Here is a 72,089-nt window from a genome sequence, read left to right on the forward strand (position 1 = left end):
GTGGAACAACCTGATTCCCCTGTGTCTACCCCAGCGCTTAGAACAGTGCTCTGCACATAGTAAGTGCTTAACAAATACCAACATTATTATTATTATTATCTTTCCACTGCACCACGCTGCTTCTCAACAGCGTACCATTAAAGGGGGAAGGGGGAGACACCAAGGCAAGAGTGTTCTAAGATAAGGCAGATCCAAACCAACCATTATCCCAGAAGATGATGTGTGAGTCCCCACATAAAGTGATTCTCCAAAAAGGTGATTTCCCAAACATTCCACAGCACCAGTGACTATTACAGTGAGTCAAAGGCCAGGGAGATATTTTAAGGAGGTGTCAAAGTCCTCAGACAACTCGATGCTGATAGGGCTGGTTGTATCAGAATTGATTTGGCGTGGCTCAGTGGAAAGAACACGAGCTTAGGAGTCAGAGGTCATGGGTTCTAATCCGGGCTCTGCCACCTGTCAGCTGTGTGACTTTGGTTAAGTCACTTAATATCTCGGTGCCTCAGTTACCTCATCTGTAAAATGGGAAAAAAGACTGTGAGCCTCACATGGGACAACCTGATTACCTTGCATCTACCCCAGTGCTTAGAACAGTGCTTGGCACATAGTAAGTGCTTAACAAATACCAACATTATTATTATCATTACTATTCTTTTCCCATTACCAATGGGATAAAGCTGAATAGAATGTAAGGCCTGGTCTTGTAATAATACTTGGGCTATTTTTTTTACTGTATTTGTTGAGTGCTTACTATGTGCTAGGCACTGTACTAAGGGCTGGGGTAGATACAAGATAATGGGCTTAAAGTCCAAAGCTGAGAAGCAGCGTGGCTTTACGGATAGAGTATGGGCCTGGGAGTCAGGAGGTTCTGGCTTCTAATCTCAGCTCCACCACTTGTCTGTTGTGTGACCTTGGGCAAGTCGCTTCACTTCTCTGTGCCTCTGTTCCCTCATCTGTAAAATGGGGATTGAGACTGTGAGCCCTCTGTGGGCCAGGGACTTGTCCAACCCGATTTATCTTGTATCTACCCCAGCGCTTAGAACACTGCCTGGCACATAGTAAACACTTAACAAATACCATAATTATTATTATTATTATCTAAGTCATAATTCTCATTTTATAGGTGGGGCAGCTGAGGCCCAGAGAAGTTAAGTGACTCGACAAAGGTCACACAGCAGACAAGTGGCAGAGCCAAGATTAGAATCCAGTTATTCTCCCAGGCCCATGCTCTTCCTAATAGTCCATGCTGCTTCTCGTTTGCTCATGGAACTATATTTTCGTAGTTTTATACATTATTCAAATCCCTTTGCGTGGTTTGGGTCAATATGTAGATCTTGGGAGCACATTAATGCAGGTTATATGATTTCCTTTGGGAAACTCGATTTCATTTAGCGCTCTTTTGCTTAACAGTCTACTTCCAGGCAGCCAATTAAGAGCACTAACTGGGGAATAGCAGTATTCATTGCTGAAATTTAGGAATCAATTGACCGGGCTGGAGGACACTGAGTGGGAAGACAGTGCTGAAAATAATAATAATAATAATAATAATGTTGGTATTTGTTAAGCGCTTACTATGTGCCGAGCACTGTTCTAAGCGCTGGGGTAGACACAGGGGAAGCAGGTTGTCCCACGTGGGGCTCACAGTCTTAATCCCCATTTTACAGATGAGGGAACTGAGGCACAGAGAAGTTAAGTGACTTGCCCACAGTCACACAGCTGACAGGTGGCAGAGCTGGGATTCGAACTCATGAGCCCTGACTCCAAAGCCCGTGCTCTTTCCACTGCGCCACGCTGAAAATAACTACACACCCCATATTCCGACCTGTAATTCTTGTCCATGTTTGATCACTTATCTGCACTTGGGGCTTGACGGGCAAAGTGATTCCCCATAATTGACCTAGACCATTCTGTGTAAAACAGTGCCTTTTCTAGCCCAGGTGAGAAAGCTAAGACATACGGTCAAGACTTCAGGGTAAATCATCCTTTTCCAAATAGAATTTTCCAAAAGGCCATGGCCAGTTCTTTGGATGTTTGCATTTTTCTCACGGCATTTCTCTTGCAAGGTGCACGATGTAGCAGGCTTGTGTTTCTGAGCAGATGAATGTATGATCACGCTAAAATTGGCCAATTGAAACAAATGATACTACATCTCTAGCCCGCCCCCTCCAATTGCCCAGAGTCCAGTGAGCAGGGGAACTGACCTTCATGCATTCACAAGTAGCAAATAGGTTGGTAATCCAAACCAATTTCGAGTTTGCAAGTGAACAGAGCAGGGCCTCAAGTGAATTTATCAAGTCATTGTTACCCCTGCCAGGAGAGATGTAACTTTGTTTTTATTTAAAGAAGGAAAGAAATCTACCTGCATTTTTTTGGTCACTACTGGTCATTATTTATGATGTCAGCATTTTTCCTCCAAGTGCCGGGAAGTCAAGACAGTGTGATAGTGAGCTAATAAGAGGAGAGATTTTGCTGGGGCCCCATATTGATAGGGTATCAAGGATTCTAGAATGTCTTTGTAGTTTCTCCCAGAATGCTAATTTGGGAAGATAATCGAAACTACTCTTCCCAGTTTAGGGGCCAGGGTCAGACACTGCTGACCCCACTTACTGTATGGAATGGAGTCTCTTGACCTTGAGCAAGTTGTTTTACTTCTCTGAGCCTCAGTTACCTCATCTGGAAAATGGGAATTACGACTGTAAGCCCCATGTGGGACAGGGACTGTGTCCACCCTGATTATCCTTTATCTACCCCAGTGCTTAGAACAGTGCCAGGAACCTAGTTAGTGCTTAAAAAATGCCACAGTTATTATGATTATTATTATTATAATTGGGAAACCATTGTTTTCTTAATGGTGAATGGGTTGCATTTTTCCTTGGCTATATAAACTGCTGCTCCCCGAAGCAACGTCTTTAATCATACCATCTTCAGCCCTTCAGGCTATATGATCATTCAGTAGTACACTTAGATATTTAGTTGGATTACTCTTAGTAAATCTTTTATCGATTAATCAATCAGGGAAGCAACTTGACCTAATGGAAAGAGCACAGACCTGGGAGTCAGAGGACCTTAGTTCTAATCCCAGCTCCTCCATGTACCTGCTGTGTGACCTTGGGCAAGTCACTTAACTACTCTGGGCCCCCATTCCCTCATCTGCAAAATGGGGATTCAATCGATCAGTCAATCAATAGTATTTATTGCATGCTTATTGTATACAGACTACGATATTAAGCACTTGGGGAATTCCACATCCTCACACTCTCAGTCCTGGGTCTATTTTCATAGTTTTTCTTGTGCATTTTTTTCCTCCTTTGGCTTTGCTTCTTCTTCTTCTTTCTTTCTCTCTTTCTCTCTCTCCCTCTCTCCTCCCTGCCCCTCTCTCTCTAAAAGGTATATATATATAAATGATATATATATATATGTATATATATATATATATATAATTTCCCTCCAATAACACTACTTCTTCATCAATGTCATCATCCTCATTATCATCACCTTCAGTATTTACTGAGTGTGTACTGTGGGCAGAGCACTTTACTGAGCACCTACTTTGTTCCGAGCACTGAACTGAGTGTCTACTGGATGCAGAGCCCTGAACTGGGCATTTACTGTATCAAAATCACTGTACTGAGCATCTACCCTGTTGAGAGCCATGGACAGGAAGCCTACTGTTGGCAGAGAACTTGACAGGGTGCCTACTGTGTGCAGAGCAGGGTACTGCCCTGAACTGGGAACATACTGGGTGCAGAACACCATGCAGGGTGCTTGGGAACATTCAGTAGGAGAAAAAGAAGTGGTCTCTGCCCTCAAAGTGCTTAGAATCTAATGTGGGAGATAAACATCCAAAGATATTATACCTACAGTGGCAGCCAGTGTAAAAACATAGATACAACCAAAGGAAGCTAAAATGAATCAATAAGTGGAATAAATAAACCAATATACACATAAGTGTTAACAAGTACTGATAATGAAAGCATAAGGATCTTGTCCTTATTTGGACATTGATTAACTGGGTACATTTCAGCAGACTCAGCAGTGTCTGTTTGAAAGAAAAGGCCAACACCCAAATATTTCCTTCAAAGGTTTACCCAAACTCTGCCCAAATAATGACCAGGTGATCAGATTATCAGGTTTTTCCAGGAACACAAAGCCCCACAGTGTTATAATTGAGAAACAGGTCATGTTTGGTTAAGACCTCGAAGAGTGACCTCTACTCAGTAGAAGACGGAAACAGAACCAGAATGAACTCACTCTCTGGAAACTGTTTATTGAGCTTTGGACCTTGTCTGGTTTACGTGAGCATAAAATGATTTCAGGGTCACAGTACTGGAAAAAGAACAGAGGATTGGAAACTCCTTCATCTGAACAAACACCATTCTTCAACAAAGAATCCACAGAAAGAGACCAGCAGTGATTTTAATGGCAGAGGGATGAGTCACATCATGCAGAGGTTAAGAGACTCGTGGTTTGGATGATTTTTCCTGGATTATCCAGATAACATCCTCAAGTCTACATTTCTCTAATGCCATTTCATGATGTGTGGGTCACAGGTGAAGTCAGGCACCAGATAGTATCCTCCCCCTCTAGACCATAAGACTGTAAGGGCAGGGAATGTGTCCTCCAACTCTGTGGTATTGTCCTCGCCCAAGTGCTTAGTGCAGTGTCTGCCCACAATGAATGTTCAATAAATACCACTGATTGATTTGGTGGTCTTTCCAATTGATCAATCAATTAATCAGTGGTATAAACCTATAACACACCTCTGCTGAAACCTGTTAGGTTATATGAGGAAAGGATCAGGGCCCCGCTGTCTCTGACTCCTGCAACCATCACCATCCGGCAGTGGTCCAGTGATCATCTCAGGGTGACACAAGATTTCCAGAGTCCAGAGTATCGAATTCTTTTGAAGAGTTCGCTGATACCTTATAAAACTATACGTAACTTTTTTATTGATGTCTCTTACCCTTTAGTAGGAATAATAATGATGGTATTTGTTAAGTGCTTACTATGTGCCATTACTAAGCACTGGGGTAATAATGTTCGTATTTGTTAAGCGCTTACTATGTGCAGAGCACTGTTCTAAGCGCTGGGGTAGATACAGGGTAATCAGGTTGTCCCACGTGAGGCTCACAGTTAATCCCCATTTTACAGATTAGGGAACTGAAGCACAGAGAAATGAAGTGACTTTCCCACAGTCACACAGCTGACAAGTGGCAGAGCGGGGATTCGAACCCATGACCTCTGACTCCAAAGCCCAGGCTCTTTCCACTGAGCCACGCTGCTTCTCCTGTAATAGTAGTGATAGTAGTAATAGTAATAGTGGTAATAGTAGTAGTAATAGTATTTACTAAGCACTCACTGTGTACAGTGCACTGTACTAAGTACTGGGAAAAAGATCCACGGGTGAGAATTAGACATGGTCCTTGTCCCTCAGGAGTTCTTATAATCTGTAAATAATAAAAAAAGAGAAGAGGGAACTGACAACAGAGGAATAAAGAGCAATGAAACAGTGAAAGAGTGAAGACAAAAAGACAGATTGATATGGAGCAGTGGCAGGAGGAGCAGAATTTCCAGGCCGCAATCCGCAGCACAATGGCAGCTGCAATGGCCACTTGAGCGGCAGCCACCAGAGTCTTCCTGAGGTTCCGTGGATGTGGTGCTGGGCTGCAGAGGCTTTTCTCTGACCCGCCGAGGAGGTGGGAGGTGGGTTGGGATGGAGCCTTCGCGGTGACATGAAGGATAATCTTATGAATTTATCATAAAAATGATGTCTGCTCTGTGGTATTTTGGGCCAAAGTCACTTTGAGCTACATGTAGTGTAGAATATATTCTTCGGAATCCTGTACGGAAGGATTCTGGCTAAACCCTTCATGGTAACTCAGTAAGAAGTCAATGAGAGTGCAAAGAAAGAATGCACTCCAGGTCTGGGAGTCAAGGAACCTGGGTTCTAATCTCAGGTCTGCCACTTGCCTGCTGAGTGACCAAGGGCAAGTGATGGAACTACCTTGTGCCTCAGTTTCTTCATTTGTAAAATGGAGATTCAATACCTAGTTTCCTCCCCCTAAGTCTGTAAGCCTCATGTGGGATAGATACTGTGCCAGCTCTGATTATCTTGTATCTACCCTTGCTTAGTACAGTGCTTGGCACATAGTAAGCACTTAACAAATACTATTATGATTAGTACAATGTTCTTTGGAAACAGTGGTGCCTGCCTAGAAGATAGAGCATGAGCCTGGAAGTCAGAGCACCTGGGTTCCACTGCCAACTTTGCCACTTATCTGCTGTGTGACCTTGGGCAGCTCACTTAAAACAGTAATAATTTTTATCTTTATTAAATTCTCACTATGGGTTGAGCACTGTTCTAGATGCAAGCTAATCATCTCGGACAGAGTCCCTGCCCCACAACGGGCTCATAGTCTAACCAGGAGGAAGAGAGCAACAGGTATTGAATACCCATTTTCTAAATGAGGAAACTGAGGCCCAGAGAAGTTAAGCAGGAAAGTGATGGCGTCAGGATTGGAACTCAGGTCCTCTGACTCCTAGGCCCACGCAGAAGGGCTTAATCAATCATTCAATCAATCATATTTATTCATCACTCCCTGTGTGCAGAGCACTGTACTAAGCACTTTGGAGAGTACACTATAGCAGAGTTGGTAGCCATGTTCCCTACCCACAACAAGCTTACAGTCTTGAGGATGATACAGACATTGATATAGGTAAATAAATGAGGGATATGTACGTAATTGCTGTGGGAGGAGTGAATGAAGGGTGCAAATCCCACTCCAGAAGGGAGTGGGAGAAACGGAAATGAAAGTTTAATCAGGGAAGGCCTCTTGGAGGAGATGTGCTATTAATAAGGTTTTGAAGGTGGGCAAGGTGATTGTCTGTCAGATACAAAGAGGGAAGATGTTCCAGGCCAGAGACAGAATGTGGGCCAGAGGTCGGCAGTGAGATAAATGAGATCAGTAAGTATCTTGGGTTTAAAGGAGTGAAGTGGATTGGGTCAGATTAGGAAACCAGGGAGGTACAGTACGAGGGGACAAGGTGATTGAGTGCTTTAAAGCTGATAGTATGGAGTTTCTGTTTGATGCAGAGGTGGTTCTTGAGGTTCTTCAGGAATGGGGAAACATGGATTGAACATTTTTGCAGAAAAATGATCAGGACAGCAGAGTGAACTATGGACTGGAGTGGGAAGATACAGGAGGCAGGGAGGTCAGTGGGGAGGCCGAAGCGGCAATCGAGGTGAAATAGGATTAACATGGTAGCAGTTTGGATGGAGCAGCAAGGTGGATTTTAGCAATGTTGTGAATGTTGAACCAACAGGATTTGGTGACAGATTCATTCATTCAATCGTATTTATTGAGCACTTACTGTGTGCAGAGCACTGTACTAAGCGCTTGGAAAATACAATTCAGCAACAGAGATAATCACAGTCTAGAAATCGAATATGTGGATTGAATGAGAGGAATGAGTAGAGGATAATGTGAGGTTACAGGCTTGTGAGACAGCATGGTTAGGTCTCCTGTTCTGTGTTAACTTCTCAGTGCTTCAGTTTCCTCATTTGTTAAATGGGGATTCATTACCTGGCTTCCCTCCTATTTAGACAATGAGCCCCATTTGGGACAGGCACTGTGTCCGACTTAACCATCTTGTATCTATCCCAGTGCTTAGTACAGTACTTGGCACAGAGCAATCACTTAACGAACACCATTATGTGTTGCTCCTCAGGCCACAGATCAATCAGTCAATTGAAAGTATTAATTGAGCACCTACTCTGTTCAGAATACTGTACTAAGTGCTGGGGACATTGCAGTAGAAGAAGAAGCCATGGACCTGCCCACATCAAGCTTGAAAATCTAGCAGGACCTTTGGATCGTGCCATTTTGGGGAGAGAGGGTGGGCAAGGGGGGACGATACAACAAACGGATCCACTAAGACGTGGCCACCGCTCTACCCACTCTTAAACTTATTCATACCCATCCCCAGCAATTTTGTAGAGATGCCCAACTTCACATTCCATCATTTCTTTTGACCTTGATGTTTGTAAAGACGTTTATGTCTCTCTTCCCTGTTAGAGTGGAAGTGCCTTGTGGGTAGGTCACTTGTGTGAGAAGCCCTGTGCCTTACGTGAGAAGCAGCATGGCCTAGTGGATAGAGCCCAGGCCTGGGAGTCGGAAGGACATGGGTTCTAATTCCGGCTCTGCCACTTGTCTGCTGTGTGACATTGGCCTTGTCATTTAATTTCTCTGTGCCTCAGTTCCCTCATCTGTAAAACGGAGATTAAGACTGTGAGCCCCATGTGGGACAGTGACCGTGTCCAGTCTGATTATCTTGTATCCACCCCAGCACCTGGAATATAATAAGCACTTAACAAATACCATCATCATTATTATTATCATTAGGGAATGTCTCATTTCTCTTCTGGAGTTCCCGAGCTCTTCGCACAGTGTACTGCAGCCAGAGGGCATTCAATACACTAAATTACTATTATTACTGCTACCATCCCTCCTGCCACCCTCTACATGGGGCGGGCACAGGAGCAGATTGCAGACGGTTCAAGACACCACTCCCCCTATGGGGGATTCTTTGTTGGAAGCAGGTGAGTGCCCAGGCCCAGCAGAGAATATAGGGAGGGAGGGAGGGAATATAGGAGGGGATGTCTTCTCCCTTCTGCCACTCCCCAGGAGAAGGGTGGATCTCACAAGAAAATGGCAGCCAGAAAATGCCAGCTGAGGACAGTGGTGATGATGATCGCCCTGTTTTCCACCTCAAGCCTTCATTTTTATATGCCCCCATCTAGTTCATTTCAGGCAGGATCAAGCGCTTCAGTGTTATCAGGACAAAACGGCCAGTTAAGCTCTTCGGCGTGGGGAACGTCACGGCATTCCATTTATCTACGTGGGAAGGCTAACAGGCTGTTCTGACCTCACAGGGAGTTTGAACCTGTGGTTCCAGGGAGTCCAAATAGCAAATCATCACCTTTAGCTCGGCCAACCCCTTCGGTTTCAGAGCCTCTCCCACTAAGTGTTCTGAACCCTTTGTGGCAAAAGCGGGCCTCGTCGCAATGAAAATAACGAAGCTGCCGAGAAGCCAAAGGAGGCCTTTCCCGGGACACGGTGTCAGGGACTTTATTTCATACGGGTCCCGTTTTTTTGTGTAAGACAATGTTAAAAGCGATGCTACTGATCCGGCTCCCCTGATGAGAATTCAGTGGTTGCTGCGAGGAATGGATTGTGTGGCTCGTAATAGCCGACTTCATTTCTAGGGAAAATAGCGAGGTGGTGAATGTCAGGTGGCTCCTTCTATCTTCACAGTCAGTGACTCTTTTTTATCCTGACTTCTCCACTGTTACATATTCAGAGCTGTAACATATGAGGTCCCCACCTGAAAGAATGAAAAAAGGGAGTTAAAACATTATGTAAATCAGAACATCTCAAGGGGAAGATGAAAGTAATTGACGATTGCAACATGTCATTCCAGAATGACTTTTTTGTTCGCAGAAATACTTTTATGATTAGTTCAAAATTAAGTCACATAAGTGAGTAGTACTTGGAAGAAACTCTAAATGGACTCCGAAATGGTATCGTCAGGCATCAAAACAGTTAGAGTAATGGGTTATGATGAGGTGGATTTGAACAGAGTAGCCGCAGCTAATAAAGGAGCTAGCAATCTGTGCAGCCGGGAGTTTTAACAATGTCGAAGAAAGAACAGAATCGGCCCAAGAGCCATTCCGGAGAAACACAATGATCAGAGTGCTAAACAGTCTAAAGTATTCATTTAACCTTCTCTAAGAGAGCCCCGACAATATGCAGAATGCTATCAATTTCAATTAAAGTCTTGGACTCGTCTAGCACTCTGACAGCTCTCCCTCATAAAATGGCTATTATTACTCAACTTGGAATGGAGTGATCAATGCTGGCAGCCTGGTTCTGAAGGCTAAATATGTGAACGGGAGTATAGAAGATTCTGGGTGAGGTACTGAGAAGATTCTCCTTAGATCACCTGCTAGGATGAGAAGAAGCCACTTGGGGAAGCAGCATGACCTAATGGAAAGACCCCGGGCCTGGGAATCAGGGGAACCTGGGTTCTAATCCCAGCTCTGCCCCTTACCTACCGTGTGACCTTGGGCCAGTCACTTCACCTGTCTGGGCTTCAGCTTTCTTATCTGTCAAATCAGTCCATCAATCAATCATATTTATGGAGCACCTACTGTGTGCCAACCACTGTACTAAGCTGGGGATTCAATTCCTGTTCTCCTTCCTACTTAGACTGTGATCCCCATGTGGGATGGGGACTGTGTTTGACCCAATTATTTTATATAATAATGATAATAATAATAATTGTGGTATTTGTTAAGTGCTTACTATTAGCCAGGCACTGTACTAAGCTCTGGGGTGGATACAAGCCAATAGAGTTAGAGTTCCCGTCCCATGCGGGTCTTCATCTCCGTTTTACAGATGAGGTCACTGAGGCCCAGAGAAGTGAAGTGACTTGCCCAAGGTCACACAGCAGACAAGTGGTAGAGCTGGGATTAGAACCTATGACCTTCTGGCTCCCAGGCCCATGCTGTATCCACTCTGCCATGATATCCACCCCAGTGCTTAGTACAGTGCAGGGCACATGATGGAAACTCAATAGATGCCACAATTATCATTATTATTATTATCATCATCATTATTATTGCTATTATTATTACTTTACTTATGATTGACTATGGAATAGAGTCGATTGTCCGGTACTTTCCATGGTCTATCCTGAGCAGATGTTCTTTGAGAAAACATGAGGACACCCTCAAAGAACACACCTCACACTTGCCATGGTGGATGGATAGTGATAATACTACTAATAATTGTTGTATTTGTTCAGCACATGCCATGTGCCCAGCACTGTACTAAGCACTGGGGCTGAACTCAGGTCAGATAGAGTCCCTGTCTCACATGGGGCTCACAGTCCAAGGGGGAGCGTGAACAGGTATTGAATCCCCATTTGACAGATGAGGAAACTGAGGCCCAGAGAATTGAAGTGACTTGCCCAAGGTCACACAGCAGGCAAGTGGTGGAGCTGGGATTAGAACCCGGAGGACCCTGGCCTGAAAAGCATCCTCATTCACCCACCATTCATTCATTCATTCAAAGTATTTATTGAGCACTTACTATAATAATAATGTTGGTATTTGTTAAGCGCTTACTATGTGCAAAGCACTGTTCTAAGCGCTGGGGTAGACACAGGGGAATCAGGTTGTCCCACGTGGGGCTCACAGTCTTAATCCCCATTTTACAGATGAGGGAACTGAGGCACAGAGAAATTAAGTGACTCGCCCACAGTCACACAGCTGACAAGAGGTAGAGCTGGGATTCGAACTCATGAGCCCTGACTCCAAAGCCCGTGCTCTTTCCACTGAGCCATGCTGCTTCCCATGTACTACTTACTATGTGCAGAACACTATACTAAGCACTTGGAATGTACAATTCGGCAACAGATAGAGACAATCCTTGCCCAGTGACGGGCTCACAGGCTGTTGCGCTGTCACACTGAGGTCCAGGAGGCTCCACCGTGTCCCCTCCCTGGTAATCAACGCAACTTCTCCCACTAGATAGTAAAGCCCCTTGAAGTTACCTTGAAGGTTTGGGTCTCCTTACTCCAATCAGCAGTACCAAATTCACTTGCATAATTTGAGTTGGCTCCCCATATAATTCCATCCCTTGGCCCCTGATTTTTGAGGAAAAAATGGAAGATAATTTTTGTAAGCAAGAGGTGATAGCAGCATCTGTTGGGTCAGAATGCCTGCAGAGACATGCGAACTCTGGGGTAGGAAGAGATGGATCCAGATACAGAGACACAAGCAGTGGAGACGAGCCAACTCCAAGGTTGGAAAAGGAGAAGGGGGTGGAGGGGGGAAGTTACTCACACTCCTCGAGCGCACTTGGAAGAGTGTGCTAAAGGAGAAGCCATCTCAAATGACATCATACCTTCCTCTTCCTTCTCCCCTTGTTTCCTTTTTTTTTATTTCCTTCTTCTCTCGCTGCCCCTGCTCCTCTTATTGTTCAACTTGATTTCCTGCGAATGATCCCTCCCACATTTTGGAGTTGTGAAAATTATGCAAACACTAGGGTAGTTATGTAAGTGAGTAAATGAAGTGTTTAACAGTAATAATAATACTTGTGGTATTTGTTAAGTGCTTCCTATGTGCCAGGCACTGTACTAAGCGCTGGGATGGACATAAGTAAATCGGGTTGGACATAGTCCCTGCCCCGTGTGGGGCTCACAGTCTCAATCCCCATTTTACAGATGAGGTGACTGAGGCACAGAGCAGTGAAGTGACTTGCCCAAGGTCACACAGCAGACAATTGGTGGAGTGGGGATTAGAACCCATGACCTTCTGACTCTCAGGCCCGTGCTTTATCCACGGCACCATGTTGTACTCAGCACTTGGGAAAGTACAAATGAATTAGGAGAGGTGATTCCTTCCCTCAAGGAGCTTACAACCTAGTTGGAGAGACAGATAATAAAGTCAATTACAGATAAGAAGCAACATGTCCTAGTGGAGAGAGCACTGGCCTGGGAATCAGAAGCCCTGTGTTCTATTTTCTGCTCTGCCCCTTACCTGCTGCCTCTCAGTTAGGGATCCAAACAGTATCAATCAATCAGTCAAGTCTATTTATTGAGCCCCCACTGAGTGCAGAAAACTGTAGTAAGTACTTGAGGTTTGGGGACAGGAACTGTTTGCAATCTCATTAGTTTCTGTCTAGGCCAGAGTTTAGTACAGTGCTTGACTTACAGTAAGTGCTTAACAAATTCCACGTTGATAGGGGAAGCAACATGGCCCAGCACAGATATAGGTATAACAAAGATCTAGGAATCAGAGGATCAGGGTCCCAATCCCGACTCCACCACTTGACTGTTGTGTGATCTTGGGTGAGTCCCTTAAATTCTCTGTGCCTCAGTTTCCTCATCTGTAAAATGGAAATTAAATGTCTCTTCTCTCTCCCCTTTAGACCATGAGTCCCAGCTGGGACTGGGTCTGTGTTTGATCTGACAATTTTATATCTGCCCCAGTGTTTAGTATTGTGCTTGGCAAAAAATAAATGCTTTAACTTTTACCACAGTTGATGATGATGTTGATGATAAAAATCTTCAGAAAAGCTTTAGAGGGGATATCAAAAATAGCTATTAGAAGGGGCAGCAGAGAAGATGGGACTGGGACAAACCCTTTGAAATGCACTAGAGGGGTATCACCAATGGTTATGAGAGGACAGTAAGCTCCTTGAAGGCAGGGAATGTGTCTGCTTATTGTTGTATTGTACTCTCCCAAGCGTTTAGTACAGTGCTCTGCACACACTAAACTCTCAATAAATATGATTGACTGAGAGGGAGCAGCAGAGAAACTCGTTTTGGGCAGGGAATGTGTCTATTTATTGTTATAGTGTCCTTTCCCAAGCATTTAGTACAGTGCTCTGCACACAGTAAGAGCTCCAGAATTACAATTGAATGAATGCATAAAGATGGGACTGGGACAAGTCCACAGAAAAAAAACCTAAAGGGGATATCAACAATGGCCACGGGAGGGAGCAGCAGCAGAAGAGATGGATTGGGACAAGTCCTGCTCTACCATATGACCTAAAGCATGCCACTTAAAAATCTCTGGGCCTCAGTTACCTCATCTGTAAAATGGGGATCAAGACTGTGAGCCCAATGTGGGGCATGGACATTGATTAGCTTGTATCTACCTCAGCGCTTAGTACAATGCCTGACATATAGTAAACTCTTAATAAATAGCATTATTATTTTAAGTCCTCCGAAAAGTCCTAGAGGGAATATCACCAATGGCCACAGGAGGGAGCAGCAGAGAAGATGGAATTGAGACAAATCCTCTGAAAAGCCCTAGAGAGGATATCAGTCAGTCAATCAAATGTAATTATCCAGTGCTTACTGTGTGCAAAGTAATAATAATAATAATAATAATTATGGTATTTGTTAAGCGCTTACTATGTTCCAGGCACTGTACTAAGTTCTGGGATGGATACAAGCAAATTGGGTTGAATGCAGTCCCTGTCCTACGTGGGACTCACAGTCTCAATCCTCATTTTACAGATGAGGTAACTGAGACCCAGAGAAGTGAAGCGACTTGCCCAAGGTGACATGGCAGACAAGTGGCGGAGCTGGGATATTGTGCTAAGGGCTTGGAAGAGTACAATATAGCAGAATTGGTAGACACATTCCCTGACCAAAATGTCCATTAGAGGGAGCAGCAGAGGAGATGGGATTTGGTACATGTACTCTGAAAAGCAGCAAGGCCTAGTGTACAGAGCATGGGCCTGAGAGTTAGAAAGATCTGGGTTCTAATCCCAGCTCCACCGCTTCTCTGCTCTGTGACCTCAGGCACTTCTCTGTGACCACCAGAGGCACCTTGATGTTAATGCTTTCATTCCCCAACAAGTTTCTGAAGGAATATAGTCTTCTCGTTTCAGTTTCCTATCTCACAGTCACCGCATAATGTGCTCCTTGAAGGCATGGATTGTGTCTACTGACTCAGTGCTCTGGACACAGTAAGTGCTTGATAAATACCATTAATAATAATGATAATAGTAATTTTATTTCTAAAGTGCTTAATAAGTTCTAAGCAATGTGCTAAGCACTGGAGTAGATACAAGATTTTCAGGTTGGACACAGTCCCCGTCTCACGTAGGGCTCACAGTCTTAATCCCCATTTTACAGATGAGGGAACTGAGGTACTGAAAAGTTAAATGACTTACCAAGGTCACACAGCAGACACGTGGTAGAGGTGGCTTTAAAACCCAGCTCTTCTGAGTCCCAGGCCCATACTGTTTCCACTTGGCTAGGGATTGATTCTTTGATGCGCTGCCTATTAGCAGAATCCAACGACAGCATTCAGCTCCATGATACTAGTCTGTGATCCTCTCTGTAGACTGTGAGCACCTTGTCGGAAGGGAACATGTCTACAACTCTGTTGTGTTGCACTTACCCAAGCACCTAGTACAGTGCTGTGCACACAGTAAGCTCTCAATAAGTTGACTGGTTGATGGAGATGCTTGAATGCTTGGGACAGGTGGGTGGGGTTGCAGGATAGTTTTGGAGGAGGAGGCATGGTGGGTTAGACTTCAGTTTAAGAAGTGGTAATTCAGAATTGATGTGTTCTAGGGTATGGATTTTGACCCAGTAGAAATAAAATTTATTAAGTGCTTACTATGTGCAGAGCACTGAACTAAGCGCACTGAGAAGTACACAGGTGGGAATTAAACAGCCCCTATTACTCACAGGGCTCACAATCTAAAAGTGTGAGTGGGGAGAAGGGATCAGAGATCAGCACATCAATAGCGATGAAACATTAAAGCACAAGACAAACTAATAGACAAAATAGGATCCATGTCTGCCACTTGCCTGCTGGGTGACCAAGGGCAAGTCACAGAATTTCCTTGTGCCTCAGTTTCTTCACTTGTAAAATGGAAATTCAATACCTAGTCTCCTCCCCCAAGACTGTAAGCATCATGTAGGATAGGTACTGTGCCTGATCTGATTATCTTGTATCTACCCCTGCTCAGTACAGTGCTTGGCACATAGTAAGCACTTAACAAATACCATTATTATTAGTATAATGTCCTAGTATGAGGTCCGTGATGTGGCCATGTTTGTTCGGGGCTGTGCGGGTTGAGTTGGAGGTCCAAAGGGTCAGGCAGGGAAGAGTTGTAAGAGGCTGCCGGGAGGATTTTCAGTGGAGATGTTGAAGTCACCAGAGATCAGAGCTGCTGATTGGGTTGAGGGGAGGAAGGTGTTAAGAGCATCTAATGTAGGCAGGAAGGTAATGGAGGAAACCAAGCTCCTGGAATTCTTTCTCCTCCCCTATCTCTGACCTTCCAATGCTGCTGGAAATGTCAGAATACACAGCCCCAGGTTTCCTTAAAAAATAACAAAAAACAAAAATAAAAACCCTCCATAGATCTAAAAGGGACTCTGTGAAATAGACCCAAATGATAAAGTATGCTAGTGTATACTACTGAAGATTTTTCTTCCTCTCTCTTATCTCCAAGCGACACATTTTGTAAGTTGAAAGAAATACACACTTTCACTCCCCAGTTGACTTCCAGAGTTCATTGCAAAGACGGGTTTGGAAAACTTTTGGATGAAAAGTGGGGGTGGAGTGCAGACAGAGTTAGGGGGTGGGGGCGGAGGGAAGGAGCTGTTAACAGATCTTTATCTATAACCCCTACGACCATAATGGATCACTAGGCTGTTGTGTCACAAAATCAACCACTCAAGTGTTATTACTCTGAGAATATTTCCTTTTTCATCAAGTCCAAGGAAATTGGACTCTAATAGAAGCATTTGCCATGGTAACATTTTCATCATAACTAACACAAGCTAATATTCTGTGTAAAATTACCACCATGAATTAACTTTATGTCTACAGAAAATGGGGCTGTATGTAATTACTGATTTCCATTCACAATAAACTAAGCAAATTATCTTCACCAACATAAATGTGCCATAAATTTGTTTTGAGGCATAATGAAGAAATAAATTTCTGAAAGAAATATGGATGAAATATGCCAAATTATTGTAAATGATAGCCCCTTTAAAATTAGGGCATGTAATTGCAATTGGAAAATGTTCTCCTCTTAATAGTTGCATTATTATTCGGGTCGACCGATAATCTTCCTTGCTGATTTTTCGTTTCTAAAACATTGGCAGATTTTATGCATTTCAATATCAAAATGCCACCAGATCTGTATAAGGAATCGTTTATCATTGGCAGAATTTGGTTTGCCACAGAACAAATTATTCTTCATGAGTCTAATTGAATGACTGTCAAATTGAGAGAAGATGGTCGAGCTGAAAAATCTGAGTATTTTTCTCCAAAATTTCTGATTTTATATTCACACAATTCAGCCCATGTACTATTAGATAACATTTGAAATCAAATAGAACAATCAGCCTAATTGTAAGAGAATGTTTTAGAACAATTCCACTTTACATTTTGTGTAAAAACTGCTATATTAGCACCCTAAAATGGCATGGACAGGAAAACCTATAATTATTTCATTGTAATACTCTGCTCTTATATAACACATAGTAAGAATGGTTGCTTCAGTCAGTTTCTTTGAGGATAAAGTAGCTAATCAAAACAAAAAAAAAAATCAATGCTCCACCATTGTATAAGATTGAGACATATCATTTTTTTTCTACCCAAATTGAATGTCAGTTTTGGGTATTCATTCAATAGTATTTATTCAATAGTATTTATTGAGCGCTTACTATGTGCAGAGCACTATACTAAGCGCTTGGAATGAACAAGTCAGCAACAGATAGAGACAGTCCCTGCCGTTTGACGGGCTTACAGTCTAATTGACTGGGTACCCAATGGAGAATCTTTGAAAAAGATTGAGACCTTTCCAACACGTATTTTTGGGCAAGTCGAAAAGCTGTAGTCCTATAGGACGTTTGCAGACTTTAAGCAGTTGACCTCTGTAGACCAGGTGAGAAAAGTCTTCAGACCAGAAAATGATATTTTTCGGAGATTTTGATGATAGGTCATGAAATCAGTGATGCAGAACGATAAAGGCAGCATCCTATTTTTTTTTTGTCTGTTAAAATAGGGATAAATGATGCAGATATCCAAATGATACAGCCCCACCTAAACCAATTTTCCCTCCAATTTTTTTTTCTTTTAGGAAAAAATATCCAATTTTTTGAGGCCAAAATGACCTGAATATCCACCTCACTTCTCTGTTCATTCTTAGTGTCGTGTGGTCACAGTGAGATTTCTTTGAGATAGAAACAGAACCACAGTTCCACTCTTTTCACTTCATTCAATTCATTCAATAGTATTTACTGAACGCTTACTATGTGCAGAGCACTGTACTAAGCGCTTGGAATGAACAAGTCGGCAACAGATAGAGACAGTCCCTGCTGTTTGACGGACTTACAGTCTAATCGGGGGAGACAGACAGACAAGAACAATGGTAATAGAGTCAAGGGGAAGAACATCTCGTAAAAACAATGGCAACTAAACAGAATCAAGGGCAACTAAATAGAATCAAGGGCAACTAAACTTGAGGACTGTGGTTTTTTTGCTTCACAAAAGAGGCAAGTATCTGTCTGAGAGGGATCCTGTTGAATTCTGGTGGATGACACCAAAACGTTGTGAGCATACCGTGCTTTGCCATTTTTTTTTTCTTTTGGCCTGTTGAAGATTTGTTTCCTTTCCCACAGTTCTATCCGTGTGAAAATTTTCCTGTCTTGAGCCTCCCATCTAGCAGAATTCAGTCACAAAAGGGAGATCTTGGAGCATGAAAAAGCTTCCTTGGCAGGGAATCTCTGGTATTAAACTAGCTTCAGCTAAACTGAGTTAAAAAAGAAAAAAAAAAAAACCAAAACAGCCCAGGCAGCAGGCACCACTGAATCACTGCCAAATAAAAAATAGCAGCTGATACAGGAGTCCCCACTAAGGCATAAAGCCATTCAGCAGGAGATAGCACAATGTGGATGCCTTGTATATGGAGTCTGTTGTTGCATTTCTATTTTTAACTCAGCTTTTTAAACTTTGCTCCCCACCCACAACTCTGCCAAGAAAGGTCTTTTCTATAGTGGAAGTTACTTTGCATTTCTAATCATTCTTGCCTAGATTAATCAATCAATCATCTTCATTGAGCGCTTACCATGTGCAAGGCAACACAACAGTACTGCAGAGTTGGTAGACACATTCCATATCCACAAGAAGCTCACAGTCTAGATGGGGAGAAAGACATTAATGTAAATAAATAAATTACAGATATGTACATAAGTGCTGAGGGGATGAGGGAGGGGTGAATACAGGGAACAAATCAGGGCGATGCAGAAGGGAGTGGGAAAAGAGGAAATGAGGGCTTAGTGAAGGCCTCTGGAGGAGTTGTGCCTTCAATATAGCTTTGAAGGTGGGGCAAGTAAGACTCTGTCAAATGTCTGTCAGATGAGAAGCAGCGTGGCTTAGTGGAAAGAGCCTGGGCTTGGGAGTCAGAGGTCATGGGTTCTAATCCTGACTCTGCCACTTGTCAGCTATGTGACTCTGGGCAAGTCACTTAACTTCTCTGGGCCTCAGTTACCTCATCTGTGGTAACTGTGTTTACAGTTACCTCATCTGTAAAATGGAGATTAAGACTGTGATCCCCACAGGGGACAACCTGATTACCTTGTATCTACCCCAGTGCTTTGGAAAGTGCTTGGCACCTAGTAAGCACTTACCAAATACCCTCATTATTACTATTATTATTTTAAGAAGAGGAAGGGGGTTCCAGGCCAGAGACAGGTTGTGGGTAAAGGGTCGGTGGTGAGATAGATGAGATAGACTAGAGGGTCAATAAAATGAGTGGTCCATTCACTTTTCTAAAGAGTAGGAGGGGTCATCACGATGATTATACCAACATTCTGATATATAGGAAAGTAGCAGTAATAGGGCCTTGAATTGGTACATCCCTCTTAGATTGGGAGCCCCCCAGAGTGACAGGGACCATGTCTAAAAACCATCTGTGTTTTCTTTCCCAGCATTTAATCCAGTGCTCTGCACACAGTAAGTGCTTAATAAATACTATTACTGCTATTACAACTTTGTTTTTTCCAAAGCATTTATCTCATTTTGACCTCACAAGATCCCTGCCAGGAAAGGAGAAGCAGGTATTATTATCTCCATTTTACAAATGAGTAAACTGAAACTCAGAGAGGTCAAGTGGCCCTCCCAAGGCCACAGAACAGACAAATGGCAGAACCGAGGTCAGAACCCAAGACTCCCCACTCCCTAACCTGTAATCATTGGTAAGAAGGTTACTATTAGAGGAGTGACGTGTGCAGCCTGGGTTGTAGTAGGAGAGCAGCGAGGTGAGATAGGAGGGGGTAAGGTGATTGAGTGCTTTAAAGACAGGGGTGAGGAGTTTCTGTTTGATGCAGAGCTGGATGGGAAACCTCTGGAGGTTCTTGAGGAGTGGGGAAATGTAGTTTGAAACATGGGCTTGACTCTGTGCATTTAATAGGCTTAGAAGATTGTCTCAGGATGCCATCATACAATGTCTCAATAGGCCTAGAATAGAATTTCCCTGGTCAAGGATAGCACCAAGATTACAGGCTTGTGACAGCAAGGTTGGTGGTGCCATCTACAGTGATCGAAAAATCAGGGGAAGGACAGTGTTTGAGTGGAAAGATGGGGAGTTCTGTTTTAGACATGTTAAGCTGGAGGTGATGGGAGGCCATCCAAGTAGAGATGTCTTGAAGGCAGGAGGAAATGCAAGACTCCAGAGAGGGAAAGAGATCAGAGCTGGAGTTGTAGATTTGGGAATCATCTGCATAGCGGTGACAGTTGAAGCCATGTAAGCGAATGAGTTCCCCAAGAGCGTGGGTGTAGTTGGAGAATGGAAGGAGACCCAGAACTGAACCTTGAAGGACACCCATAGCTAGAATGGGAGGCAGTGGAGGAGCCCGCCAGAGACTGAGAATGAGTGGCCAGAGAGATAGGAGGAGCATCAGGAGAGGACACTGTCGGTGCAGCCCAAGTTGGGTAATGTTGCCAAGAGCGTTACCGTACGATGTCCCTTTGGAGCATTGGTACATGATCCCATGAGGCTTAGAGTAGAATGTCCCTGGAGAGCTGCCATACAGAGTTTCAAGAGGTCTGTATTGGAATGTTCCTTATGGGCCACTGTACATTGTACCAAGAGGACTAAAGAAGACTGTCCCTGAGAAGACCATATATTGTCCCAAGAGAGCTACCAGAGAATGTCCTGGAAGATTCACCATATTTTGTTCCAACAGGGCTAATGTAGAATGTTCCCAAGCATCCACAGTAAGAGGCCTACATTAGAATGACCCTGGGTGGCTACCATATATTGTCCCAAGACGCTTACAGCAGAATAATAATAATTCTGAAATGTGTTAAGCACTCAGTATGTGTCAACCCCTCTTCTAAGCACTGGGATAGATACCAGTTAATCAGGTCATTCAGAAACAATCAATGGTATTTATATTTTTTATTTAATGGTATTTAAGAGCTTACTATGTTCATTCATTCATTCAATAGTATTTATTGAGCACTTACCATGTGCAGAGCACTGTACTAAGCGCTTGGAATGAACAAGTCGGCAACAGATAGAGACGGTCCCTGCCGTTTGACGGGCTTACAGTCTAATCGGGGGAGACGGACAGACAAGAACAACGGCAATAAATAGAGTCAAGGGGAAGAACATCTTGTAAAAACAATGGCAACTAAATAGAATCAAGGCGATGTACATTTCATTAACAAAATAAATAGGGTAATAAATATATACAGTTGAGCAGACGAGTACAGTGCTGAGGGGATGGGAAGGGAGAGGAGGAGGAGCAGAGGGAAATGGGGGGAAAAGAGGGTTAAGCTGCAGAGAGATGAAGGGGGGTGGTGGTAGAGGGAGTAGAGGGAGAAGAGGAGCTCAGTCTGGGAAGGCCTCTTGGAGGAGGTGAGTTTTAAGTAGGGTTTTGAAGAGGGGAAGAGAATCAGTTTGGCGGAGGTGAGGAGGGAGGGCGTTCCAGGACCACGGGAGGATGTGGCCCAGGGGTCGACGGCGGGATAGGCGAGACCAAGGGAGGGTGAGGAGGTGGGCGGCAGAGGAGCGGAGCGTGCGGGGTGGGCGGTAGAAAGAGAGAAGGGAGGAGAGGTAGGAAGGGGCAAGGTGATTTAGAGCCTTGAAGCCTAGAGTGAGGAGTTTTTGTTTGGAGCGGAGGTTGATAGGCAACCACTGGAGTTGTTTAAGAAGGGGAGTGACATGCCCAGTCACTGCCACTATGTGTCAGGCACTGTTCTAAACGCTGGGGTAGATACAAGATTTACAGGTTTCGACACAGTCCACATCCCAAACGGGGCTCACAGTCTTAATCCCCATTTTGCAAATGAGATAACTGGAGCACAGAGAAATGAAGCAGACAAGCTTCCCTTCCTTTCCAAAATCTTAGAATGAGTCGTCTACAATCGATGCTTAGAATTCCTTAACTCCCATTCTCTCCTAGACCCCCTCCAATCTGGCCTCCGTCCCCTCCACTCTACCGAGACTGCTCTCTCTAAGGTAACCCATGACCTCCTTCTTGCCAAATCCATTGGCTCCTACTCCATTCTGATCCTCCTTGACCTCTCTGCTGCCTTTGACACTGTCGACCATTCCCTCCTCCTTCATACCTTATCTCACCTTAGCTTCACGGACTCCGTCCTCTCCTGGTTCTCCTCTTACCTCTCTGGCCAGTCATTCTCGGTCTCCTTCGCTGGAGCCTCCTCCCCCTCCCATCCTTTAACTATTGGAGTTCCTCAAGGGTCAGTTCTTGGCCCTCTTCTGTTCTCCATTTACACTCACTCCCTCGGTGAACTCATTCGCTCTCACGGCTTTGACTACCATCTCTACGCAGATAACACGCAGATCTACATCTCCGCCCCGTCCTCTCCCCCTCCCTTCAGGCTCGCATCTCCTCCTGCCTCCAGAACGTCTCCACCTGGATGTCGGCCCGCCACCTAAAACTCAACCTGAGCAAGACTGAGCTCCTCATCTTCCCTCCCAAACCCGGTCTTCTCCCAGACTTCCCTATCACCGTGGATGGCACAACCATCCTTCCCGTCTCTAGGGCCCGCAATCTCGGTGTCATCCTTGACTCGTCTCTCTCGTTCACCCCACACATCCTATCTGTTACCAAGACCTGCCGGTTTCACCTCTACAATATCGCCAAGATCCGCCCTTTCCTCTCCACCCAAACGGCTACCTTACTGCTACGGGCTCTCGTTATATCCCGGCTAGACTACTGTGTCAGCCTTCTCTCTGACCTCCCTTCCTCCTCTCTCGCCCCGCTCCAGTCTATTCTTCACTCCGCTGCCCGGCTCATCTTCCTGCAGAAACGATCTGGGCATGTCACTCCCCTTCTTAAACAACTCCAGTGGTTGCCTATCAACCTCCGCTCCAAACAAAAACTCCTCACTCTAGGCTTCAAGGCTCTCCATCACCTTGCCCCTTCCTACCTCTCCTCCCTTCTCTCTTTCTACTGCCCACCCCGCACGCTCCGCTCCTCTGCCGCCCACCTCCTCACCGTCCCTCGGTCTCGCCTATCCGGCCGTCGACCCCTGGGCCACGTCCTCCCGCGGTCCTGGAACGCCCTCCCTCCTCACCTCCGCCAAACTGATTCTCTTTCCCTCTTCAAAACCTTACTTAAAAATCACCTCCTCCAAGAGGCGTTCCCAGACTGAGCTCCTCTTCCCCCTCTACTCCCTCTGCCATCCCCCCTTTACCTCTCCGCAGCTAAAGCCTCATTTTCCCCTTTTCCCTCTGCTCCTCCACCTCTCCCTTCCCATCCCCACAGCACTGTACTCGTCCGCTCAACTATATATATTTCCATTACCCTATTTATTCTGTTAATGAATTGTACATCGCCTTGATTCTATTTAGTTGCCATTGTTTTTACGAGATGTTCTTCCCCTTGACTCTATTTATTGCCATTGTTCTTGTCTGTCCGTCTCCCCCGATTAGACTGTAAGCCCGTCAAACGGCAGGGACTGTCTCTATCTGTTGCCGACTTGTTCATCCCAAGCGCTTAGTACAGTGCTCTGCACATAGTAAGCGCTCAATAAATACTATTGAATGAATGAATGAATGGAGGTGGGACAAGTGGTGCAGGTGGCATTAGAACCCATAACCTCTGACTCTAAAGCCCGTGCTTTCCACTAAGCCACACTGCTTTTCTAATTAGGTTGGACACAGTCCCTGTCCCACGTGGGGCTCACAGTCTTAGTCTCCATTTTACAGATAAGGGAACTGAGGCCCAGAGAAGTAAAGTAACTTACCCAAGGTCACAATCTATGCCTCTATCTCGACTGTAAGTGCCTTGAGGGCCAACTCTACTGTAACTCTATGGTAGTGGATCCAAAGAGTTTTTTTGGTAAAAATCCAGATGTGGTTTGCCATTGCGTCCCTCCGTGCAGTAAACTTGAGTCTCTGCCCTTGATTCTCTCCTGTGCTGCTGCTGCCCAGCACAGGGAGTTTTGACTTGTAGCAGATTGCCTGCCACTCGCTAGCCACTGCCCAAGCTAGGAATGGAATGGATATGCCTCTGCCTGACTCTCCCTCCTGTAGTCGAGACTGGTAGAGGACTGGGAAATCTCCAGGTGTGACCCTGAGAGGCTTGGGAGAGTACAATATAACAATAAACAGATACATTCCCTGCCTACAATGAACTTACAGTCTATAGAGGGAGGCAGACATTAATAGAAATAAATAAATTACAGATATGCACACAAATGTTGAGGGGCTGGGGGGGGGATGGATAAAAGGAGCAAGGCAGGGTGATGCAGAAGGGAGTGGGAGAAGAGGAAAGAGGGAACAGTAGTTCTGTTTGATGCAGGGGTGGATGGGCAACCTTTAGAGGTTCTAGTGGAGCAGGAAGATGTGGACTGAATGGTTGTGTAGAAAAATGATCTGGGCAGCAGAGTGAAGTATGGACTGGTGTGGGGAGAAATTGGAGATGGGGAGGTCAGCAAGGAGGCTGATGCTGTAATCAAGGCATGACAGGATAAGTGCTTGGATCCATGTGGTAGCAATTTGGATGGAGAGGAAAGGTGGGTTTTTACCAATGTTATGAAGATAGAACTGAGAGGATTTGGTAACAGATTGAAAATGTGGATTGAATGAAAAAGATACCTCAAGGATAATGCCAAAGTCATGGGCTTCTGAGACAGGTAGTATGGTGGTTCTGTCTACAGTAATGGGAAAGTCAGGGGGAGGACAGGGTGTGAGTGAAAGATGAGAAGTTCTGTTTTGGACATGTTAAGTTTGAGGTATCAGCAGGACATCCAAATAGAGATATCCTGAAGGCAGAAGGAAATATGAGACTGCAGAGAAGGAAAGTGATCAAGGCTGGAGTAACAGTGAAATGGCTTTGAAATTATGATTTTGACTTTGTTGCTTAGTTTCTATCACACAGAAAAGCACCTAGAGACAATTATTACTTCTGAATTGAAAAACCAATTTGAGTAACAAATCATGAAGAAAATCTGTAATGCAGAGAAATAATCTCTCTGCTATCACATACTTTGTTGGATAAATGAACCTCTTTTGTATAATAGCATAGTGGTGATGGTGATGATTGTGATGATGATGTTGATAATGATGATAAGAAGTATTTATTAAGCTCTGTCTGTGTACAAAACACTGGAAATACAATTAATCAGATCAGGTACAGTTCCTATCTCACCAGGAGGCTCACAATCTAAGAGGCAGCATGCTCTAGTGGATAGGGCACGGGCCTGGGAGTCAGAAGGACCTGGGTTCTAATCCTGGCTCTGCTACATATTTAACTTTTTGACCTTGGGCAAGTCACTTTACTTCTCTGTGCCTCAGTTATCTCATCTGTAAAATGGAGATTAAGACTCTGAGCCTTATGTGGGATAGGGACTGTGTCCAACCTGATTAGCTTGTATCTATCCTAGCTCTTAGAACAATGCTTGACATATAGTAAGCGCTTAACAAATTCCATCATCATTATTATTATTGTTATTATTTCACAGATGAGGAAACTGAGGCTCACAGAAAGGTCACAAAGCAAGGAAATGGAAGAGTCAGGATTAAAACTCAAGTCTCCTGACTCCCATTCTCAGGTTCTTTCTGCATGTTCCAACACTTAGAACAGTGCTTGACACATAGTAAGCACTTAACAAATACCATAATAATTATGAGAAACAGTGTTGCCTAGTGGAAAGAGCATGAGCCTGGGGATTAATGGAACTGTGATGCTAAACATGTCATTTAAGCTCTCTGGTTCTCAGTTTCCTCATATGTAAACTAGGTATATGACACCTGCTCTCTCTCCTTTTTAGACTGCCCTGCCATGTGCCCTGTGGGCACTTATCCTATCCCACCTTGACTATTGTATCAGCCTCCTCACTAACCTCCCTGCCTTCTGTCTCTCCCTTATCCAGTCTCTACTTCTCTCTGATGCCCTGATTTATTTTTCTAAAAAAATTCTGTCCATGTTTCCCCACTCCTTAGGAACCTCTAAGGGTTGCCCATCCACCTCCGCATCAAATAGAAACTCCTTACCCTAGGCTTTAAAGCATTCAATTAGCTTGCCTCCCTTCTACCTTACCTCACAGATTTCCTACTATGACCCAGCCCGCACACTCTGCTCCTCTAATGCCAACCTATTTCCTGTACCTCGGTCTCTTTTATCTTGCTGCAACACCTTGCCCACATCTTCCCTCTGTCCTGGAACTTCCTCCCCATTTCTATACAAAAGATCATCTACTGTCTCCATAACCAAAGCCTCCCCTGCTTAAGTCCTCATTTTCCCCTATTCCATTTCCTTCTGTGTCATCTACATACTTGGATTTGTACCATTTAAGCATTTGATATTCACCCCATCCTCAGCCCCACAGCACTTATATACATATCATAATGTATTTTAATGTCTGTCTCCCCCTCTAGCCTTTAAGCGTCTTGTGGACAGCAAACATGTCTGCAAACTCTGTTTTAGTGTATTCTCCCAAGCACATAGGGATTGTCTCTATCTGCTACCGAATTGTACTTTCCAAGCACTTAGTACAGTGCTCTGCACCTATATCTACCCCAGAAACTGGCACACAGTAAAAACTTATTAAAGACTCTAATGAGCAACAACTTGGTCTGAGGAATCAGTGAAGCACTTCATTGTTATCTTACTGATCCATTGTCTCCAATCAATCAATCAATCAATCAATCAGTGGTATTTATTGAGTCTTTACTGCGTGCAGAGCACTGTAACAAGTACTTGGGAGAGTACAAGAGTCTGTAGACATGATCCTTGCCCTAAAAAAGCTTGCAATCTAATACTTTACCTGAACAAACCAAACCACTCATACTGAATGCTAGCAAACCTGTAATATCTGCCAGATTTTCTGTATATTTTTCATTTGATGTCTGTTATTCCCTTTCAATTTGAAAAGGAGATCACAACAGACAGAGATCCACAAACTGTTTCTTCTTGTTGGAAATCATTGTTAACACTGTTTTTGGAATAAAACATGAGTAGCAACATGAGTTTTATTGATTACCATTACCCTGTCTTCTCCATTTTCATGCTGTGTCTTCCTCCTATATTTTTTCCTGTTTTACCAAAGTAAAAAGGGTGGTGTTTTTTATTAATTAAAGTAAGGCTTTTGTGATTTTGATGTATAGATACCCCTGTAAGAATTTCTGGAAAATGTGAAAAACTACTCAAAGAATAAAGAAAACTTAGGTCAGATAAATGCCTATTTTACTTTAAGAGATGATATTGCAGAACTTTGGAAGTCAGGAAAGTTGCCTGCTGTGTGATCTTGAGCAAGTCACTTCCTCCCCATCCAAACTGCTACCTTGCTGGTACAAGCTCTCATAATATCCCGACAAGATTATTGTCTCAGCCTCCTCTCTGATCTCCCTTCCTCCTTTCCCTCCCTGCTCCAGTCTATTCTTGATTCCGCAGCCCGCATCATCTTCCTACAGAAACGCTCTGGGCATGTCACTCCCCTCCTCAAAAACCTCCAATGGTTGCCTATCAACCTTTGCAAGAAACGAAAACTCCTCACTCTTGGCTTCAAAGCTCTCCATCACCTTGCCCCCTCCTACCTCACCTCCCTGCTCTCCTTCTACAACCCACCCCTCACACTCCGCTCCTCTGCCACTCACCTCCTCAGGGTGCCTTGTTCTTGCCTGTCCCGCTGTCAACCCCGGCCCACATCCTACCGCTGTCCTGGTATGCCCTCCTTCCCTACGTCCACCAAACTAACTCTCTTCCCCTCTTCAAAGCCCTACTGAGAGCTCACCTCCTCCAGGAGGCCTTCCCAGACTGAGCCCTCCCTTTCCCTCTGCCCCTTCTGCCTTCCCCAGTCCCCCACTCCCTCCCTCTGCTCTTCCCCCTTCCCCTCCCCATAGCACTTGTGTATATTTGTATATATTATTTATCACTGTATTTATTTGTTAATGATGTGTATATATCTATGATTCTATTTATCTTGATGGTATTGACGCCTGACTACTTGTTTTGTTTGGTTGTCTGTCTCCCCCATTTAAACTGTGAGCCTGTTGTTGGGCTGTTCCTGAGTTGTACATTTCAAGAGCTTAGTACAGTGCTCTGCACAGAGTAAGCGCTCAATAAATACGATTGAATGAATGAATGAACCTCTCTGGACTTCAGCTTCCTCGATGGTAAAAAGGAGATCAGATAGTGCCTCTCTCCCTTCTTACAGATTGTGAGACTGCATCCAGGGACTGCATCCACCACCGCACTTATTTAATAATGATAATAATAATAATAACAATAATAGTCTAAATACTGGGGTAGATAAAAGAAAATCAGGTCAGAAAAGGTCCTTGCTCACAGTCTAGTAACATAATAAGCAGTTAATGTATACCATTATAAGGAGGCTCATTTTAAAATATAAGTAACTCTTTTTACCGATATTAATTATGAGAATAATTTTCTGGCCACCATGTGGTTTCAGAATCCCAAACTGCTTCCATGATTTAGCTCTCCTGTCCTGATAGCCTCTGGAAGTACAGAAAGTTCAATAAATTGAATGAGAATTTGGAAGAAAGTCTAAGTGTCCAGTCTGTGCTTGCATTTTCTGTGGTCTTTTTGACTCTAATCGCTTTGTACTACTTAGAAGAAATTGCTCATTAAGCTCAAATAATGAGAGCAATAGTCTAAATTTGCTATCAAAATTGCCATCAAAATTCTAGGGGCAAGTGGTGTTGGCAGTCTTGCCACTGATCACCAGGTATTTTCTATCAATAAGAAGTTTTTGACTTCATTTCCATTGCCAGTAAAGGATGAGCTTTTTACTGCTGTTTTTTCCAAGGGCCTCTCTCGGCTTACCTTGAACCTGGGACCTTTTCCTGATTTCATCAGAGGGAGCTTGCTTACAGCACATGGTAAAACAGCAGGTCTCTTGGTTGGCATTTGCCTTTATTGAAGGCACTGGTTGCTGGGGAAAGGACATTTCATTTTATAATCTGAAGTGCCTTGTATGTGTTAGCCCTGAAAGCAGGCATTGTGTCTACCAACTCTATCGGACCACCCCCGCCCCCACCCACTACAAGCGCTTAATATTGTGCTATGAACACATTAAGAGCTCAGTAAATAACACGGACTGATTGACTGCCTACCAATTCTGTTGTATTGTAACAATAATATTAATTTTGGTATTTGTTAAGCTCTTACTATGTGCCAAGCACTTTACTAATCGCTAAGGTAGATACAAGATAATCAGGCCCCACGGGGACTCACAGTCTAAATAGAAGGGAGAACAGATATTGAATCCCCATTTTGCAGTTGAAGGAACTGAGGCACAGATGATTGAAGTGACTTGCCCAAGGACATATAGCAGACACATAGTGCAACTGGGATTAGAACTCAGGTCCTCTGACACTCAGGCCTGTACACTTGTCATTAGGCCACACTGCTGCACTAGTGCTTAGCATAGTGCTTTGCACTATGAGCTCATGCTCTGCACTGTGAGCTCATTGTGTCCAAAACAGAGCTCCTCATCTTCCCTCCCAAATCCTGTCCTCTCCCAAACTTTCCCATTACTGTAGAAGGCACAACCATCCTTCCTGTCTCACAAGCCTTTCATTCAATAGTATTTCAATAATATTTATTGAGCGCTTACTATGTGCAGAGCACTGTACTAAGCGATTGGAATGAACAAGTCGGCAACAGATAGAGACAGTCCCTGCCATTTGATGGGCTTACAGTCTAATCGGGGGAGACAGACAGACAAGAACAATGGCAATAAATAGAGTCAAGGGGAAGAACATCTCGTAAAAACAATGGCAACTAAATAGAATCAAGGCGATGTACATTTCATTAACAAAATAAATAGGGTAATGAAAATATATACAGTAACCTGTATACAAGCCTGTAACCTGGGTGTCATTCTTGACCCCGCTCTCTCATTCAACCCACACATCCAATCCGTCACCAAATCCTGTTGGCCTCACCTTCACAGCATCACTAAGATCCACCCTTTCCTCTCCATCCAAACTGCTACCAGCAGCGTGGCTTAGTGGAAAGAGCCTGGACTTCGGAGTCAGAGGTCATGGGTTCGACTCCCGACTCTGCCACTTGTCAGCTGTGTGACTGTGGGCAAGTCACTTAACTTCTCTGTGCCTCAGTTACCTCATCTGTAAAATGGGGATTAACTGTGAGCCTCACGTGGGACGACCTGATTACCCTGTATCTCCCCCAGCGCTTAGAACAGTGCTCGGCACATAGTAAGCGCTTAACAAATACCAACATTATTATTATTAATCACTCATCCTATCCCACCTAGATTACTGGATCACTTACTTTCTGATCTTCCAACCTGCTGTCTCTACTTCACTCTGCTGCCCGGATTGTCTTTTTACATAAACGCTCAGGACATGTCACCCCCTTCCTCAGAAATCTCCAGTTGTTGCTTGTCTGTCTCCATCCCAAACAAAAACTCCTTAATATTGGCTTTAAAGCTCTCCATGCCCCCTCCTACCTCACCTCTCTTCTCTCCTTCTACAACCGAGCCACTACACTTCGCTCCTCTGGTGCCGCTAACCTCTTCACTGTCCCATGATCTTGCCTGTCTTGCTGGTGACCCCTGGCCCATATCCTACGTCTGGCCTGGAATGCCCTCCCTCCTCACATCCGCCAGACAATTACTCTCCCCCACTTTAAAGACTTACTGAAAGCACTACTCCTCCAAGAGGGCTTCCCAGACTAAACCCCACTTTTCCTCATCTCTCACTCCCTTCTGCATTGTCCTGACTTACTCCCTTTGCTCTTGCCCCTCTCCCGAGCCCACAGCATTTATGTACATATTGGTAATTTTATTTATTTATATTGATGCCTACTTACTTGTATTGATGTCTGTCTCCCATGCTCTAGACTGTGAGCTCATTGTGGGCAGAGATTGTCTCATTTTATTGCTGTATTGCACTTTCCCAAGCACTTAGTACAGTGATCTGCACACAGTAAGTGCTCAACAATTGAATGAATGAATGAATGAATGAATGAATGGGCGGGGGTTGTCACTGTTTATTGTTGTATTGTACTTTCCCAAGCATTTAGTAATGATAATAATAATAACAATACTGATGGTATTAAGTGCTTACTATGTGCCAAGCACCGTTCTAAGTGCTGGGGGAGATACAAGGTCATCAGATTGTCCCACGTGGGGCTCACAGTCTTCATCCCCATTTTATGGATGAGGTCACTGAGGCACAGAGAAGTGAAGTGACTTGCCCAAAGTCACACAGATGACAAGTGGCGGAGCGAGGATTGGAACCCATGACCTCTGTGCTACAGTGCTCTGCACTGTAAGCACTCAATAAATATGATTAAATGAATGAATAATAATAATAATGATAATGTTGGTATTTGTTAAGTGCTTACTATGTGCCAAGCACTGTTCTATATCTAAGTGCTGGCACTGTTCTAAGAGCTACTCTAAGTGTTAGTAAATAACACTGATTGTTTGATTGATAGTCCTCTATTTTCTTGGAATTTGCTTGGCTTCCCTTGTGAAACTAGGAAACCTGGCCTGACTAGGAGGCAGGGCTACCTCAGTCTGTGAGACTGGCACTGCTATATCCCACCCATCCCACCCCTCTCATTCTTTTCAAGCTCTTGATCCATGCATGCAAACCCAAATATCTTTCTGGAAGGGAGTGAGGGGAATAACAATAATGACAACCATCATCATCATAATAATCATTATCCTCATCGTGACTGTGGTATTTGTTAAGTGCTTATCTTGTGCAGAGCAATGTGCTTAACAATAGGGTAGATAGAATCAAATCAGACATAGGCTCTTTCCCACTGGGGTTTAACAGTCTAAGGGAGTGGAGGTGATGGGTATATAATCAATTAATCAATCAATGGTATTTAGTGAGTGCTTACTGGATGAAGAGCACTGTACTAAGGGCTTGGAAAAGTACAATGCAACAGTGTAGGTAGGCATGATCGCTGCCGAGCAGGAGTTTACAATCTGCAGAAGGAGACAGACATTAAAATAGATTAGGGCTAGGGGAAATAGTAGAATGTAAGAATATTAACCTAAATGTTGTGGGGCTGGGGTGAGTATCAAGGTGCTTAATCCCCATTTTGCAGAGGAAGAAACTAAGGCACAGAGAAGCTAAGTGACTTGGCCAAGGTCACACAACCGGGGAAGTGGCGGAGTTAGGATTAGAATCCATTTCTCTTGCCTCCCTTTTTCCCACTAGGCCACGCTACTTCTGCGATGGGAGAACATAGTATCAAAATGTATTGCTATGCTTTTTGAAAATATACTTTTATATTACCATTTCTTTTACAATCAATTCCAATGGTTTCTACTTGAGTTCCTCACAGCCCTATCACAAACCTTGACAAGGATCCAGGTAAAGAGAATTAGATATTTGATAAGGAAAAGTTTTATGAGTTCTAACATGTTGACAGAGTTATCAAAGAATACAACTATGATGATATAGATAATTTAATGAAGGGTTGTGGCAAATATTTTCATACAAATAGACAATTTCCTCAACTGGATAGAAATGTTTTGCCTCATAACAATGGAAAGAACAGGAATTGAACATGTCCAATACTACCTCTTCTTGATAGAGTTTACAATTGAAATTTCATAATTCTTAATTGTAATAAGTTGAATATGTTTATGGCATATGGGTTTATTTCCTATTCTGTTCTCTTTTTTGTATTCATCTACTCCACTGCGAGCTCTAAGGAATGCACTGAAAGGGAAAATCAGACCCTCTCCTTGTTTAGAAACAAATCAAAACAAGAGTAAACAAGAATTCTCCCTCTCCACCGTCACTTCCAGTCAAATCAATAACTGAGAAAAATAATGATAATTTCAGAAAATGTTCAAAGCAGAACATTGAAAATGACAGGCTATATTAGCCATTTTCAGGACTAGACCAGAGCAGGAGTCCCCTTGTTTGTACAACATTTGTACAATTGTGTATATTGTATCACTGATAGTGCATTTCTGATGCAATAGGATGATTTCCAGAGGGCTTGCTCTTGACTTACATCTGTATGAACCATTTGAGCTAATCTTGTTTAATATTGTCAGATGGGATTTTTCTAATCCTCAAAGTCATCTAATCCATTCTGAAATGGCTCTTCTGGGCTCCAAATTACTGTAGCTTAAAAGGCATCAGATATATCCACAAGCACACATAGAAACATGCACTTGGACACCCAAAGGCACACACACACACAGAGGGTCTTTCCAACTTTTTTGAGAATCCTTGGTCCTCATCCTGTCTTCCTATGCAGATGACACACAAATGTACATCTCTGCCCCTGTCCTTTCCCCCTCCCTTCAGTCCCGTATCTCCTCCTGCCTCCAGGACGTCTCTACCTGGATGTCTGCACACCACCTAAATCTCAACATGTCCAAAACTGAGCTCCTCATCTTCCCTCCCAAGCCCTGTCCTCTTCCTGACTTCCCTATCACTGTGGATGGTATGACCATCCTTCCCGTCTCTCAAGCCCACAACCTCGATGTTATCCTTGACTCAGCTCTCTCATTCTCCCCACACATCCAATCCGTCACCAAGACCTGCCGGTCTCACCTTTATAATATCACCAAGATCCGCCCTTTCCTCTCCACCCAAACGGCTGTTTTACTGGTACAGGCTCTCATAATACCCGGCTGGATTATTGTGTCAACATTCTCTCTGATCTCCCATTAACTCCCATTAACTCCCATTAACTCCTTAACTCCCATTCTCTCCTAGACCCCCTCCAATCTGGCTTCCGTCCCCTCCACTCTACCGAGACTGCTCTCTCTAAGGTCACCCATGACCTCCTTCTTGCCAAATCCAATGGCTCCTACTCCATTCTAATCCTCCTTGACCTCTCTGCTGCCTTTGACACTGTCGACCATCCCCTCCTCCTCCATACCTTATCTCACCTTGGCTTCACGGACTCTGTCCTCTCCTGGTTCTCCTCTTACCTCTCTGGCCGGTCATTCTCGGTCTCCTTCGCTGGAGCCTCCTCCTCCTCCCATCCTTTAAGTGTTGGAGTTCCTCAAGGGTCAGTTCTTGGCCCTCTTCTGTTCTCCATTTACACTCACTCCCTCGGTGAACTCATTCGCTCTCACGGCTTTGACTACCATCTCTACGCAGATGACACGCAGATCTACATCTCCGCCCCTGTCCTCTCCCCCTCCCTTCAGGCTTGCATCTCCTCCTGCCTCCAGGACGTCTCCACCTGGATGTCGGCCCGCCACCTAAAACTCAACATGAGCAAGACTGAGCTCCTCATCTTCCCTCCCAAACCCGGTCCTCTCCCAGACTTCTCTATCACCGTGGATGGCACGACCATCCTTCCCGTCTCTCAGGCCCGCAATCTCGGTGTCATCCTTGACTCGTCTCTCTCGTTCACCCCACACATCCTATCCGTTACCAAGACCTGCCGGTTTCACCTCTACAATATCGCCAAGATCCGCCCTTTCCTCTCCACCCAAACGGCTACCTTACTGTTACGGGCTCTCGTTACATCCCAGCTAGACTACTGTGTCAGCCTTCTCTCTGACCTCCCTTCCTCCTCTCTCGCCCCGCTCCAGTCTATTCTTCACTCCGCTGCCCGGCTCATCTTCCTGCAGAAACGATCTGGGCATGTCACTCCCCTTCTTAAACAACTCCAGTGGTTGCCCATCAACCTCCGCTCCAAACAAAAACTCCTCACTCTAGGCTTCAAGGCTCTCCATCACCTTGCCCCTTCCTACCTCTCCTCCCTTCTCTCTTTCTACCACCCACCCCGCACGCTCCGCTCCTCTGCCGCCCACCTCCTCACCGTCCCTCGGTCTCGCCTATCCCGCCGTCGACCCCTGGGTCACGTCCTCCCGCGGTCCTGGAACGCCCTCCCTCCTCACCTCCGCCAAACTGATTCTCTTTCCCTCTTCAAAACCCTACTTAAAACTCACCTCCTCCAAGAGGCGTTCCCAGACTGAGCTCCTCTTCTCCCTCTACTCCCTCTGCCATCCCCCCTTTACCTCTCCGCAGCTTAACCCTCTTTTTCCCCTTTTCCCTCTGCTCCTCCACCTCTCCCTTCCCATCCCCACAGCACTGTACTCGTCCGCTCAACTGTATATATTTTCGTTACCCTATTTATTTTGTTAATGAATTGTACATCGCCTTGATTCTATTTAGTTGCCATTGTTTTTACGAGATGTTCTTCCCCTTGACTCTATTTATTGCCATTGTTCTTGTCTGTCCGTCTCCCCCGATTAGACTGTAAGCCCGTCAAATGGCAGGGACTGTCTCTATCGCCGACTTGTTCATCCCAAGCGCTTAGTACAGTGCTCTGCACATAGTAAGCGCTCAATAAATACTATTGAATGAATGAATGAATGAATCTCCCTTCCTCCTGTCTCTCCCTGCTCCAGTCTATTCTTCATTCCACTGCTCAGCTCATCTTCCTGCAGAAACACTCTGGGCATGTCACTCCCTTTCTTAAAAGCCTCCAGTGGTTGCCTATCAACCTCCGCACAAAACAAAAACTTCTCACTCTAGGCTTCAAGGCTCTCCATCACCTTGCCCCCTCCTACCTCTCCTCCCTTCTCTCTTTCTACTGCCCACCCCGTAGGGTCCGCTCCTCTGCTGTCCACTTCCTCACAGTCCCCCGTTCTCGCCTATCCCCCCGTCAACGCCTGGCGCACGTCCTCCCGCTGTCCTGGATTGCCCTCCCTCTTCACCTTTGCCAAACTAATTCTCTTCCCCTCTTCAAAGCCCTACTGAGAGCTCACCTCCTCCAAGAGGCCTTCCCAGACTGAGCTTCTCCTTTTCTCTCTGCTCCCCAGCTAAACCCCCTTTCCCCCCTTTTCCCTCTGCTCCTCCCCCTCTCCCTTTCCCTCCCCTCAGCACTGTGCTCGTCCGCTCATTTGTATATATTTTTATTACCCTATTTATTTTGTTAATGAGATGTACGTCCCCTTGATTCTATTTATTGCTATTGTTTTTGTCTGTCTCCCCCGATTAGACTGTAAGCCCATCAATGGGCAGGGATTTTCTCTATCTGTTGCCGAATTGTACATTCCAAGCGCTTAGTACAGTACTCTGCACATAGTAAGTGCTCAATAAATACTATTGAATGAATGAATACCCTATTTATTTTGTCATTACCCTATTTATTTTGCCATTACCCTATTTATTTTGTCATTACCCTATTTATTTTGTCATTACCCTATTAATTTTGTTAATGATATGTACATCGCCTTGATTCTATTTAGTTGCCATTGTTTTTACGAGATGTTCTTCCCCTTGACTCTATTTATTGCCATTGTTCTTGTCTGTCCATCTCCCCCGATTAGACTGTAAGCCTGTCAAACGGCAGGGACTGTCTCTATCTGTTGCCGACTTGTTCATTCCAAGCGCTTAGTACAGTGCTCTGCACATAGTAAGCGCTCAATAAATACTATTGAATTAATGAATGAATGGATGGTTGAATGAAGACCCTCTTGAAGGATGGAGGAACTGGAGAACTAAAACATCCCTTCCAAGGCAAAACCCTCTTGAACCAAAAGCAATCTTATGACACCCAACAGTGACTAAAAGGGAATGAGAAAACAGATGGCCTACATTCTTGAGTCCAGTTAAAAACAATAAAGCTTTACCTCAGGATTTGGGGTGTAGTGTTACCTGTGCTCTCATAGAGAGGGTGAAGATACCATTGTCATTTGTATAGGAGGTAAGGCTACAGTCCAAAACCCAATTCTCCCAACGGAGATAGATGTGGATGAGGGGGGCTGAGGGGCGGCAGGGGGCTGAAGGGTTAACTTTGTCCCAGAATTGGCAAAGAAATGTTCAATCTGGGTGAAGATACACTTTCTCCCTCTCCACTTCCAGCAAGCCACACAATTCTCCCCACAAGTAAGGTGTCATCCTGGATGAAGGGAACAATGATCTGATTTGGCAAAAGAGGGAAAATATGGAAGTCATATCCCTTGCCTGCACAGAAGGTATGAGGAGATATTTCAGGTCTCACACTATTTCCTCCCAACTGAAAGATACCAGAGAGGGAAGACAACTTTTACCCACACCAGATTTACCTACAAAGCACCATGGGTGAAAATGAAGTTACCTTGATAATAAAGCTACCTTTCCTCCAATTGGAAGTGAGTTTACACATTAAACATGCTTTCTCCCTGCAGTAAGAAACACTTGCCTTAAAATAGAATAAACTTTTAAGACATGTTGCAAAAAGAGCTCCCTTTGGGGTATGTGCCCACAAAGAATAGATTCTGCATTAATTGGCTGTCGCTCAGTCCAGACCATCTGTCTTTCCAAAGTAATGAATGCTGGCAGAATCCTTGTCCTTGCTATTGACTCAATATTGAAAATTGGCTCTGAAGTAAATATTCTTCACTGTCTTGTGCTTTGGGATACAAATACTGCCTCCTCTTATAGAAGAGCTGGTGTAATAAGAGGAACAGAGGACTGTTTTATATGGAAGCTGTTACTCTCATAGATATTAGATATAGCTATATCTTGTAGTGAGAACAGTAAACTCTGTATCTCATTCCAAATGTATTGAAATTGTAATAGAAGCTAACTTTTCATAACCACAGGAAGTTATTATGAAAATCTTACTGACCCTTTCACTGGAGATACCACCTCCAGGGTAAAGAGTGAATGTTAAAGGAGTTTTTTTAACAAAATAATCAGAATGACATTTATAAAGTGCTTACTATGTGCCAATAATAATAATTGTGGTATTTGTTAAGCACTTACTATGTGCCAGGCACTGTAGTAAGTGCTGGGTGGAGACAAGCAAATCAGGGTGGACCCAGTCCTTGTTCCACATGAAGCTCATAGTCTTAATCTTAATCTTAGTCTTGAGAAGCAGCGTGGTTCAGTGGAAGGAGCCCGGGTTTGGGAGTCAGAGGTCATGGGTTCTAATCGTGGCTCCGCCACTTGTCAGCTGTGTGACCTTGGGCAAGTCACTTCACTTATCTGTGCCTCAGTTACCTCATCTGGAAAATGGGGATAAAGACTGTGAGCCCCACGTGGGACAACCTCATTACCTTGTATCTACCCAGCACTTAGAACAGTGCTTGGCACATAGTAAGCACTTAACCAATACCAAAATTGTTAATATCATTATTAATCCCTATTTTACAGATGAAGTAACTGAGGCACAGAGAAATGAAGTGATTTAACCAAGATCACTCAGCAGACATGTGGTAGAGTAAGGATTAGAACCCAGGTCCTCTTGACTCCCAAGTCCGTGCTCTATCCACTAAGTCACACTGCTTCTCAAAGTAGAAGTAGTAGAAGTAGTCCTAATTGAGAGTCTGCTGGGTGCAATTCACCATACTAAGTGGTTGGGAAATACCATCGAGAAGTGACAAATTCCCTGATGACGTGAAATTTTCACTCCAATGAGGGAATTAGTGATAAAATCCGGAGCAGTACACATAGAGAAGCAGCGTGGCTCAGTGGAAAGAGCACGGGCTTTGGAGTCAGGGCTCATGAGTTCGAATCCCAGCTCTGCCACTTGTCGGCTGTGTGACTGTGGGCAAGTCACTTAACTTCTCTGTGCCTCAGTTCCCTCATCTGTAAAATGGGGATTAAGACTGTGAGCCCCACGTGGGACAACCTGATTTCCCTATGTCTACCCCAGCACTTAGAACAGTGCTCGGCACATAGTAAGCGCTTAACAAATACCAACATTATTATTACATTCAAAGGGGAAAGAGGCCCCTTGTGGATTTATAAATATGAGTTGGATGAGGGTTAAGGTGAAACTCACTGGCTGAGATTCAACATCCCAGCAAGATGAAGGGGAGCAAGTGTCTAATAGCACCCCCCTCTCTCGGGGGTAGGTGAGGTGGGAGGGAGAACACAAGCTGCTGGTATCTCTCTAGATGTGAAAGATTAAAAGACCCACTATCATTTCACACCTGGACCACCAGTAACTCTCTCCAACAGACTTAGGACAGTGTACCCCAGTTGGGAAAAATAGCCTTTGAACAAAGGTTTCCATTACTGACTTTTCACATTTTCTTAGGTATCATGCATATGGACGAAAGATTAGTTCTATCGTCTGTTTTTCTAGTGCCTTCAGAGACACATTAGCAGGACTGAGAGGAAAGTCTGTTGTAGTCCTTTCCTAGCCCAGACTTTTAACTGGGATCCTCTAAGAGCCCACATGAATGCATAGCTTGGGGGCTGCTATGGCCCACCATGGAGCCCATGCAGGAGAGGGACCTGACTCATAATTTAGCCATGTCTCACACTTGATTGTGTCTGGCTTTCAGAAAACACAGTTCTGAAAAGGATGTTGGTGTCAGCATGAAAAAGCCTGGGTTTTCTAATTCCCACCTCCAAACCAGCCAAGATGGCTAAAGGGTAGAATCCTGGAGAATAAACTGAATGGGTATTTCTCCAAGAGATCGGGCTTGGTCAGATAAAATCACCTAGATGGGTGGAATGCTGATGAGTCCAAGATAAAAAGTCTATTGTGGGCAGGGAATGAGTCTGTTTATTGTTGTTTTGTACTCTCCCAAGTGCTTAGTACAGGGCTCTGTACATGGTAAGCGCTCAATAAATGCAATTGAATGAATGAATAGGAAGGGGTTGTCACTGTTTATTGTTGTATTGTACTTTCCCAAGCGCTTAGTAATGATTACAATAATTATATAATAATAATAATAATGATTGACTTAGTAGATTGCCTTCCACTCTAGCCACTGCCCAAGCTAGGAATGGAATGGGTAGGCATCTGCTTGACTCTCCCTCCCATAACCAAGACTGGTAGAGGACTGGAAACTCTCCAGGTATGACCCTGAGAGGGAAAGCAGTGTTAGATATGAGATAATCAGGTTGGATGAAGTCCCTATCCCTCCTTGGTCTCACAGGCTAAGTAAGCGGGAGAACAGGTATTTAGTCTCCATTTAGTACAGTGCCCGGCACGTAATAAGTGCTTAACAAATACCATAATTATCATTATTTTACAGATGAGGAAACTGAGGGACTGAGAAGCTTAATGACTTGCCCAAAGTCACACAGAACAGACAGATGGCAGAGGTGGAATTAGAATTCAAATCTTTTGACTCCCAGGCCCTTGCTCTTTAATTTAATTAATTATGATATTTGTTAAGAGCTTACTATGTGCCTGGCACTGTACTAAGCACTGAGGTGGATACAAGCAGATCAGGTTGGACACAGTCCCCATCCCGCATAGGGCTCAATGTCTTAATCCCCATTTTACAGAAAAGGTAACTAAGGCATGGAGAAGTGAAGTGACTTGTGAAAGACCACACAGAAGACAAGCAGCGGAACCGGGATTAGAACCCATGACCTTCTGACTCCCAGACCCATCCTCTTTCCACAAAGCCACGCTGCTTGCCAGTTCAAAGAATGAATTCAGCAATTAAGTTTAGGCGCATAATTATGTATTTGCTAAGTGCTTACTATGTGCCAGGCACTGTACTAAGTGCATGCATGGATGGTTCTGGGAGGCCAAAGTGGAAGAGGTCCACCAAACCAAACTGCTGGGAGCAGCACCGTGACCGCTGTACAATTTCCATGATGGATTGGTCAATCGATCAATTGATCAATAAATCATGAAATCATGAGGCCAAGGAGAAGTCACGTAGGTTGCCATTGATTCATCCCCCTTATTCATTCGATTCTTACTTTTGATTTTATCAGTTGTCTTGCTGTATTCACTGATGATGTTGGTATTTGTTAAGCACTTACTATGTGCAGAGCACTGTTGTAAGCGCTGGGGTAGACATAGAGAAGCAGCATGGCTCAGTGGAAAGAGCACGGGCTTTGGAGTCAGGGCTCATGAGTTCGAATCCCAGCTCTGCCACTTGTCGGCTGTGTGACTGTGGGCAAGTCACTTAACTTCTCTGTGCCTCAGTTTCCTCATCTGTAAAATGGGGATTAAGACTGTGAGCCCCACGTGGGACAACCTGATTCCCCTATGTCTACCCCAGCGCTTAGAACAGTGCTCGGCACATAGTAAGCGCTTAACAAATACCAACATTATTATAGGGTAATCAGGTTGTCCCACATGGGGCTCACAGTCTTAATCCCCATTTTACAGATGAGGTAACTGAGGCCCAGAGAAGTTAAGTGACTTGCCCACAGTCACACAGCTGACAAGTGGCAGAGCTGGGATTCGAACTCATGACCCCTGACTCCAAAGCCCGTGCTCTTTCTACTGAGCCACGCTGCTTCACTGGTATTCCTATTACATCTCTCTGCCTTCTCTGTTAGAGGGCAAGCTCCTTCAGGGCAGGGACCATATCTTTTATGTGTACAGGTCTAGGACAGTGCTCTGCACATCATGATGAGAAAGAGGAGGAGGAGAGGGATGACAGCAGAGCAATGAGATTCTCCCAGGCTTTTCCCTAGAAAGTGATCCACTTTCCTGTCCGTGTCGAAAGCAGGAAGAGCAGAGCCAGCTAGCCCTGTGGGAAGGCTAAATATTTTTGTCTAATAACTCTATTGGCTCGAGGTAAACTGAAAAATGAACACAATCATTTTTCCAAGCTGAAGTCAAAGTTTGTTTCTGTTTCAAAGGTGCTGCGGCAATCCTAGAATGTAATCAAAGTAGAAATGTCAATGAATATAATATTAATCCCCTAAGCACCTCGTATATTTTCAAATTTTATTTTCTTTGTCAATTTGCCATCTTTTTGGAGTTTCTTTTTTCCGAAGGATTGTCATATTAGAAGTAAGTTTGCTATCCTTTTTGCCATTTACAAATGTGCATTAAATCCTTTGAACATGTCTTGCTTTTAGAGGGCCTGCTTTTGATTAATAGAACCTTGCGAGTCTATTTTTTGGAAGTCAATTAGAATGCCACTCTTTAATAATGGTACAATGAACAGTCGACACTTTGCTGTACTAACATCCCGTGGACAAAATGATTACAATGGCTGCCCATCAATCATTTGCCATAACAAAAATAAAGCTGGTTTAATAGAACAATATCTCATGATAAATACCTTCCCCCTTGAAATTTCTCATCTTTGCCTCAACATTTATATTTGATAAATGACTTCTCTTCACCTTGATAGGGTTTTATCCTCTGCAGACCATTGTCCTGTGACAGTGTGAGAACTGATTCATGCTATTCCTTAGCTATTTCAGGCAACTGAAAATCAAACAAATGTGTTTGAAAGGGCATGGCCAGCTAAGTCTACAAATGCTAAGTGATTGGTGATTTAGGCAAATCTGGGATTTTTGGTCTTCACTAGTTTAGTCAAGGAAGCTGAATGGTTTGTCTACAGTGTGGCTCTCTTGGTAACCAAGAGGAAAGTGTTGGGCCACAGAGTCCAGAACAGGGAGTCAGAAGACCTAGGTTCCAATCCCAGCACTGCCACCTGTCTAATAATAATGATAATAATGGTGATGGTATTTGTTAAGCACTTACTATGTACCAGGCACTGTATTTAGCACTAGGATGGAAGAAGAATAAAGACACTGAATTATGGGGGTGAGATGTGGGAAGGATGGAAACCTGGGAAGGCACATCTCCTCCAAGAGGCCTTCCTAGATGAAGCCCCACTTTTCCTCATCTCCCACTCCCTTCTGCATCACCCTGACTTGCTCCCTTTGTTTTTTCTCCCTCCCAGCCCCACAGCACTTATATACATAACTGTCATTTTATTTATTTGTATTGATGTGTGTCTCCCCAACTCTAGACTGTAAGCTCATTGTGGACAGGGAATGTCACAGTTTATTGTTGTATTGTACTTTCTCAACCACTTAAAAAAAATGTTGGTATTTGTTAAGCGCTTACTATGTGCTGAGCACTGTTCTAAGCACTGGGAGAGATACAGGGTAATCAGGTTGTCCCACGTGAGGCTCACAGTTAATCCCCATTTTACAGATGAGGGAACTGAGGCACAGAGAAGTCAAATGACTTGCCCACAGTCACACAGCTGACAAGTGGCAGAGCAGGGATTCGAACTCATGACCTATGACTCCCAAGCCCGTGCTCTTTCCACTGAGCCACGCTGCAGTGCTCTGCACACAATAAGTGCTCAATAAATACTATTGAATGAATGAATGAGAGTCCTGATTATCAGGTCCCTTGTCTCTCAGGCAGGGCTGCCCAGAGTTCTGACAGACACAGTAGTCCAGGATTCACTCCTACTCTGTCCTCCCTCTGCCACGCTAGAGAAAGGGCTGCTGGGAGCCCTGGTGGTGTGAGGCTAGTTGGTCTCGCTCTGGGTTTGCTTTCCTCAGGGCTCCGGTGTTGAAAGAGTAGTGCTGCCTCACGTTACCGCTAAGGCCTGGCTCTCACAACTGAAAACTGACAGAGGAGAATGGGATCCTGCCAAATGGAACACTCTTTAAAAGTCTCTGCCAGTTGATGATGTGTTTCTATGCATAAATGGGTCTGTTATCTGCAAGCTGGATATTGTACTTCTTTCAGATTTAAGCAATAGAGGGGAAAATAAGTTATCAGGAGAGTCTGCACAGGATAGATTTGGTTTGGGAAATAGTTTTCCAGTAGCAAGTATAGTTTTCCCTCCAATTCGGCCTGGACAGAACCCCTCTTAGATCATCTCCCTAAAGTTATTAATGCTTGAGCAGCTAAGATCATTTTGGAAACTTGTGTGGTCAACCCCACCTCCGAGCTTGGCCATCACAGCCCCTCAGAGGGCAAAATAGCACCTGCCAAGAGGTAGCAGCTATCATTAGAAACAGCATGGCATAATGGATAGAGCAGGGCTAGGGAGTGAGAAGGTTATGGGTTCTAATCCTGACTCCACCACTTGTCTGTTGGGTGACCTTGGGCAAAGTCACTTCACTTTTCTGTGCCTCAATTACCTTATCTGTAAAATGGGGATTGAGACTGTGAGCCCTATGTGGGACAGGGATGGAGTTTAACCCGATTTGCTTGTACCCACCCCAGTGCTTAATATAGTGCCTGGCACATAGTAAGTGCTTAACGAATACCACGATTACTGTTATTATTTGGATTTCCTCATAAACTCCTTGACTTTGTGCAACACTTTATTTCCCTGAAGCTTTTGACATCAACAACCTCATTTTGTCTCCACAACTTTCCTGTGGGATAATAATAATAATAATGATAATTATAGAAAGAAGCAAGCATTCTTATCCCCATAGTCCAGATGAGGAAGGTGATACCCAAAGAGGTTAAGGGACGTGCCCAGGGTCATGCAATCAGCCAGTGGCTCAGCCAGGATTTGAGCCTGGGTCTCCTGACTTGCAGCCCATTGCTCTGACAACTAGACCAGAAGGCCTCTGGTCAGATTTGTCTTCACACCTCCCACTTTCTGTCTTTCATTCCTCCTCAGCTGAGTTGCCATGACCTTTTCCCCAGTTTTCTTCAGGAGACGGGCAATTTTCCTGCACAAACATAGAGCTACCAGCACATTTTTCCATCTGCAGGCAGGAGCCATATGAGTCTGCAAAGCTGGATTGTTCTGACAAAGCCAGCCTTCATTTTGCCATCTAGTCCATTCAAAAGCTGTACCCTCTTCTTCTGGGAGAAAGCATATGATTAAATGGGAAACTATTTTCTCACAGAGGGAATTATTAATTAGAGAAAGACTCTCAACATACAAAGCTCGAAATGTTACTGTTAAATGAGGAGCGGATTTTCTATTAATTATGCCCATGGAGACTCACTTAGTGACAAATTTGGGGAGTTATTGGAACGGTTTCCATATGTTCTTGAATTCTGGCCTCCCACGGCTTTTTAAAGAAACACGACTTTGTCTTCCAGTGGGGACAAAAAAAACCTGGGCTGAAAGAGAACAATAATGATTTCATGAGTAACAGCTCAGAAAATTCCATGGCTCCTGTAGATTTTGCCACGAGAAAAATGATTCATCTGAGATTCTCCTAGGCTTCCAACAAGCCGACATCACAACAAATGCACCTTGGTCCACCCTGTGGTGGTCTTTCCCTTACTGATGTGAATGGAGTAATGCCCTCTGTCTTCATCCGTTATTGTCTCTGCTAAATAGGAGACTCTCAGTTTCTTCACTCTTCTGCCCTTTGAACCCCCAAGTTTCGGGAAGAACTTGAAGAGCTGAGAAGGTCACTGGTGCTGTGGGCGTCTGGCCTGGTTTTTGTGATGAGTAAATCTGACTGGGGCCTCGGTTGACAGCTGCTAAGTTTTAGCTTCCCTTCGACAAGATTCAGGACTAAAGAAATAGAGGACCAGATGGTGAGGAAGTTAGTTCAAGAAGTTAAATGGCCAGGCTACTTGTTTTGTTTTGTTGTCTGTCTCCCCCTTCTAGACTGTGAGCCTGTTATTGAGCAGGGACTGTCTCTATCTGTTGCTGACTTGTAATAATAATAATGTTGGTATTTGTTAAGCGCTTACTATGTGCAGAACACTGTTCTAAATGCTGAGGTAGACATAGGGTAATCAGATTGTCACACGTGAGGCTCACAGTCTTAATCCCCATTTTACAGATGAGGGAACTGAGGCACAGCATGGCTCAGTGGAAAGAGCCCGGGCTTGGGAGTCAGAGGTCATGGGTTCGGATCCCGGCTTTACCACTTGTCAGCTGTGTGACTGTGTGCCACTTAACCTCTCTGGGCCTCAGTTCCCTCATCTGTAAAATGGGGATTAAGACTGTGAGCCTCACGTGGGACAACCTGATTACCCTGTATCTACCCCAGTGCTTAGAACAGTGCTCTGCACATAGTAAGCGCTTAACAAATACCAACATTATTATTAAGTGACTTGCCCACAGTCACACAGCTGACAAGGGGCAGAGCAGGGATTTGAACTCATGACCTCTGACTCCCAAGCCCGTGCTCTTTCCACTGAGCCAAGTGCTTAGTACAGTGCTCTGCACGCAGTAAGCCCTCAATAAACATGATTGAATGATTGAATGAAATGGCCAAAAGGGCTGCTGCAAAGATAACACCCCTTGATCACACTGCAGACTGACCCTTGTAGTGCTTTTGCCTTTTTTGTTGGCAGTGCCTGGCACTGTTTTCCTTTTGTCTCGTTGTCTTCGGAACAGGCAGTCGATTGTTTGGTCTTTTTGGAGCACCTACTGGGTGCAGAGCACTGTACTACAGGCTTGGGAGAGTTATCCTTGAGGTAGTGTCATTATTATTATTGTCCTTCTTATTTTATATTTGTTAAGCACTTAACAAATGTGTGAAGTAATGTTCTAAGCACTGGATTAAATACACATTGATCAGGTTGGACACAGTCCCTGTCCCCCTTGAGGGTCATAGTCTAAGTAGGAGGGAAAACAGGGATTTTAAAGGACACTGAGAAGTTAAGTGACTTGTCCAAGGTCACATGGACAAGTGGCAGAGCCGAGACTAGAACCCAGGTCCTCTGACTCCCAGACCTGGGCTCTTACCACTAGGCCCCACTGCTTTTCAAGCTCAAGATCCCTACCCTTGAGGTGCCTACAATCTAACTGGGGAAACGGGCAGGCACAAATAGTTTGCACAATGTGGGAATTGGAGAGCAGACAGGAGACAATAGACGGAGATTCAGAAAGAACTGCTCCTTTCGGGATTGCAATGCAAAGTGCCCATCCGTCCATCACAGCTGTCTCGCAGTTTTCAGCTGAGGTTTTGTTGAAATATCTAAAGCTGTCCCATTGTCTCCCTCTCTCCCCATTGCATCCCCCAAGATTCAAAACAAGAGGGGAGCGTCACATACTTCTCAGATAATTTTTGGTGGAGTCCTCAAAAATAAGTAAAACAATTCAGAGTTGGTTTCACTTTAAGGTTACGTGAGCTTTCATACTGATGAAATAGGCATCTATTATTTAGGAAATTTTGCCTTATTGTTTGCTTGAAGGACTGTAGGAATGAGTAAGGAATCCAGATATAGGTTGAAATCTGTAATGTACAATTGGATAGTGTGTAAATCCCTTAAATTGCCCTGCCAGAAAAAGAAATCTACCTTGCGCTATTATTTCCAAACCGCCAACCTATAATTATTTGAAGAGAAGAAGCAAATTAAGATTCCTTGGAAAAGGGAAAAACATAAACACTAAAACATATGCAACAATTGCAGTGTCTTCTTGGGTTGTGGGTGGGAGAGAAACAATTCTCCTTTGATAATTTCCAAAGCCTACCAGTTCATCAGCAATGGAATCAATATCCTTCTTCATAAAATGTTGACCCTCATTTTGGTAAATCTAAGGGGTTTTTTTATGGTATTTGTTAAGTGCTTACTATGTTTTCGAACACTGTCCTAAGCACTGGGGTAGGTACAAGTTAATTAGGTCGGACGCAGTCCCTGTCCAGCATGGGGCTCACAATCTAAGTAGGAGGGAGAACAGGTATTTAATCTCCATTTTGCAGTTGAGGAAAATTAGGCACAGAGAAGTGAAGTGACTGGCCCAAGGTCACACAGCAAGCAAGTGACAGACCAACTGGTAGGCAGGATTAGAACTCAGGTCCTCTGAATCCCAGGCCCGTGCACTCTCCACTAGGCAACACTGCTTGTCTTCAATCAATCAATCAGTCACATTAATTGAGGATTAACTGTGTGCAGAGCACTGTACTAAGCGCTTGAGTGAGTACATTATAGCAGAGTTGGAATACACTTTCCTTGCTCACAATAAGTTTATAGCCTAGAGGGGGTGACAGACATTACTGTAAATAAATAAATTACAGATAAGTGCTCTGGGGCTGACGGAGGGGTGAATAAAGAGAGCAAATCCAAGTGCAAAGGGGATACTGAAGGGAATGGAAGAAGAGAAAATGGAGGCTTAGGCAGGGAAGGCCTCCTGGATGGGATGTGACTTGAACAAGACTTTGAAGAGGGGGGAGAGTAATTGTCAGATATGAAGAGGGAGGGTGTTCCAGGCCAGTGGCAAGACACAGACAAGAGGTCAGTGGCGAGATAGATGAGACTGAGGTACAGTGAGTAGGTTGGCAATAGAGGAGCAAAGTGTGGGCTTGGTTTTAGAAGGAGAGTAGTGAGGAGAGGTAGGAGGGGGAAAGGTGATGGAGTGTTTTAAAGCCGATGGTAAGGAGTTTCTCTTTGATGTGGAAGTGGATGGGATACTACTGGAGGTTCCTGGGGAGTGGGGAAACATGGACTGAACATTTTTGTAGAAAAATGATCCATGCAGCAGAGTGAAGTATTGGCTGGAATGTTGGAGAATCAGGAGGCAGGGAAGTCAACAAGGAGTCTGATACAGTATTATTTTTCATATTATTATTATTGCCATTGTTGTACCTTGGTATTATTCATATTAATACCTGTCTCCCCCTGTAGACTGTAAGCTCTTAATGGACAAGGAAAGTTCTGTTAATTCTGTTGTATTGTTCTCTCCCAAGGGCTTAGTACACTGCTCTGCACATAGTAAATGCTGAGTAAATAGCATTGATTGATTGAATGATAGACCTGAGTTGAAGATAATGCAGATGGTGGTACTGTCTACAGTGACAGGAAAGTCACGGGGAGAACAGGGTTAGGGTGGGAAGATAAGGACTTCTGTTTAGGGACATGTTCAATAATAATAATAATGATGGTATTTGCTAAGCACTTACTATGTGCCAAGCACTGTTCTAAATCTGAGGGATAAACAGGACATCCAAGTAGAGATGTCCTGAAAGCAGGAGGAAATGTTACACTGCAGAGGACAGAGATCAGGGCTGGAGATGTAGATTTAGGAATCATCCTCATAAGGGTGGTAGTTGAAGCCATAGGAGCAAATTAGTTTTCCAAGGGTGATGATGGAGAATAGAAGGGGACCCAGAACTGAACCTTGAGGGATCCCTACAGTTAGGGGGTGGGTGGCAGAGGAGGAGCCTGGAAAGAGACTGAGAATGAGTGATCAGAGAGATGGAGGGGAACCAAGAGAGGAGAGTGTAAGTAAAGCCAAGATTGGATAATGTTTCCTGGAGAAACGGGGTGGTCAACAGTGTCGAAGGCAGCTGAGAAGTCGAGGAGGATTAGGTTGGAGTAGAGGCCATTGGATTTCACAAGAAGATCATTTGTGATTTTTGAGAGGGCTGTTTCTGTGGCGTGAAGGGGGTGGAAGCCAGATCAGAGGGGCTCGAGGAGAGAATTGGAGGATAACAGGGAAGGGGTTGGGAAGGAGGATGGGGATGGGACAAGAGATGGGGAGAGTTTGGATGGAGGAGGAGGAAGGGGAATGCTGGGAAGGGAGCATAGGGGAGAGGTGATTGGAGGGAGGCAGGATTCACGGGGGATGGAGAGTTCAAAGAAGTTTAAGGGTTGTAAGTGAGGTTATCAACAGCAATAACTGCTTAATCCAGTGAATCCCTGAGAAAATTGCTGAAATGTATGCAAATCCTTGGGTCCTTAACCGTTAAGAGATGAGTATTTAAGATTGAAGAGAGGCCTGGGTTGCAGCTGTTGATATGCAAAAATCTGGGTCTTTGTCACCAGGGTGTCAGACAGCTAAACCTGTTCTGTTTTCTCCACAATGGATTCAGGCTGGCTCAGGAGCAGAATCTCTGTGTCCTGGTTGGGGGGACTGTAGGCAGTGGTTCTGATGTTCAGTGACCTGGGCTGGCTGGGACAGCTTGGAAGAGAGATCTCAGTGGCCTCAGGCAGATCTCTGTCCCTGCTGAGGCAGCTCAATGGAGAGAGTTCAAAGTCCTAGGGGTCCAGGGTATCGATTGTCTTCAGGCAACTGCTTCCCATTACAAATTAAAACAATATATTCATTCATTCATTCATTCAATAGTATTTATTGAGCGCTTACTATGTGCAGACCACTGTACTAAGCGCTTGGAATGAACAAGTCGGCAACAGATAGAGACAGTCCCTGCCATTTGACGGGCTTACAGTCTAATTGGGGGAGACAGACAGACAAGAACAATGGCAATAAATAGAGTCAAGGGGAAGAACATCTCGTAAAAACAATGGCAACTAAATAGAATCAAGGCGATGTACATTTCATTAACAAAATAAATAGGGTCATGTAAATATATACAGTTGAGCAGACGAGTACAGTGCTGAGGGGATGGGAAGGGAGAGGGGGAGGAGCAGAGGGAAATGGGGGGAAAAGAGGGTTAAGCTGCGGAGAAGTGAAGGGGGGGTGGTAGAGGGAGTAGAGGGAGAAGGGGAGCTCAGTCTGGGAAGGCCTCTTGGAGGAGGTGAGTTTTAAGTAGGGTTTTGAAGAGGGGAAGAGAATCAGTTTGGCGGAGGTGAGGAGGGAGGGCATTCCAGGACCATGGGAGGACGTGGCCCAGGAGTCGACGGCGGGATAGGTGAGACCGAGGGACGGTGAGGAGGTGGGCGGCAGAGGAGCGGAGCGTGCGGGGTGGGCAGTTGAAAGAGAGAAGGGAGGAGAGGTAGGAAGGGGCAAGGTGATGTAGAGCCTTGAAGCCTAGAGTGAGGAGTTTTTGTTTGGAGCAGAGGTTGATAGGCAACCACTGGAGGTGTTTAAGAAGGGGAGTGACATGCCCAGAGCATTTCTGCAGGAAGATGAGCCGGGCAGCGGGCAGCGGAGTGAAGAATAGACTGGAGCGGGGTGAGAGAGGAGGAAGGGAGATCAGAGAGAAGGCTGACACAGTAGTCTAGCCGGGATATATGGTGCAGTAGCACATGTGTAGTTCTCTTACAAGTTCTCAGCTGTTGGCTGAGAAGTCTCTTTCCGCCATAAATATGTAGCAAATTAGGTGACAAATTATAAAGCTGATACCTTAATATATGATTGGGTAATCCCAGCACCTTGATAGGCAAGAAGCCAGACTAGTAGGGGAGGTATTTGGCATTGCTACTGGCAATGCATCACCAGGTATTCATTTTTCCTGATAGGCTACAGGAGTTTCCTTTTTCTGTTTTTGACACACTGATAATAATAATTGCAGTTGTGGCCATTTGTTAAGCGTTTACTATGTGCCAGGCACTCTTATAAACTCTGGGGTGGATACAAGAGAATCCGGTTGAACATAGTCCCTTTCCACATGGGGTTCACAGTCCTAATCCCCATTTTACAGTTGAGGAAACTGAGGCACAGAGAAGTGAAACGACTTGCCCAAAGTTACAGAGGTGATGAGGGGTGGAGCCAGAATTAGAACCCAGGTCCTTCTGACTCCCAGGTTCATGCCCTGATCCACTAGGCCACGTTAATGATAATAATAAAAATAATAACAATAGCAATAATGATAATGCTGTGAGCCCATTGGGGGCAGGAGTTGTCTCTCTTTATTGCTGTATTGTACGTTCCAAGCTCTTAGTACAGTGCGCTGCACATAGTGCTCAATAAATACCACTGAATGAATGAATGATATTTGTTAAGGACTTACTATCCGAGATACTACAGGATAATCAGGTTGGACACGGGTCTTGTCCCACCTGGGGCTCACAGTCTAAGGAGGATAGAGAACCATTATTTATCAAGGAGGCAAACAGGACCATAAACATATTCCACCTCAAGAAACAAGCTCTTCTCAGATAAACCACCCAGTATGTGGCCAAACAAATGTTACTTTGAAAAGAAAATCCCACTTCATTCATTCATTCATTCATTCAATAGTATTTATTGAGCGCTTACTATGTGCAGAGCAATGTACTAAGCGCTTGGAATGAACAAGTCAGCAACAGATAGAGACAGTCCCTGCCGTTTGACGGGCTTACAGTCTAATCGGGGGAGACAGACAGACAAGAACAATGGCAATAAATAGAGTCAAGGGGAAGAACATCTCGTAAAAACACTTCCAAAGTGTCTCCATAGTAGAAACATTTCAAGCCTCCTTTTCAGTGCATTTTCAGTCTCTGGTGGGTTGGGGGCGGGTAGCATGACTGGTCACCCTGTTTTGAAGCAGTGGTCAAGGTAGTAGCACGTTCTGGAGAATGAGGAATCCCCATAGTTTGCAAATGGTAATCTTTTTAACTCTTGCACCTTGAATGCTAAGGGAACTAGCCTAGAAGAATACCTAGAACAAGCTAATAAACCCAATAGGCCCAACAGAAATTGTGTTCTGGCAGCATAAAGGGTATTTTTGACTAACATCTGTTGCAGACTGTTGCTGATGCTTGAGAACGATGGTGAGGCCAACCCCAAGATGGCGATGGTGAGGCCAACCCCAAGTTCGTGTCATGTGAACTACAAGACGGCTGCTTTCGTGTCACTTGACCCATTCAAACTTCGTGTCCGCACCACTTTTGCATGGGCCGGTCGGGTGTGACGGGAACTGGTCGGGTGTCACGTGATCACGGAAGGGCTTACTGATTGGCTACTATTCCTACGTGTGCCTAGCCCTGATTGGGCGCCCTGAGCAAGCGTCGGTTTCTGCTGTACCAATAAAGGTGGCAGGGCAGGCTGAGATGGGGGAGCTGCAGTCCCTCGTACCCCGCAGGGGTTAACAGGCCGCTCATCACTTTCCTACTGTCTTTCTCTTTGACTAGTTCTCTCTCAGAGTGTTTCTTCTTTTCATCGACTAAACAAACTCGCACCCATTCCTGTCGATAACACATCAAACTAAAATATGGGTCTCCAGGTCCACAGGATTGACCTAAGGTATTGATTAGATTGTGGTATAGTGGAGTGCTCCCTTGGTGAGGCCAGGGAGCCCGCCTTTTTCTCTCATCAAATGCCCTCAAGTGCTCACTACAACACTCTGAATCATAATCAACCAATCCTGGTTATTGAATGGATCAAGCATTTGCTTCTCAATCAACCCATCAATCAATGGTATGTATTGAGTGCTTATTGTGTGCAGAGCACTGTACTGAAAACTTGGGAGAGCACAGTACAATGGGGTTGTTAAACCTGATCCCTGCCCTCAGCGAGGTTACAACCTAGCGGGACTCCCCTTTTGTCATACATGTTGTCACTCGGGACCTCAGTCAATGGGTGAGGAAGAGCAAAGGAATTGGCTTCTCTTCTCCCCAGTCTTCAGGACCATATGGGGTCTCAACCCTTCCTTGGCCCATAGTTTGGGCTAGCTTATCTACCCGTGAACTCTGAGTTGGACTCGGCCATTCTCCTAAAAGAAGGTCATGTGGTGTATTTAGCTGATAGCCTAAACTGAGGCATTGTGGTCCAGTGAAAGAGCATGAGGTTGAAAGTCAGGAAATCCAGGTTCTAGTCCCAGCTCTGTCCTGCTATGTGACCTTGGGAAAGTCACTAAACTGCTCTGTTCCTCAGTTTCCTCCTCTGTTAAATGAGGATAACAGTGCCTGCCTATCCTGGCCTCACTAGGATGGGAGGGGCTGATGAGAAAGATGTCCTTGGGCAGACACAGAGGACCCCAGAACTATGGAATGCATAGGCAGTAGGGGGCTTTGATAAATCACTGGCCCGACGGTAGGTTTGGTATAATGGATGAAAAGGCTACAAAAGGGCTGTTAGGAGCATAATTGGCAGTGATTCAAGGCCCGATCCCTCATGCAAAATCAGTATAAGGGCAAAGGGAAACCCATTTGTTTAAAGGCCAATGGGAAAACCATTTGACTCTTTCTAGTGGTTTATACAGATAAGGTTCCAACAGAGAGATCAGGTGATCAGGATTTCGGGCTTTTCACAGCTGTGACTAACACTCACAGAAATTAGAGCTGCAACTACAGCTGTGGTCTGATTCTGCTGCTGTTCAAGACCTTCCCCGAGCTGGAGCAGGGGCTGATGGGAGATCTGTTGGCAGGGGCATGAGGCAGCCTCTTTCATGTAGTGGGCACCATGTGGAGGGTTCCCTGCCCTCAAGGATCATGTCTTCTTTTATTGTGCTCTCCCAAGCACTTAGTACAGTGCTCTGGAACACTAGGTGCTCATTAAATACAATTGTTGAATCAAGTGTGGTATCTGTTAAGTGCTTACTATATGCCAGGCATTGTACTGAACACTGGGTTAGCTAATTGAGTTGGATGCAGCCCCTGTCCCATATAGGTCTCACAGTCTTAATCCCCATTTTACAGATGAGGTAACTGAGGTACAGAGAAGTGAAGTGACTTGCCTAAATTCACGCAGCAGATCAGTGGTCGAGCCGGGATTAGAACCCAGGTCCTTCTGATTCCCAAACCTATCCTTTATCCACTAGGCCACACTGCTTACCACCTTCCTCCTCTCTTCATATTCTACCCCATTATCCTTCTTGATTTCTTCCTCTTCTTCTTCCCTTTCTTCCCTTCTTTCTCTTCAGCCTTAGTCAAAGAATTAATTAAGTCATTCCTATGTATGAACACTATCATGGGCTCTGACTCCTAAGGCCCTGCTCTTGCCACTAGGTGGAACCTTGCTAATAATTTACAAACATCAAACCTAACTGGGTATTTACATGGGGTCAGCCCCCAAATGGGCTCACAATCTAAAGGGGAGGGAGATGAGATATTTTATCTCCATTGTACAGATGAGGAAGTTGAGTGAGAGAGAGTTGAATTGACTTACCCAAGATCACCCAGCAGGCAAGTGGTAGAGCAGGGCTTAAAATCTACAACTCTACCAGTGGTGGTGGAAATCGTTTGGGGAAGGCTTCCTGAAGGAGGAAGAATTGCACCTCCTTTGAAGATGGGGAGAGCTGTAGTCTTAGGGAGGGAGGAATAAGTGTGAAAGCAAGGGCTTAGACATGGGAGAGTTGAGAGCAAGGCATGAAATTTAAAAATTAAGTGACTGGCAATAAAAGAACAATTACAGAATCCAGGTGCAGTGGTGAAGTTCTTCTGGATTTCCTGCCTAAGCAGAGCTCCCTTGTTTACTTTCCTCCTGCTTCCTTCATTCATTAATATTTCCATAAGGAAAGAACACTCAAGAGACTACAGCATGTCCTTTAACCCAGGTATGCCATTGCCGCCTGGAGACAAGTGGTGGGGGTCAGTCACATGGGATCTTCCAAAGGTGTCAACTGTCCAGGCCTTCTCAAAGATGGCGGCCGCACAGACAGTTGTAATGGTGGCCCTGCTACTGCCCTTCTCAAGGTTGGCCAAAGGACGCTTTGCTCCATTAGACTCTTATTTCCTCACCTCTCATTTCCACTAACCTCTCATTTCTTCTCCCTTCTGCATCACCTACACATTCGGGTCTGTACCCCTTAAGCACTTCAGATCTTTCCCTCACCCTCAGCCCCACAACATTTAGGTCCATATCCTTGTACTCTGCTGCTTCCCCTCTCTATAATTTATTTTCATGTCTGTCTCCCCTCCAGACTATAAGCTCCTTGAGGGCAGGGGTCATGCCTACTCTGCTCTATTGTATTCATTCAATAGCATTTATTGAGCGCTTACTATGTGCAGAGCACTGTACTAAGCACTTGGGATGAACAAGTCGGCAACAGATAGAGACAATCCCTGCCGTTTGACGGGCTTACAGTCTAATCGGGGGAGATGGACAGACAAGAACAATGGCAATAAATAGAGTCAAGGGGAAGAACATCTCGTAAAAACAATGGCAACTAAATAGAATCAAGGTGATGTACAATTCATTAACAAAATAAATTCATTCATTCAATAGTATTTATTGAGCGCTTACTATGTGCAGAGCACTGTACTAAGTGCTTGGAATGTACAATTCAGCAACAGATAGAGACAATTCCTGCCCATTGACGGGCTTACAGTCTAATCGGGGGAGACAGGCAGCCAAAAACAATAGCAATAAACAGAATCAAGGGGATGTACATCTATCTCATTAACAAAATAAATAGGGTAATAAAAATATATACAAATGAGCACAGTGCTGAGGGGAGGGGAAGGGAGCGCTTACTATGTGCAGAGCAATGTACCATGTGCCTGAAAGAGTGAAGCATTGGAAGAGGTGTCCTGGAATTCTGGTTTATCTGGAGAATTTAAACTTTTTGAGAAAGTCACCCACTAAGTACTACTACCATAGGAAGCAGCAGATAAATAGCAGATCGAGCATGGGCCTGGGAGTCAGAAGGATCTGGGTTCTATTCCTGGCCCTGCCAAATGTCTGCCGTGTGACTCTGGGCAAGTCACTTCCCTTCCCTGTGTCTCAATTCCCTCATCTCCAAAATGGAGATTAAGACTGTGAGGCCCTCGATGGACAGAGACTGTGTCCAACCTCGTTTGCCTACATCCACCCCAGTGCTTAGTACAGTGCCTGGCTCAAAGCAAGTGATTAAACACCACAATTATTATTACTATGTACTGACTAAGCTAAGCACTTAATACAGTGCTTTGCAAAGAGTAACCACTCACTAAATGATTGAAAGATTGAATGAAAGGATGAACTTGAGGTGAATACACTGCAGCAAATGACTATGAATCACTTCCCAGAATAGGAGTTGAAAAATAGACTGAAAGGAATTCCAAAGGCAGCTGAAACTATACCCAGTGAATCTAACATATGAACACTCCCATCAATACAGACCTTAATTGTCATCAAATTTGGCTCTCTAGGGAGGGTCCAGTATTCAATAATTCAACAGACAAGCCAGAAAAAAGCAAAAATGAAAAGTCCTTGCTCCTTTCACCGTTAACGATGATGCCCTACAATAATAATAATGATGGCATTTGTTAAGCACTTACTATGTGCAAAGTACTGTTCTAAGTGCTGGGGAGGATACAAGGTGATCAGGTTGTCCCACGTGGGGCTCACAGACTTAATCCCCATTTTATAGATGGGGTAACTGAGGCACAGAGAAGTGAAGTGACTTGTCCAAAGTCACACAACTGACAAGTGGCTGAGCCGGGGTTAGAACCCATGACCTCTGACTCCATAGCCCGGGCTCTTTCCACTGAGCCACGCTGCTTCTCTTAACTCACCGACACCTCACCGGAGAATCCCCACCCTGCTATCTTGGCTCCTCCCAAGCAACCTCCTAACGGTACCTCACTCCATGCTCCCACCTCCACCCCTGCCCCCTTTTTTAAGTGGTGTGTGTTAAAGTGCTTACTATGCACCAGGCACTCTAGTAAGCACTGGAGTGGATCCAAGATCATCAGGTTGGACACAGTCCCTTATCTCACGAGAGCTCATAGTCAAAATAGGAGGGGTAGAATTTAACCCCCATTTTGAAGATGAGGTAACTGAGGCAAAGAGAAGTGAAGTGACCTACCCAAGGTCTCACGGCAGGCCGGTGGTAGAGCCGGGATTAGAACCTAGGTCCTCTGACTCCCAGGCCCGGGCTCTATCCACTAGGCCACACTGCTGCCCTTGCTCACATCTGATTTGGAAATCCCTCCCTCCTCAAACGGACAGATCCCAGCTCCCCCCACATTCAAAGCCTTCCTAAAATCCCATTCCTGCCTCCAAGCTTTCCCTAATTTGCTTCCCAGCACCCTGATCCACATACTTTCAGATGACTATAGTATTTATTTCCTTTTTACACTATGTCCCTTGATATTTGTATGCGTATAAATATATATACACATACATATGCATATTAATAATAGTTATGGTATTTGTCAAGCACTTACTATGTGCAAAGCACTGTTCTAAGTGCTGGGGTTGATACAAGGTAATCAGGTGGTCCCACGTGCGGCTCACGGTCTTAATCCCCATTTTCCAGATGAGGTATCTGAGGCCCAGAGAAGCAAAGTGACTTGCCCAAAGTCACGCAGCTGATAAGTGGCGGGGCTGGGATTAGAACCCATGACCTCTGACTCCCAAGCCCGGGCTCTTTCCACCAAATCACGCTGCTTCTCAATGGATATATCTACTCAATCATTTCCTCAGGGTCCAAAATGCTTTTCTTTAGTAACAGTGCTTACTGTGTGCTGGACACTGTACAAAGCACTAGCAGAGACTACAAAGATAATAATAATGTTGGTATTTGTTAAGCACTTATTATTTGCAGAGCACTGTTCTAAGCGCTGGGGTTGATACAAGGTAATCAGGTGGTCCCACGTGAGGCTCACAGTTAATCCCCATTTGACAGATGAGGTAACTGAGGCCCAGAGAAGTGAAGTGACTTGCCCACAGTCACCCAGCTGACAAGTGGCAGAGCCGTGGTTCGAACCCATGACCTCTGACTCCAAAGCCCGGGCTCTTTCCACTGAGCCATGCTGCTTCTCTTTAAAGATAATAGACACGATTCTTGTTCCTCAGGGGATTCCCAAACTGTTTTTGATTCCCCAACTACAGTGTAAACTCCTTGTGGGCAGGGGATGTGTTCCTTCCCAAGAGACTAGTACAGTGTACTGTAATAATAATAATTACGGTACTTGGTGAGTGCTCACCGTGCACCCAGCGCTATTCTAAGCTCTGGAGAAGATACAAGTTAATCTGGTTGGACACGGTCCCTATCCCATGTGGGGCTCACACTCTTCACCCCCATTTTACAGATGAGATGACAGAGGCCCAGAGAAATGAAGCGACTTACCTAGAGTCACACAGCAGATAATAATAATGATGGCATTTAAGCGCTTACTATGTGCAAAGCACTGTTCTAAGTGCTGATGTGTGGCAGAGACAGAATTAGAACCCAGGTCCCGCTCATTCCCAGTCAGGCTGCTTCTACTATTACGACAACCGTTACGTTTAGACTGTAAGCCCGTCATTGGGCAGGGATTGTCTCTATCTGTTGCCTCATTGTACATCCCAAGCCGCTTAGTACAGTGCTCTGCACACAGTAAGCACTCAATAAATACGATTGATTGAATGAATGAACTACTATTACTAATTCATTCATTCAGTCGTACTCATTGAGCGCTTAATTCTCTTCAGTCCCTCCTCCAGAGGAAGATTAAATGTTTAGACAACTACCCTTTGCCAACACCCCTTTACACCCTCACAGGCACACAACCGAAACCAAGTTCTGAAAATGGTATGCAAAGATTCTGACAATATGTCAGGTGCCTGGCTGATGTGGAAACTCGCTCCGGTGCCGGGCGAAAAGAAAGAGAATGACAAGAGGCAGAGCCAAGCAACAGCCATGTCGGCCCTCAAAGTCAGCCGGATGGATAAGGAAAACAAAACAGAAACAACACAAAAGAACAGTGCCGGACTGCTTCTCTGAGTAATTCTGCACCAGGATCCCCATCTAAAGAGGATTAAATTTTTATCCGGAACATTTGATTGTACTGTGGGTAGATATTGTTTCTCTATCTCTGTGTCAATGCCCAGGCTCTACAGACATGTTTATAGTTTCTCAAAGAAAAAATTTAAATAAATTTAATTTCTGACAACGCACGAGACGTATATTTTAGCCACTAGGTGGATGCACAGCAACGGTATCGGAGGGCAGTAAAATGAAATGTGGACAGTCTAAATCCTTTGCTCTGTACGGAAGGCATCCTCTACAACGAAGCCTCATCTGAATTAATCAAGTGATCGATCAATGGCATTTATTGAGTGCTTACTGTGTCCAGGGCACTGTACTATGCACATGGGAGAGTACAATCTGACAGAGTTGGTAGATGTGTTCCCTGCCCGCAACAAGCTTAGAGACTAGAGGGGCAAGACAGACATTAATATAAATAAATAAATGACGGATGTGGACATCAGTGCGGACATAAGGGCTGAGGGAGGGTGGATAGAGGGAGCAAATCATAGGGTAATGGAAATATATACAGTTGAGCGGACGAGTACAGTGCTGTGGGGATGGGAAGGGAGAGGTGGAGGAGCAGAGGGAAAAGGGGAAAAAGAGGGTTTAGCTGTGGAGAGGTAAAGGGGGGGTGGCAGAGGGAGTAGAGGGAGAAGAGGAGGTCAGTCTGGGAAGGCCTCTTGGAGGAGGTGAGTTTTAAGTAGGGTTTTGAAGAGGGGAAGAGAATCAGTTTGGCGGAGGTGAGGAGGGAGGGCTTTCCAGGACCGCGGGAGGACGTGGCCCAGGGGTTCGACGGCGGGATAGGCGAGACCGAGGGACGGTGAGGAGGTGGGCGGCAGAGGAGCGGAGCATGTGGGGTGGGTGGTAAAAAGAAAGAAGGGAGGAGAGGTAGGAAGGGGCAAGGTGATGTGGAGCCTTGAAGCCTAGAGTGAGTATTGTATTGTATTGTATTGTATTGTATTGTATTGTATTGTATTGTACTCTCTCCACCAATTAGTACAGTAAGGACTCAATAAATACCATTGGTTGGCTGACTGATTGATAGTGGGGTGAAAGTAAGAGACTCAGGTCTGAACTGCTAGAGGTAGTTGCAGCAGAGAAAAGATCTCCCACAAAGTGCTTCCTAGAACTTCATTGGGTCAGAGTGAACTCTAATCCCCTGGAGAATTGCTTAATCCCCTGGAGACTTTCTGAAGATTTCTAGTCTCAATACTGAGGTTTTTGTTCTCCATTCCCTGGAACAAGTGCCCTGAAAGCCTCACCCTACCTCCCCTTTCACATCTCCCTCCCTCCCCCCAGTAAGACTCCATTTACTGCAAATGCCCGAAAAGAACAGACTGAAGATTAAGAATGGACGTTAGGGGCTGTTGACAGCCAATATTTCTACCTACTTTTTGCAATTGCTTAGTATGCTCGCACCAGGTCACAGGTGGAAGACGCTGAGGACCATTATGCAACATAAATGTTTATAATATATCATAATTACTGGAGCACCTGTGCTAAATAACATCGTGCTGCTCCATTGGGAAACCTCAGGAAATGTTCAATAGAGGAAGAAAAACAAATTTCTCATTTCTTACCTGGATGGGGTCCAGGAAGTGAGCGATTTTGTGTTTTCTAACCAATTTTGGTTTCACATCCCTTGAAGGACATTATAATAATAATATTGGTATTTGTTGGTATTTGTTAAGCACTTACCATGTGCCGAGCACTGTTCTAAGCACTGGGTAGATACAGGGTAATCAGATTGTCCCACGTGAGGCTCACATCCCCATTTTCCAGATGAGGTAACTGAGGCACCGGGAAGTGAAGTGACTTGCCCAAAGTCACCCAGCTGACAGGTGGTGGAGCCGGGATTAGAACCCATGACCTCTGACTCTTTCCACTGAGCCACGCTGCTTCTCTATGGAAGCTCCCTGGACCTCCCTCTCCTCTCAAATCGGCCAAACCGTAGCTCTCCCCATCTTCAAGGCCCTTCAAAAACCTCACCTCCTCCAGGAGGCCTTCCCTTGATTATCCTCACCCTTGTGAATCATATCAGTCCAACAGTGATCCTTAGTACTTCTGCTTCTACACTTATCTGGAACAAAATATCTGTCTTGACTAAAGTTAATTTACCATTATCATAATTATTATTATTTATTATTTTTATTTCATCCTGACATCTCCTTCTATTGATATTGGTATTGATGGAGCACTTACTGTCTGAAGAGCAGTGTACTAAGTGCTTGAGAAAGTACAACACAGAGTTGGTAGACATGATCCCAGTGGGCAAGAAGCTTACAATCAAGCATTGTAGCATTATTCTTTCTCCTGCTCCTGCTATTTATAAATATTTGAGTCTTTTGGTATCTCTCATTAGAGTATAAATCTCTTGAGGAGTAAGGTTGTGCCTATCTCTTTTACTGTACTCTCTCCAGTAATAAATCCAGCATTCTGCACACAATTTGTTCTAAGCACAGGCTAATGAGAGATAGATTTACAACACTAAAGATGACTTTTGTAGGTCTGCCCTTAATGGGCTCTCTGTGTGCAAAACACCTGGGTGCTAAGTACTTGGGAAAGTGTACTATAATAATGTTGGACATGATCCCTGCTCACAAAGCCCCTATAGTCTAAAGGGGGAAGACAGATGCTTTAATAAACTACAGATAGGAGAAATGGCAGAGTATAAGGATGTGTGCATATAAGTGCTGCGGGGTTGGGTGAGGTCTGAGAGTAACAAAGTGCCTAAGAGGTACAGACCCAAGGGCAGATGTGACCCAGAGGGGAGGGCAGGTAAGGAGAAATGAGGGATTAATCATGGAAGGCCTCCTAGAGGAGAGGCAATTTTTAGGAGGGCTTTGAAGGTGGGGAGAGTGGTGGTTGTCGGATATGAACGGGGAGGGAATTCCAGGCCAGACAGAGGATGTGAGTAAGGGGTCAGTGGTGGGACAGAAGAGATGGAGGTATTGTCATAGGGTTGATGGTGGAGGAGCCAAATGTCCACGCATCCATGGGTTAGAATGGGAGAGGCTCAAAGTTAGGAAGGCGGGGGCAAACTGATTGAGGGCCTTAAAGCCCATGATGAGAAGTTTCTGCTTGATGTAGAGGTGGATAGGCAACCATATCAGTAGGTTCTAGAGGGCTTAGTATAATTTCATGAGTGAGAGACCATATTGGGTTACTAGAAAGACCCTCATTGTGGGCAGGGAATAATGTCTCTGTTATGTGGTACTCTCCCAAGCACTTAGTACAGTAAGCACTCAATAAATATGATTGATTGATTAGAAGCTTCAAAAAGGGTTTCAGCCAATTCATGGATGACAGGTCCATAATGAATTATTTGAGGGAAAAGTCAGGATGTTAACATTATTTAGTGTCACACACGGAGACAAAACATTGGGCACAATTACTTTTAGGCCTAACCAAGTGTGGTATTTATTATGTCTAGGAGTTCTGCAAGTTCTTAATGGGTGCACAGTATTCATTCATTCATTCAATAGCATTTATTGAGCACTTACTATGTGCAGAGCACTGTACTAAGCACCTGGAATGTACAGTTTGGCAACAGATAGAGACCATCCCTGCCCAGTGATGGGCTCAAAGTCTAAACAGCGGAGACAGACAGCAAAGCAAAACAGAACAAAATGAAAATAAGACATCATCGAGATAAATAAAATCAAGGGGATGTGCGTCTCATTAAAATAAATAGGGTAATAAATAATATATACAAATAAGCACAGTGCTGAGGGGAGGGGAAGGGGGAGGAGCAGAGGGCAGGGGAAAGGGAGGGAAGGGGGAGCAGAGGGAAAGGGGAGGCTCAGTCTGGGAAGGACTCTTGGAGGAGGTGAGCCCTCAGTAGGGCTTTGAAGAGGGGAAGAGAGTTAGTTTGGTGGAAGTGAGGAGGGAGGGCATTCCAGGATAGCGGGAGGATGTGGGCCTGGGGTCGACGGCGGGATAGGTGTGAACGGGGGACAGTGAGGAGGTGAGTGGCAGAGAAGCAGAGTGTATGGGGTGGGCAGTAGAAAGAGAGAAGGGAGGAGAGGTAGGAGGGGGCAAGGTGATGGAGAGCTTTGAAGCCAAGAGTGAGGAGTTTTTATTTCATGCGAAGGTTGATAGGCAACCACTGGAGGTTTTTGAGGAGGGGAGTGACATGCCCAGAATGTTTCTGCAGGAAGACTATCTGGGCAGCGGAATGAATAATAATTTTTTGTGAAGCGCTTAGTATGGGCAGAGCACTGTTCTAAGCACTGGGGTAGATACAGGGTAATCAGGTTGTCCCACATGAGGCTCACAGTTAATCCCCATTTTACAGATGAGGTAACTGAGGCACAGAGAAGTTAAGTGACTTGCCCACAGTCACACAGCTGACAAGTGGCAGAGCCTGGAGTCGAACTCATGACCTCTGACTCCGAAGCCCAGGCTCTTTCCACTGAGCCACGCTGCTTCCCTATTCTAATGAAGAATAGACTGGAGCGGGAAGAGACAGGAGAAAGGGAGATCCGAGAGAAGGCTGAGACAGTAATCCAGTTGGGATATTATGAGAGCTTGTACCAGCACGATAGCTGTTTGGATGCGGAAGAAAGGGCGGATCTTGGCGATATTTTAAAGGTGAGACCGGCAGGTGTTGGTGACAGATGGGATGTGTGGCGTGAATGAGAAAGCTGAGTCAAGGATGACACCAAGGTTGCGGGCCTGTGAGATGGGAAGGATGGTTGTGCCATCCACAGTGACAGGGAAGTCAGGGAGAGGACAGGATTTGGGAGGGAAGATAATGAGCTCAGTTTTAGACATGTTGAGTGTTAGGTGGCGGGCACACATCCAGGTGGAGATGTCCTGGAGGCAGGTGGAGATGAGAGCCTGGAGGGAGGAGGAGAGAACAGGGGAGGAGATGTAGATTTAGGTGTCATCTGCATAGAGATGATAGTTGAAGCGAATGGAAGCGAATGAGTTCACCAAGAGAGTGAGTGTAGATGGAGAACAGAAGAGGGCCAAGAACTGACCCTTGAGGAGCCCCTACAGTTAGTGGATGGGAGGGGGAGGAGGAGCCCGTGAAGGAGACTGAAAATGAACAGTTCATGCAGTAGGAGTCCAGTACAGTGCACTGCACACAGCAGCTGTCCAGTACAGTATTCTGCACATGCCCAGGGCAGTATTTTACCCACTAGAGGTGTCCAGAATTGTGCTCTCCTTGAGGGCTGGGATAGTAGTTAGTAACTCTATTGTCCTCTCCCAAGCACTTAGTACATGTAGTGCTCTGCAAAGAGTAAGCACTTAATATGATATATTGATCAATTGTCTCTACACAGTAGGTATTCAATACAGTGCTCTGCACACAGTACACACTCGACAAATATTGATGATAATGCTGATGGTCGTGGTGACGATGATGTGATTTTTCAGAGTAGATTCTGGTTTCGACTATCAAAGAGGGCTCTTCTACTGGGGTAAAAACTTGAAAAGTGTGCTTGTGATTTGCTATGGGAAGGAAACATTTCTTCCAACTCTGTTATATGGTACTCTCCCAAGCACTTAGTACAGTGGTCTACACACAGCAAGCACTCAATGAAAGCAAATGATTAATTAAAATGTCAGGGACATACAAGAGATCTTTTTTTATTTTGTTTAGCTTTTAATCTTTCAGGCTTTGGAGGCGATTTATTCAAAAATTCAGTGGAGGTGAATGAGTAGTTTTATTGTTTCATCTCTCTCCCTCTCTCTTAGCATGACCAACATTGCCCTGGTGTTTAGAGAGATCCCCCTCATTAGCATACATTGGAAATTTCCCTGTGATATTGATGGGGTGGGCAAAGCGGGAGGGGATGGGAGGGCAGGGGACTTTAGCACTGACAGAAAATCTTCCCCACAGAGCATGTAGCTACTTCCAAACAGCCAAGGGGAAAATGTCCACATTTGTTTTTAATGGCTTTAAATTCAGCTTGAAACTGAGGCCCATGATGGTAAAAAAAAAAAACCAGAGAGGAAATTGCAAAATTGTCCAGTTGAATATTAGCAAACTTTTTACTGAGGGGGCCTTGGAAATATGCTAGTCTCGCTTTTCCATAAAATCAGGGATGAAGCAGCCCAGCCTGTAGAGAAATGAATGAACTACAGGACAAAGAGTGAGCTAATCCATCAGTAAACCAATTATATTCATGAAGTGCCTACTCTACGCAGATTACTGTACTAAGTGCTTAGACTAGGAGAGAAGAATAAAATAGAGAAGTGGATACATGGGTAAATGCTTAACAACTAGGGCACCTACCTTGATATGGAGAAAGTGTTTACATGAAGAGGTAGCATAATTGGGAGGAAGTGACTTGGGGAGAAGAAAAATCAATCAGGGAAAGTCTCCTGGAGGAGGTGGGATTTCAGAAGGCTTCTGAAGATGGGCCCAGCAGTGCCCTGGGTTTTTTAAGAGAAGAAGTTTTAGGCAGCAGAAAGGGTGTGAGTAAAGAGTTGGGAGGTGGAAGAGATGAGAGATCAGGCACATTGAGTAGGTGAGCTTGATCAGTCAATCAATCAGTGGCATTTATTGAATGCTTACTGTGAGCAGAGCCCTGTAATAAGCACTTGGGTGAGTACAAGAGTTAGTAGACACAATCCCTGCCCTCAAGGAACTTACTCTCTAGCAGGGAAGACAGACACAAACATCATAATAATAATAATTGTGGTACCGTGTCTCAGTGGAAAGAGCACGGGCTTGGGAGTCAGAAGTCATGGGTTCTAATCCCAGCTCCGCCGCTTGTCAGCTGTGTTACTTTGGGCAAGTCACTTAACTTTTCTGTGCCTCAGTTACCTCATCTGTAAAATGGGGATTAAGACTGTGAGCCCCATGTGGGATAACCTGATCACTTTGTATCCCACCAGTGCTTAGAACAGTGCTTTGCACATAGTAGGCACTTAGCAAATGCCATTATTATTATTATGTGCCAGGCCCTGTATTAAGTGCTGGGATGGATACAAGCAAATCAGGTTGGACACAGTCCCTCTCCTGCAAGGGGCTCACAGCCTTAATTCCCATTCTACAGATGAGGTAACTGAGGCACAGAGACGTGAAGTCACTTGCCCAAGGTCATGGCGGACAAGTGGTGGAACTGGGATTAGAACCCATGACCTTCTGACTCCCAGGCACGTGTGCTATCCACTAGACCATTCTGCTGCCCCAAAATTACAGGTAGACAAAGGAACCAAGTGTAAAATTGTGAGCATAAGCATTGTGGGGAGAGGTGATAGGGTGAGTACCTAAGGATGTGAAAGGAATGAAGAGTTTGAGCTGTGGCATAGTGGGAAAAGAGTGAATAAGCACCATGAGCCCCATGTGGGACAGGGACGGTTTCTGACCTGATTATCTTGTATCTACCCCAGTGCTTGGCATATAATAACTGCTTAACAAATACCATTATCATCATAAGCACTGTTGTTGGGCAGGGATTGTCTCTCTCTATTGCCGAATTGTACATTCCAAGCACTTAGTACAGTGCTCTGCACATAGTAAGCGCTCAATAAATACTATTAAATGAAATGAAATAAGCAGGTGGGAGAAAACTATTGGAGTTGCCTTCAAGTCATTCGTTTCTGCTTGATTCAAAGAGGGCAGCCTCTAGTGGAACATGCCAGGGGCCCGGAATCAGGAGACCCGATATTTAAACCTGGCTCTGCTGATGACCTTTTAGGGGACCTTGCTCCAGTTGCTTAACTCCTCTGTGCCTCAGTTTTCTCATCTGTAAAATGGGGATAAGATGTTTGTTTTCCCTCCCTCTTAAACTGTGACCTGGGTGTGGCCAGGAACTATGTCCGATTCACATCATTTTGTATCTACCCCAGCAGTTACGTACAGTGCTTAGCACCTAGTAAGCAGTTGGTAAATGCGATCGTCATCATCACCATCATTATAGTTATTATTATTAGTGAATCCATCCTAGGGCTTAGCCCAGAGTTTAGCATGGTGCTTAGAACACTTAGACCACAAATTTAATGAATGTCATAAATACCATAATGCCTACTCTCTGTACCTCTTCTCATCTATCTTGCTGCCGACCCTTAGACCAGGGGGACTTCCTCCCCCTTGATATCCCACAAGTAACCACTCTCCTCACTTTCAGACTCCTCCTAAAATCATATCTCCTCCAAGAGGCCTTCCCTGACTAAGCCCTCATTTCCCCTCTTTTCCCTTCCTGCTGTGTCATCTATGAACCCCTTAAGCAGTTGATATTCACTCTACCCTCAGCCCCACAGCACATATGCATATATACTTACACTGCCATTTCCCCTATCTGTAATTAATTTTACTGCCTCCCTCCACCTCTAGACTGTAAGGTCCTTAAGGGCAGGGGTTATGTCTACCAACACCTGTATCATACTCCCGTAAGTGCATACTACAGAGTTCTCTTCCCAATAAGTGCTCATTAAATAGCACTGATGGATCGATAATGAAATATATGATTAATTAAGGCTCACCAAATGCCTATGCCAATCCAAGGTCCAGGTACAATGAGGAATGGAGAAGGGAAATCTAGAGAGGATTAGCAAAGAGGAGAGGATGGAGAAATTAACCAAAGTCACAGAAAATGACTCAAACAGCCCATCCATTCTTTATGAAGTTTTGATCAAAACTGAACCAGAAAGAGAATTCTAGTAGTGTTGGCTTCATTGTTTGGAACACTGCTTTAAGTTTAAAGAATGCCATGAATGCCATAATGCTGTAATGCCCACAGCATAGTGGATAGAGCACAGGCCTGGGAGTCAGAAGGTCATGGGTTCTAATGCCGACTCCACCATTTACCTGCTGTGTGACCTTGGGCAAGTCACTTTACTTCTCTGGGCCTCAGTTACCTCATCTGTAAAATGGGGATTGAGACTGTGAGCCCCACATGGGACAGGGACTGTGTCCAACCTGATTTGGTTGTATCTACCCCTGTGCTTAGTATAGTGCCTTGCACGTAGTAAGCACTTAACAAATGCCATAATTATTATTCTCTTCTTATTGATCTTGCTGCCCATCCTTAGGTCAGGTCCCCCTCTTGCCCAGAGTAAGAAAGGCTCAGTAGGAAAAAGACCCTCCAGTTTGAAGGCTAGGACCTAGCCATGAACACAGGGATAGAAGGGGGAAGAGGAGAGCCTGCCTTCTCTCTCCGTAAATACACCATTTTCTCTCTCTCTGGCTTCCTTCAAATCCTTTGGAAAGAGTTGTCAGGGAGATGTGGGGTTGTGAAGAGGAGGCCTATACATTTTACTTGGAAGTCTGACACATTTTTGGCAACTAAAAGGTGACTGTGGTGGTGTATTCTGGAACAGTGTTCAGTTGATATGCTTATCAAGAAGTAGCTTTTTATCAAGGGTGTACTTTGTCCTCTCCGATGTCTTGCTGATTTGTAAATTGTAGCATTGTTTCAAAAATTCGAAAAAAATCTACAAGTGCATGAATATTCTTCAGCAGTTATGTATATGTGAGTTTTCAATTATACATTCAGTTACTTATTCCTATTTCATGTGTATATTCAATTATGCATTGGGTTATTTATTCCTACTTCATGGGTATATTCAATTATACATTCGTGTATTTATTCTTATTTCATTCTGACATACATGTGTTCTACTTACTAGCAACTTGGCTTAGCAGATAGAGCATGGGTTTGGGAGTCAGAAGGACCTGAGTTCTACTCAGGGCTCTGCCATTTGTGTGCTCTGTGACCTTGGGCAAGTCACTCGACTGCTCTGTGCCTCAGTTACCTCATCTGTTAAAAAAAAAATGGGGATTAAGACTGTGAGCTCCATGTGGAACAGGAACTGTGTAGAAACTGATTATCTTGCATCTACACCAGTGCTTAGTACAGTACTTGGACATAATAAGCACTTAACAGTTACCATCATCATGATCGTTATTATTGTTTTTCCCTCTGCCCCTACTATTTCTAAATGTATTTGTCTTTCTGTCTTCCCCCATTAGATTGTAAGCCTCTGGAGGGCAGGGACTACCTCTTTGCTTCTTATATACTCTCCCAAGTGTGTAGAAAAATAGTCTGCACACAGCAGGCACTCAATAAATACCACTGATTGATCCACTGTCCCTGCTGTACGCAGAACACTGAACTAAACACTAGCAACTATGCAAGGATCTTACAGTCTAAAAGCACTGACACCTCTCAGTCTCCAGTGACTCACTTTTTATTTTGTCAGTTCCCCATGGAACTGGGAACAGGTTTGGATTATTATTTTTATGCTTTTACCCAGTGCTTAATCCTCTGCTTTGCTCATAGTAAGTAGCGTGGTGTAATGGATAGAGTGCAGGCCCTGGAGTCAGAAGGATCTGGATTCTAATCCTGACTCTGCCACTTGTCTGCTGTGTGACCTTGGCAAGTCACTTCACTTCTCTGTGCCTCAGTTCCCTCATTTGTAAAATGGGGACTGAGACAGTGAACCCCATGTAGGACGAGGGACTGCGTCCAACCTGATTAGCGTGGAGCTACCCCAGCAGTTAGCACAGTACCTTGCACATAATAAGCGTTTAACAAATACCATTATTTAAAAAATTTATATTTTGGGAAAAGATCTTTCACGTTTCTCCTCGTGAGTCCTCAGCTCGCAGGCCTGTACTACAGTTCTTTGGCCAGTTTGATTGCTTTTTGTGCTTCACTTGGTCAGCTCACTCTACAATACTGCAATTCCTCCAAAGTGGTTAAGCCAGAAGAGTTCAGTGTATACCCTACTTTTTCTTTTCATTTAAAAACCTTCTTTAGGGAATTACAGAAACGAATCACTAGTTTTAGAAAACCCAAGTCAACAGTGGCATTTGTAAGGAATCCACAGATCATCATTTGGGGGAACTGCTGCAGTATTAGACCTGACATTTATCTGCTCCACGATTACACAGTGACTAATTGCCAAGAAATTGCTCCCTCTGCTTTATAATCAAGTAAGAAAGTGGGCCATACTTTTCCAGTTTCCAAATATCCCACGGCAACAGAAAACCTCATCGGTTCTGTCCAGTGGTTGTTCTGCATTGGGAACTTTTGCTAAATAGAGTGGGAAGTATTAGGAAGCAGCTTGGCCTAGGGGAAAGACCCTGGACCTAGGAGTCAGAATACCTGAGTTCTAATTGTGTCTCTACCAATTTGTCTGCTGTGTGGCCTCAGACAAATCACTTCACTTCTCCGGACCTCGGGTTCCTTCTCTGTAAAGCAGAGATTCAATACTTGTTCGCCCTCCTACTTAGACCATAAGCTGTATATGGGGACAGGGACTGTGTCTGACCTGATTTTTTTGTATCTATGATACTCAGCAAATAATAAGTGCCTTACAGACACCACCATTATTAAAGCCAATCATCTCTATCACAATGTGGGAGTTGTGTTCTTGAAGAAAATTGAATTAGGGGAAAATTATTTCACAGTAACCACTTATTCAGTGGGAATGAATGGATTAGGGGGTATTATAGTTAAACTCAAGACTAGTAGAAGGACTTATACCATCACCACATATCATTATTGTACCATATTAAACACCATATAGTTACCATGATACCTAGAGCAATCAAGCGGAGACAGAGGCCAGGAAGCTGAGCAGTGACGGGCTTTAAACGATGCCATGCACTGGTAGACGAATCTTTTTTCTTGCAACACATTTCTCACATTTTTTGGCCGATAACATTAATTGGTTAAACTTTGATTCTTGGTCTTGCTACCAAAAGACCCCGGTTAATGGTTTGTTTATTTGATTTGTGATTTGTCCCTCACATCTCCCCAAATGCAGCGTGGCTCAGTGGAAAGAGCACGGGCTTTGGAGTCAGAGATCGTGAGTTCAAATCCCAGCTCTGCCACTTGTCAGCTGTGTGACTGTGGGCAAGTCACTTAACTTCTCTGTGCCTCAGTTACCTCATCTGCAAAATGGGGATTAACACTGTGAGCCCCATGTGGGACAACCTGATTCCCCTGTGTCTATCCCAGCGCTTAGAACAGTGCTCTGCACATAGTAAGCGCTTCACAAATACCAACATTATTATTATTATAAATGTTCCTGTCCCTCCCCTTATTTCTAGCCCTTAATCAGTCTGTTGGCCTTGTCTCTGTTCTTCTGCCTATCAACCTCCGTATCAAGCAAAAACTCCTCACTATTGGCTTCAAAGCTCTCCATCACCTTGCCCCCCTCCTATCTCACCTCCCTTCTCTCCTACGCCCACCCCATACACTCCTCTCCTCTGGTGCCGCTAACCTCCTCACTGGGCCTCGTTCTCACCTGTCCTGACGTTGACCCCTGGCCCACATCCTACCTCTGGCCTGGAATGCCCTCCCTCACATCAGCCAAACAATCACACTTCCCCCCTTCAAAGTGTGAAGGCTTACCTCCTCCCGGAGGCCTTCCCAGACTAAGCCCCCCTTTTCCTCAGCTCCCTCTCCTCTCCCCCATTGCCCCGACTCGCTCACCTTTGCTCTACACCTCCTCCCCGCCCCACAGTACTTGTGTATATATGTATATACTTATAATTCTATTTATTTATATTGATCCCTGTTTACTTGTTTTGATGTCTGTCTCCCCGCTTCTAGACTATAAGCCTGTTGTGGGCAGGGATTGTCTCTATCGCTGAATTGTCCTTTCCAAGCGCTTAGTACAGTGCTCTGCACACAGTAAGTGCTCAATAAATACGATTGTATGAGTGAATGAATGAATGAAGTTTTCCATCATAGCCCCTTGTCGCTCCCTGAATTCTTCCAGCGCTTATTTCCCTTTCTAGATATACATTAGAGTGGAAGCTCTTCATGGACAGGGAACTCGTCATTTCTTTGTAAGCTCCTTGAGGGTAGGAATCAGGTCTAATAGGTATTGTATTGCCCTCTTCCAAGCACATAGTTACTGCTCATAGTACACGGTAAACTCTTTGAGGGCAGGTAATGTATCTACCAACTCTATCGTATTGTATTCTCCCAATCACTTAGTACAGAGCTCTGAACACAGTAAGTGCTCAATAAATACCATTGATAGATTGATTGAGTGATTGTACTTTCATGAAAACTTAATTCCATTACTGAATATATCCAGAGGGCTCTCGATAAATACTGTTACAGCTATTCTTCTGCCTTCCTCCTTAGCCATTAGTGGAAAAGATGGGGACAGTATGGATAGATCACGCATCCCTCCCTTTTTTCCTGGCTCTCTGCTCCAGTGGGGAGAGAAATATGACAGCAGACTCCTCCTGGCATTCCCCTTGTCTTGTCTTATGCCGTCGAG

At 44.6% G+C, this 72,089-nt stretch overlaps 2 non-coding genes across 2 annotated transcripts; both read right to left on the minus strand.

The window, feature by feature from the left end:
* Nucleotides 1–24,028: 24,028 nt before the first annotated feature.
* LOC114807174 lies at nucleotides 24,029–24,166 on the minus strand. Its single transcript, XR_003755227.1, has one exon. It is a non-coding gene; the product is annotated as a small nucleolar RNA SNORA7 (small nucleolar RNA).
* Nucleotides 24,167–39,696: 15,530 nt separating this feature from the next.
* On the minus strand, nucleotides 39,697–39,832 carry LOC114806723. Its single transcript, XR_003754785.1, has one exon. It is a non-coding gene; the product is annotated as a small nucleolar RNA SNORA7 (small nucleolar RNA).
* Nucleotides 39,833–72,089: the final 32,257 nt, after the last annotated feature.

This window comes from Ornithorhynchus anatinus, chromosome X1 (genome assembly GCF_004115215.2).
Source record: "Ornithorhynchus anatinus isolate Pmale09 chromosome X1, mOrnAna1.pri.v4, whole genome shotgun sequence".
Taxonomy (NCBI): Eukaryota; Metazoa; Chordata; class Mammalia; order Monotremata; family Ornithorhynchidae; genus Ornithorhynchus; species Ornithorhynchus anatinus.